General features: G+C 44.5%; 2 protein-coding genes across 2 annotated transcripts in view; both read left to right on the top strand.

The window, feature by feature from the left end:
- The window catches only part of LOC120991274 (gastrula zinc finger protein XlCGF17.1-like), a gene marked incomplete at its 5' end in the record, with an annotated part of 1,739 nt that extends 1,004 nt beyond the window's left edge, over window positions 1–735 (top strand). The window contains one exon of the mRNA XM_040420118.1: window positions 1–735. This exon is cut by the window's left edge and continues 1,004 nt beyond it. Within this exon, the coding sequence (XP_040276052.1) occupies window positions 1–166 (166 nt within the window).
- A 22,348-nt stretch (window positions 736–23,083) lies between these two features.
- Window positions 23,084–38,414, top strand: LOC120990675 (gastrula zinc finger protein XlCGF7.1-like). The gene is made up of 4 exons (XM_040419585.1): window positions 23,084–23,134; window positions 23,244–23,355; window positions 37,085–37,912; window positions 38,335–38,414. The coding sequence occupies exons 2-4, from the start codon at window positions 23,298–23,300 to the stop codon at window positions 38,412–38,414; spliced, it is 966 nt and encodes a 321-aa protein (XP_040275519.1). The 5' UTR covers window positions 23,084–23,134; window positions 23,244–23,297.
- Window positions 38,415–72,089: the final 33,675 nt, after the last annotated feature.

Here is a 72,089-nt window from a genome sequence, read left to right as displayed (position 1 = left end):
TTCAGAATGCGGTAAATGTTTCAAAGATAAATCAAATCTTGTTAGACATGAGAGAAGATACACCGGTGAGAAGTCATTTCCATGCTCAGAAAGTAAGAAATGTTTTATTTCAAAATCCCAACTTTTGGAGTATCAGAGGAGTCACAGAGAAGAGAAGCAGTTTTGATGTTTTATCTGTGTAAATGTTATTTGAGGAAATTCAATTCTAAAACTCATCGGATAAGAAGAAACAAATTTTGGTGAAATATGGGAAATTATATGAGCCATTTTTTTTTTAAAATCCATGTTATTCACAGACAGGTAGATAACTGGGGCAACATGGCAACCGGTGTCATGTGACAGCAGGTCTCTAAATAGTAGCGCAACTTGCTGTTGTGCCACTATTTTACAGCTGAGATTTGGCTGTAAAAAACTGCGAAAAAAATCGCAGTCAAGTTGCAGTGGCACATGACTTGTGTTCGATGATAGCAATGTCGCCATTTACTGTAACCTGAGACCAAAAATGCAAGCGTTGGATTTTTTGTGACTGTCACATGCCCCAGTTTGACATAGTTGACAATCATAAGATGCAGTGTAACAATGTGACATTGTGATCTTCATATCACGTTACGCATGTTCACACACGATTCACAGGTTTCATTTCAAGTTGTAGATTTGGCTTTAAAATGTTGATTAATGCCGCATGACTGCTTTTAAGAAACGTCTGATGAATCTTGTATGGGAAGATAATTATATATATATATATATATATATATATATATATATATATAAATATATATTTATTATATATATATAAATATATATTTATTATTACAGATTTTTATTTTTTTTATCTTCGTTAAATTGTTCTTATCTCAGACATTTATGGAGTATCCGCAGGCTGAGAGAGGAGGCCTGGTTACAGATACAGCCAAGCTCACTGTACTACGCTGTTTCTTTAACTCCCATTCACTTTTATGGTCCTTACAGAAACAGGTAGGGCAGGGAATTTTTTTATAAACCCAACCAGATCATGCAGCTTCGATAGAGCAGCCAATGGGACACGGTCTGGGGCCCCCATTCTAGAGATAGCTGAAAGGCTTAGAGGTGGGACTCACATTTCATATGTACCATAAATGTCTGAAATTACAGACTAAAACTGCTTATTGAAGATAATGTTATGTATCGTTGCCCTGATGTGAAGTCCTGTGTGACTATCTACTGCTCTCACTACGTACTCCCACCTGAAACTGTGTTCAAGGAAGAATTCAGATTAAGGACACTCAGGGTTCCTCGAGGTTCTCTGTAACAAGCCATTGAGTGTATTGGTTTATTGTCATAGACCGGACTATTTTTGTCTTCGACCAATGTGTAACATTAAAAAAGTTTCATTTGTCAAATTCTTTTGTGTTTCTTTGTGACGTTCAAGTATGCCCTCTCTTGACCCAATTTCTTAAGTTTTACTTTTAGTTTTGGGCTTGTGGTTTCTCAAGAGTGATTACAATGTCATTTTAATTTCCTGATAAAGGGATAAGTCCTCGAGATAAAGCAGTGGTTCAGAGGCTGTTTTACATAGTAAGGGTGACAGGGAGCTACCCTGAGTCGTTTCCTTGGTCAGTTTAAGGGCACCAGCACATGTTGCGGAATAAATACGTTTTTTCCGACCAGATTCCTGTGCTTAAAAACCTCAGTGTATTACAGTACCAGCAAAATGCGTGAGATTACACAAATCTCATGTACACTTTGCAGATTGACCTGCATTGTGAATATCCAAATGTGCAGCATTGTCAATTATGGTTGCGGATTTCACCCTTTTCAATGGAAGGGTGAGATCTACAGCAAAAATTCACACCAAAAACCACTGTTAGAAATTGCGGATATGCTGCAGAAATGCACGCAAATCCACACAGAAATTTATGCGGATCTTATGTGCGTGGCCTAAATGGTTCTCCAAAAAAGCCTAGAGTATGGATTCGAGCACATATAGGGTAAAGATGAAAATTCAGAAATTGCACCCATCTTGCCTTCCCTTGGTCTACCTGAAATGATTAAAAGCTTTCTTTGTGTGCAATGCTAGCAATGTGGTATACTCGGCTGCCTAAGGATGATCCCAGGCCTGTTCTAGAACTGTCAGGACCTTGCAGTTGTTCATAAGAGATCTTTTTCCCCCCAAAAAAACTACTTGGGATGTACTGATTATTTTAAGAATCATGGAAGACAATGTAGTAGCGAGCAATTTTGACAGAAGATTCAACTTAAGTTCTATCAAGGAAATGAGCTGATATGTACTTGAGAACATTAGGAATTATTTTAACTTTTGGGTCGCAGTTTGCAAAAACCACCTATACAGGAATTTTGCATCAAGCCTCTGCATAAAACATTGTTGTGATAGTTCAACCAAGAAGGATCAATTCATTCTACCAGCACCTTATAAATTCCCACTGTGTAGTCATCGGCAGGCTTGAGCTACTCAAGCTTCGGATCATAGATCCGAAGTCAATTCGTTCAAAAACTTTGTGGTTAATGCTGTTTCCGTACAGCAGTAAAATGTATTGGCTCTGTGGAGCCAAGCTTCATCTTGCCCGAAGTCACGCAAGACTTCAGTGAATTACTACTATATTCATATCTGCGTATTTAAAATTGGAATCTGAAGTGCGAATATGAATATGTCTCTGATCATTTGGAATCCATTGGGTCTGATAAAACTATCCTGATCTATGTATATTTGTCCTGTTTTTTACAGACCTTGTCCATTTCTATCTGATAAAAAGGACAAGAAGACTTTTTGTTCATTATATCTGATTGACTGATATACCAAGGTACCACTTGGAACCGAACCCGAGTTCGGAAAATGTTTTTTTACAGTACAAATTAATTTATGAAGTTATTGCGCGAAGTCTCGCGAGACTTTGCAAAGCAATAACTTCGGCTCATCGGAGCCAATACATTCTAATACTGTTCGGAGCTCCTGCTGAAGTTTTATGCAAATTGACTTTGGATGTTTCATCCGAAGTCAATTCGCTCATCCCTAGTAAAGACCATTAGTAGTTTGCTTTATTTTCTTAGTGATGTCACGATTCAACAATATGTCCTCTACTCCTCCATAATAGAAGGAAGAGAGACCTGTAATGTAAGGATTTGGTGGAAAAGCTCATATAAAGTATAAATGTAAACTTTATTGGTATTTATTAAAATTAGCAGAATAAAAGAGAAGAATTAGGCCGATGTGGAGCCTCCAGATAAGGTAAAACTGGTGGATCCCAAAGATCAAAAGTGCATAGAACAGAAAAAACTGTCCCTGTGCTTATCTACACCTTGGTGCACTCTAGATATCGGCGTGTCTTGGACACATGGGTGCTTCTATCTCTTCATATAAGGGAATCTTCAAATATAGGCCTTGTTGTAGCCATACAGTAATTGCATCCCTCTTGTGTACCAATATACAGTCAGGTCCATAAATATTGGGACAACAACACAATTCTTACATTTTTGGCTCTATACACCATCACAATTGATTTAAAATAAAACGAACAAGATGTGCTTTAACTGCAGACTGTCAGCTTTAATTTGAGGGTATTTACATCCAAATCAGGTGAACGGTGTAGGAATTACAACAGTTTGCATATATGCCTCCCACTTGTTAAGGAACCAAAAGTAATCGGACAATTGGCTTCTCAGCTGTTCCATGGCCAGTTGTGTGTTATTCCCTCATTATCCCAATTACAATGAGCAGATAAAAGGTCCAGAGTTCATTTCAATTGTGCTATTTGGATTTGGAATCTGTTGCTGTCAACTCTCAAGATGAGATCCAACGAGCTGTCACTATCAGTGAAGCAAACCATCATTAGGCTGAAAAAATACAACAAACCCATCAGAGAGATAGCAAAATCATTAGGCGTGGCCAAAACAACTGTTTGAACATTCTTAAAAAGAAGGAATGCACCGGTGAGCTCAGCAACACCAAAAGACACGGAAGACCACGAAAAACAACTGTGGTGGATGACCGAAGAATTCTTTCCCTGGTGAAGAAAATACCCTTCACAACAGTTGGCCAGATCAAGAACACTCTGCAGGAGGTAGGTGTATGTGTGTCAAAGTCAACAATCAAGAGAAGACTTCACCAGAGTGAATACAGAGGGTTCACCACAAGATGTAAACCATTGGTGAGCCTCAAAAACAGGAAGGCCAGATTAGAGTTTGCCAAATGACATCTAAAAAAAGCCTTCATAGTTCTGGAACAACATCCTATGGACAGATTAGACCAAGATCAACTTGTACCAGAGTGATGGGAAGAGAAGAGTATGGAGAAGGAAAGGAACTGCTCATGATCCTAAGCATACCACCTCATTAGTGAAGCATGGTGGTGGTAGTGTCATGGCGTGGGCATGTATGGCTGCCAATGGAACTGGTTCTCTTGTATTTATTGATGATGTGACTGCTGACAAAAGCAGCAGGATGAATTCTGAAGTGTTTCGGGCAATATTATCTGCTCATATTCAGCCAAATGCTTCAGAACCCATTGGATGGCGCTTCACAGTGCAGATGGACAATGACCCAAAGCATACTGCAAAAGCAACCAAAGAGTTTTTTAAGGGAAAGAAGTGGAATGTTATGCAATGGCCAAGTCAATCACCTTACCTGAATCCGATTGAGCATGCATTTCACTTGCTGAAGACAAAACTGAAGTGAAATTCCCCAAGAACAAGCAGGAACTATAGACAGTTGCATTAGAGGCTTGGCAGAGCATCACCAGGGATGAAACCCAGCGTCTGGTGATGCCTATGCGTTCCAGACTTCAGGCTGTAATTGACTGCAAAGGATTTGCAACCAAGTATTAAAAAGTGAAAGTTTGATTTATGATTATTATTAGGTCCCATTAGTTTTGGTTGTTTAACCACCTCAGCCCCCAGTGCTTAAACACCCTGAAAGACCAGGCCACTTTTTACACTTCTGACCTACACTACTTTCACCGTTTATTGCTCGGTCATGCAACTTACCACCCAAATGAATTTTACCTCCTTTTCTTCTCACTAATAGAGCTTTCATTTGGTGGTATTTCATTGCTGCTGACATTTTTACTTTTTTTGTTATTAATCGAAATTTAACGATTTTTTTGCAAAAAAATGACATTTTTCACTTTCAGTTGTAAAATTTTGCAAAAAAAATGACATCCATATATAAATTTTGCTCTAAATTTATTGTTCTACATGTCTTTGATAAAAAAAAAATGTTTGGGTAAAAAAAAAATGGTTTGGGTAAAAGTTATAGCGTTTACAAACTATGGTACAAAAATGTGAATTTCCGCTTTTTGAAGCAGCTCTGACTTTCTGAGCACCTGTCATGTTTCCTGAGGTTCTACAATGCCCAGACAGTACAAACACCCCACAAATGACCCCATTTCGGAAAGTACACACCCTAAGGTATTCGCTGATGGGCATAGTGAGTTCATAGAACTTTTTATTTTTTGTCACAAGTTAGCGGAAAATGATGATTTTTTTTTTTATTTATTTTTTTCTTACAAAGTCTCATATTCCACTAACTTGTGACAAAAAATAAAAACTTCCATGAACTCACTATGCCCATCACGAAATACCTTGGGGTCTCTTCTTTCCAAAATGGGGTCACTTGTGGGGTAGTTATACTGCCCTGGCATTCTAGGGGCCCAAATGTGTGGTAAGGAGTTTGAAATCAAATTCTGTAAAAACTGACCAGTGAAATCCGAAAGGTGCTCTTTGGAATGTGGGCCCCTTTGCCCACCTAGGCTGCAAAAAAGTGTCACACATCTGGTATCTCCGTATTCAGTAGAAGTTGGGGAATGTGTTTTGGGGTGTCATTTTACATATACCCATGCTGGGTGAGATAAATATCTTGGTCAAATGCCAACTTTGTATAAAAAAATGGGAAAAGTTGTCTTTTGCCAAGATATTTCTCTCACCCAGCATGGGTATATGTAAAAAGACACCCCAAAACACATTCCCCAACTTCTCCTGAATACGGAGATACCAGATGTGTGACACTTTTTTGCAGCCTAGGTGGGCAAAGGGGCCCATATTCCAAAGAGCACCTTTCGGATTTCACTCGTCATTTTTTACAGAATTTGATTTCAAACTCCTTACCACACATTTGGGCCCCTAGAATGCCAGGGCAGTATAACTACCCCACAAGTGACCCCATTTTGGAAAGAAGAGACCCCAAGGTATTCGCTGATGGGCATAGTGAGTTCATGGAAGTTTTTATTTTTTGTCACAAGTTAGTGGAATATGAGACTTTGTATGAAAAAAAAAAAAAATATAAAAAAAATCATCATTTTCCACTAACTTGTGACAAAAAATAAAAAATTCTAGGAACTCGCCATGCCCCTCACGGAATACCTTGGGGTGTCTTCTTTCCAAAATGGGGTCACTTGTGGGGTAGTTATACTGCCCTGGCATTTTCCAGGGGCCCTAATGTGTGGTAAGTAGGTAAATGACCAGTGAAATCCAAAAGGTGCTCTTTGGAATATGGGCCCCTTTGCCCACCTAGGCTGCAAAAAAGTGCCACACATGTGGTATCTCCGTACTCAGGAGAAGTTGGGGAATGTGTTTTGGGGTGTCTTTTTACATATACCCATGCTGGGTGAGAGAAATATCTTGGCAAAAGACAACTTTTCCCATTTTTTTATACAAAGTTGGCATTTGACCAAGATATTTATCTCACCCAGCATGGGTATATGTAAAATGACACCCCAAAACACATTCCCCACCTTCTCCTGAGTACAGAGATACCAGATGTGTGACACTTTTTTGCAGCCTAGGTGGGCAAAGGGGCCCATATTCCAAAGAGCACCTTTCGGATTTCACTCGTCATTTTTTACAGAATTTGATTTCAAACTCCTTACCACACATTTGGGCCCCTAAAATACCAGGGCATTATACCTACCCCACAAGTGACCCCATTTTGGAAAGAAGAGACCCCAAGGTATTCGCTGATGGGCATAGTGAGTTCATGGAAGTTTTTATTTTTTGTCACAAGTTAGTGGAATATGAGACTTTGTATGAAAAAAAAAAAAAATATAAAAAAAATCATCATTTTCCACTAACTTGTGACAAAAAATAAAAAATTCTAGGAACTCGCCATGCCCCTCACGGAATACCTTGGGGTGTCTTCTTTCCAAAATGGGGTCACTTGTGGGGTAGTTATACTGCCCTGGCATTTTCCAGGGGCCCTAATGTGTGGTAAGTAGGTAAATGACCAGTGAAATCCGAAAGGTGCTCTTTGGAATATGGGCCCCTTTGCCCACCTAGGCTGCAAAAAAGTGTCACACATCTGGTATCTCCGTACTCGGGAGAAGTTGGGGAATGTGTTTTGGGGTGTCTTTTTACATATACCCATGCTGGGTGAGAGAAATATCTTGGCAAAAGACAACTTTTCCCATTTTTTTATACAAAGTTGGCATTTGACCAAGATATTTATCTCACCCAGCATGGGTATATGTAAAATGACACCCCAAAACACATTCCCCAACTTCTCCTGAGTACGGCGATACCAGATGTGTGACACTTTTTTGCAGCCTAGATGCGCAAAGGGGCCCAAATTCCTTTTAGGAGGGCATTTTTAGACATTTGGATACCAGACTTCTTCTCACGCTTTGGGGCCCCTAGAATGCCAGGGCAGTATAAATACCCCACATGTGACCCCATTTTGGAAAGAAGACACCCCAAGGTATTCAATGAGGGGCATGGCGAGTTCATAGAAATTTTTTTTTTTTGGCACAAGTTAGCGGAAATTGATATTTTTTATTTTTTTCTCACAAAGTCTCCCGTTCCGCTAACTTGGGACAAAAATTTCAATCTTTCATGGACTCAATATGCCCCTCACGGAATACCTGGGGGTGTCTTCTTTCCGAAATGGGGTCACATGTGGGGTATTTATACTGCCCTGGCATTCTAGGGGCCCTAAAGCGTGAGAAGAAGTCTGGAATATAAATGTCTAAAAAATTTTACGCATTTGGATTCCGTGAGGGGTATGGTGAGTTCATGTGAGATTTAATTTTTTGTCACAAGTTAGTGGAATATGAGACTTTGTAAGAAAAAAAAATAATAATTCCGCTAACTTGGGCCAAAAAAATGTCTGAATGGAGCCTTACAGGGGGGTGATCAATGACAGGGGGGTGATCAATGACAGGGGGGTTGATCAATGACAGGGGGGTGATCAATGACAGGGGGGGTGATCAATGACAGGGGGGGTGATCAATGACAGGGGGGGTGATCAATGACAGGGGGGGTGATCAATGACAGGGGGGGTGATCAATGACAGGGGGGTGATCAGGGAGTCTATATGGGGTGATAACCACAGTCATTTATCACGCCCGTGTAAGGCTTCATTCAGACGTCCGGATGCGTTTTGCGGATCCGATCCATCTATCAGTGGATCCGTAAAAATCATGCGGACGTCTGAATGGAGCTTTACAGGGGGGTGATCAATGACAGGGGGGTAATCAATGACAGGGGGGTGATCAGGGAGTCTATATGGGGTGATCACCACAGTCATTGATCATGCCCCTGTAAGGCTTCATTCAGACGTCCGGATGCGTTTTGCGGATCCGATCCATCTATCAGTGGATCCGTAAAAATCATGCGGACGTCTGAATGGAGCTTTACAGGGGGGTGATCAATGACAGGGGGGTGATCAGGGAGTCTATATGGGGTGATCACCACAGTCATTGATCATGCCCCTGTAAGGCTTCATTCAGACGTCCGGATGCGTTTTGCGGATCCGATCCATCTATCAGTGGATCCGTAAAAATCATGCGGACGTCTGAATGGAGCTTTACAGGGGGGTAATCAATGACAGGGGGGTGATCAGGGAGTCTATATGGGGTGATAACCACAGTCATTGATCATGCCCCTGTAAGGCTTCATTCAGACGTCCGGATGCGTTTTGCGGATCCGATCCATCTATCAGTGGATCCGTAAAAATCATGCGGACGTCTGAATGGAGCTTTACAGGGGGGTAATCAATGACAGGGGGGTAATCAATGACAGGGGGGTGATCAGGGAGTCTATATGGGGTGATCACCACAGTCATTGATCACGCCCCTGTAAGGCTTCATTCAGACGTCCGGATGCGTTTTGCGGATCCGATCCATCTATCAGTGGATCCGTAAAAATCATGCGGACATCTGAATGGAGCTTTACAGGGGGGTGATCAGGGAGTCTATATGGGGTGATCACCACAGTCATTGATCATGCCCCTGTAAGGCTTCATTCAGACGTCCGGATGCGTTTTGCGGATCCGATCCATCTATCAGTGGATCCGTAAAAATCATGCGGACGTCTGAATGGAGCTTTACAGGGGGGTAATCAATGACAGGGGGGTGATCAATGACAGGGGGGTGATCAGGGAGTCTATATGGGGTGATCACCACAGTCATTGATCATGCCCCTGTAAGGCTTCATTCAGACGTCCGGATGCGTTTTGCGGATCCGATCCATCTATCAGTGGATCCGTAAAAATCATGCGGACGTCTGAATGGAGCTTTACAGGGGGGTAATCAATGACAGGGGGGTGATCAATGACAGGGGGGTGATCAGGGAGTCTATATGGGGTGATCACCACAGTCATTGATCATGCCCCTGTAAGGCTTCATTCAGACGTCCGGATGCGTTTTGCGGATCCGATCCATCTATCAGTGGATCCGTAAAAATCATGCGGACATCTGAATGGAGCTTTACAGGGGGTTGATCAATGACAGGGGGGTGATCAATGACAGGGGGGTAATCAATGACAGGGGGGTGATCAGGGAGTCTATATGGGGTGATCAGGGGTGATTAGGGGTGATCAGGGGCTAATAAGGGGTTAATAAGTGACGGGGGGGGGGGGTGTAGTGTAGTGTAGTGGTGCTTGGTGGGACTTTACTGAGCTACCTGTGTCCTCTGGTGGTCGATCCAAACAAATGGGACCACCAGAGGACCAGGTAGCAGGTATATTAGACGCTGTTATCAAAACAGCGTCTAATATACCTGTTAGGGGTTAAAAAAAACACATCTCCAGCCTGCCAGCGAACGATCGCCGCTGGCAGGCTGGAGATCAACTCTCTTACCTTCCGTTCCTGTGAGCGCGCGCGCCTGTGTGCGCGCGTTCACAGGAAATCTCGCGTCTCGCGAGAGGACGCGCCGGCGCGTCCAGGAGGAATGAATCAACCACCTCCAGGACGCGTCTGTGCGTACAGCGGTCCGGAGGTGGTTAACAAGTGGGAGGCACATATGCAAACTGTTGTAATTCCTGCACCGTTCACCTGATTTGGATGTAAATACCCTCAAATTAAAGCTGACAGTCTGCAGTTAAAGCACATCTTGTCTGTTTCATTTCAAATCCATTGTGGTGGTGTATAGAGCCAAAAATGTTAGAATTGTGTCGATGTCCCAATATTTACGGACCCAACTGTAGATTCCATGTTATCAGTGTGGATGTAAATCATCACTAACTTTCATAGAGACATATCAAAAGTTTTGATTAGTGAGGGCCTGAGTGCTGAGACGCGCGCTCTCTCCTCGCTGCACGAGACAAGCTCCATAGCAGTCTATGGGCTCATCTGTTCTGAGCAGTGAGGAGAAAGCGAGCGATGTGCGTGTGCTTCTCACCCCTTGTTTTAAGGATCGGTGGGGGTCTCAGCACTCAAACTGATCTAAACTCTTGATCAGTCTCTATCACATATTTAACATTTCCCTCACTTGAGGGTGAGATTACTCAGTTCAAACCCTCAAAATAATCAAATTTATTCATAATCTTCGAAGCTTCATTTGGCTTTTCTTCTTTGAATATGTAAGTTAATGGCCATAAATAATTAATTTGAGCAAATTAAAATAGAGTAATGATATTTGAAACTACTACCTCTGGTTTCATCATCGATTTGGGACTGTAGCGTTCAACTTACCTTAAATTTGAAACCACATTAAGTCTATATATGATAGGTTGGATTGTAATAGATGTAGATGATGTTGTACTCATTAAATTGTATCAAATTTTCCCCTTGCATCAATGACTGAGAGACCAGCTCCGGCCCAGAGAAGAAACGGGAATACATGGAATGATTTTAAGAACACCTCTTTTGCACTTCATTCCGTCTTAAAGGGGTTGTCCGGGATCAAATTATTTTTTTTTTTTAATACTCACTGTTAACAGGCGATTCTTGGTCCCCCCATATGTTTTAAGGTATTTTCGCCATTTCTGCACGGCTCCGACGGTCCCCCACGAACTATTTACATCTCTGTTTATTTTTGTCTAACTTCCTGCCGCTCTGCACTGTGGGTCCCAGCGCAGCGCAGCATCACGTGCTTTCAGACGACTCTCATCGCTGCAGTGACTCCGCCCCCTCATTGTTATTCCGCCTCCTGCCGCACATTGCCACGTCCACCATGCATCCGCCCCCCTTGAATCATATTCCGCCTCCTGCCGCATATTTTCCTCCACCTTAGTAACGCCCCTAAACTCCTCCTGGCTCAGTCCTTTGAAACGTTATTAGGTCCGAGTATTGCTTCTATCTCCAGCCTGCCGCCGCATTTGCCGACATTGGAGGCGTTTACTATGCTAATTAGCATAGTTCTCTTGCCTCTGAGTCCTTCATTGTGAACAACACGCCCTGCCCGGTGACGTCACTGGAACGGAGGGGCGTGGTTTAGCGCAATCTGTTGCCGCTGAGGTACCGCCCCTTTGAGCGCTCTGCATAATGCCTGCGGCTAATGGTGATGCAAAGCGGAAGAAGCGGCTTCGCTCTGCAGAAGGGACCCGGTACGTCACAAGATGGCTTTAGGCCAACCTATGGCATTAAAGGGTTACCCGATGGCATAGGGCTGGAGCCTGGAGTCTTTCTCCTTCTTATGCCCAGGAGGATATCTGTAATGTATCTGGGGCTTCCCTGGGATTCTGCATCCAGTTCTGTTCCAGAGTGACCTGCCATGTGGATCGCCAGGTTTGCTGCATCAGTTTTTAAGACTTTTCCTCTGTGTAACAGACTTCCGGTGGAGGCTTAATATATCACTAGAATGGCCCTCATCATCCTCCCCCACCCCTAACTCATCCAAATGCCGTCCAACCTCAAATTGCCTGATGCTCTGGTGGGGTGACTGCGTGGAGGGGCTATGGGAGGCCTCAGTTGCACCAGTGTGCTCTATTAGTCTTACATCACAGGAAATGATATCAGATGAAACAGAATTAGGTGCCCACCACAACCATTACCCAATGAAAGGGGAGCAGTTTGGGCTGCTGTCTGTTGGGCCCAGTACCATTTGAGGGCTCACCAATGGGCTATCCCAGGGATCAGTAACCTTTGACAACCTTCAGCTGTTGTGAAACTACAATTCTCAGTATGCTCTATATATTTGTATAGTAGTTCAGAGAACAGTTGATTGTGTGCATGCTGGGAGTTGTAGTTTCACAACAGCTGGAGTGCCGGAGGTTGCTGACCCTGGGCTATCCTATTGGTTTGGAATGTGCAGTCCTTTTTAGAATCTCTCCAAAGGTGTTTCAGAGAATTTGGCAGTACATCCATCCGGCCTCACAACCGCAGACCACGTGTAACCACACCAGCCAAGGACCTCCACATCCAGCATGTTCACCTCCATGATCATCTGAGACCAGCCACCCAGACAGCTGCAGCAACAATCGGTTTGCATAACCAAAGAATTTCTGCACAAACTGTCAGAAACCGTCTCAGGGAAGCTCATCTGCTCGTTGTCCTCATCGGGGTCTGGACCTGACTGCAGTTCGTCATCGTAACCGACTTGAGTGGGCAAATGCTCACATTCGATGGCGTCTGGCACGTTGTAGAGGTGTTCTGTTCACGGATGAGTCCCGTTTTTCACTGTTCAGGGCAGATCGCAGACAGTGTGTGGCTTTGTGTGGGTCAGCGGTTTGCTAACGTCAACGTTGTGGATCGAGTAGCCCATGGTGGCGGTGGGGTTATGGTATGGGCAGGTGTATGTTATGAACAACGAACACAGGTGCATTTTATTGATGGCATTTTGAATGCACAGAGATACCGTGACGAGATCCTCAGGCCCATTGTTGTGCCGTTCATCCACGACCATCCCCTCATGTTGCAGCATGATAATGCACGGCCCCATATTGCAAGGATCTGTACACAATTCCAGGAAGCTGTAAACAACCCAGTTCTTGCATGGCCAACATACTCACCGGACATGTCACCCATTGAGCATGTTTGGGATGCTCTGGATCGGCGTATACGACAGCGTGTTCCATTTCCTGCCAATATTCTGCAACTTCATACAGCTATTGAAGAGGAGTGGACCAACATTCCACAATCAACAACCTGATCAACTCTATGCGACGGAGATGTGTTGCACTGCGTGAGGCAAATGGTGGCCACACCAGATACTGACTGGTTTTCTGCCCCCCCCCCCTCCCCTCCCCTCCCCTCCTCAGGAAGGAAAAACTGTGCACAATTCAGAGTGGTCTTTTATTGTGGGCAGTCTAAGGCACACCTGTGCAATATTCATGCTGTCTAATCAGCACCTTGATATCCCACACCTGTGAGGTGGGATGGATTATCTCAGTAAAGGTGAAGTGCTCACTAACACAGATTTAGACAGATTTGTGAACAATATTGGAGAGTAATGGGTCTTTTGTGTATGAAGAAAATGTTTCAGATCTTTGAGTTCAGCTCATGCAAAATGGGAGCAAAACCAAAAGTGTACAGTTTATATTTTTGTTCAGTGTACTTCGGAAGTCGGGTCTTTAAACACGGCGCCCGCTTAGCTTCTGTAGGTATATAGCATGGATATTACCGATGACGCCCTAGTTCTAATACCCTCCTTAAACAGGGTGGGGGGCTATTTCATTATCTGCCTAACAAACACAGAGCACCCGCCCCGAAAGGGGCGACTCCGTACGGAACCTGTCCCTCACTTGGGACCTATTCCCTATGCTTACCCTCACTATTTCCCTACATGCCACGTTTCATCCGTGCATTGGGACTCATCAGGGGACTTAGCCTAGTGAAGAAAACTGTAAAATAAAAAAGGAAAACAAACACATTGCTTAGTCATAACTGGAGACTCAGTCACTCTCAAAACAGAAAAAATAAAAATTAAAACCACCCCTACTTACTGGTAAGTTACAACGTCTCATCCCAGATAAGGGGTGGGCACAATGGGACAGTGGTCCGAATGTGTCATGGCGTGGGAAAAATGTCCCCTACGTACCGCCGCCTCACCGCTGATGTCAATGGACTTGCGCTCCATCCCTCCTTTTAAAATGCGCCTGGCTTTACCGCCCCATCCCGCCTCCTGGAGGCATGTAGTGACGTGCCCCTGGAACGCATAGCGTGCGTTCCACAAGCCGGAATTCGGGATCATGTGACCGCGGGGCCGCACAGTAAAGCCCGAACCTGGCGTCCACTGTTACTAGGTAACTAGAAGGGCTCACTCACTGTCACAGATACTGTACAGCCATTCATTACGACAATAACAACAATAACATGTAGCCAGAAGTAGACTCATTATTGGATTTCTCAAGTTCAGAACTGACGAGGTTCAAGAATACATCAATGCAATTTGTATCTCCTATCGGAGGCGTTTTTGTACTCTTCTTCTTTAGTGGAGTGAACGGCCCTTCGCCTAATTGCGATGTATTGGAGGTGGCGAGACTCTGCAGCAATTTGTCATCACCTACTATTTCCCTAGGGACCCCCATTTCTAGGCTCTGCTTCTTTTCAATGTTCCGAAAGTGTTTAAACCACCTTCATTTTCTTACAAATACTGTAAGTTGATATCCACTACGGTTTTAAACCGAATGTGAGCCCTTTTTCCAATATTTTTGTCTCTGATGGGGTTAAGAGGTGGGACGACAGATGAATTATTTTTGGGCCTGAGTTGTTGGTACTTGTTGAGTACGATTGCGTAGGGGGTAAGACGAGCTTGGGTCTAAAAAATTATATTATTGGCTCTATCGTTTCTCCTACCCCGACCTTTACCCTTTCCTAGATATTTTTTATTAATATGACCCGTGCTTGGTTCTTTGTCAGAGTCCAAATGCTCTGTTTCAGTAGAGGACACCTCAATGTCCCTGTCCTCCATCCTACCTCTTACGCTAATGAGTGTGTAGGCTTTATTTTCCCTAAAATTAGCCAAATAGCGTATAAATTGTTTGTGCTTTCTTTCTTTTAAGTGGTATTGGAAGCGTTCGAGTGCAGATTGAAGTTGTGTTTCTTTTGTTACAAATTCTGCTTCCTGAGAGAAGGATTGAGTGATACTAATTTGTTCTTAAATTTTTTTATCAAGATTCTCTAAAGTTAAAAACGTTCCTGTTCAAGGAGAATTTTCATGAAGCGAAGAAAACTGCTTGTCGCTTCCTGTTCCCACTGTGTCATCAAAGAAGCATTTCTACACCTCGCCGCAGGAGTTAGTGTTATTCCGAGACCTCTTGGGACAATATTGCGCTCTAGGTAATTTTTTAAGCTCTGAACCTCCCACCATGTATACATCTTGTCCAATTCTTTAATTGCTACCTTAAAGGATGGTGTATACTTTTTTTGGCAAAAGTTTTTTTTTTTCAGAAAAAAACTCCTTGGCTTCTGTCAGCCAATTGTCCGAATTAAAGCCTGTGCTGAGGCGAGATGGGGCGGTAAAGCCAGGTGCATTTTAAAAGGAGGGATGGCACGCAAGTCAGCGCTCTCCGCATCCATTGACATAAGCGGTGAGGAGGTGGTACGTAGGGGACATTTCCCCACGCCATGACACATTCGGACCACTGTCCCATTGTGCCCACCCCTTATCTGGGATGAGACGTTGTAACTTACTAGTAAGTAGCGGTGGTTTAATTTTTATTTTTTCTGTTTTGAGAGTGACTGAGTCTCCAATTATGACTAAGCAATGTGTTGTTTGTTTTCCTTTTTTGTTTTACAGTTTTCTTCACTAGGCTAAGTCCCCTGATGAGTCCCAATGCAGGGATGAAACGTGGCATGTAGGGAAATAGTGAGGGTAAGCATAGGGAATAGGCCCCAAGTGAGGGACAGGTTCCGTACGGGGTCGCCCCTACCGGGGCGGTTGTTTTGTGTTTGTTAGGCAGATAATAAAATAGCCCCCCAACCTGTTTAAGGAGGGTATTAGAACTAGGGAGTCATAGGTAATATCCATCCTATATACCTACAACCATAGCGCCAGTTATCAATATCCTTTGGCCACTGCAGTTAAGGATACATTTCAATCACACACCGGCTGCTGGTCCACGGTCCACACGTCTGAAGGTGGTAAGATTGAACCTTACTATCACTTTGACCAGACAGCATTTTGGTGTATTGATAGAGATTCAGTTTCTGTTGATTTACTCACTGTGTATGTTTGTGTTACGGGTGAAGTTTGCAGATAGCTGGAACTTATGAATAAAGGAGCGACTGGCTTGATCCCAAACTAAGGAGCTTATAGGTGAGCCCTATAAAACCCTAAGAGCTCTCCCTGACTGCTATGTACATGCAAGGGTCTCGATGGTAGACGATTGCATGCCCACGTACCTAAGTCTGTGTGACACCTGAAAACCCTATAATAGTGAGGGGACACGACCACCGGCTCCCTGCACTTAATACGGATGGAGTCAGGGTCACCTAGAATCAAGCCAGCAAGGAAACACAATAAAGTAAAGGACTTATCTGAGCAAACAGCAGAAGCAGCCTCCAGCAGTGAACACTTCATCCAGGAAGTAGTATAAACCGCAAAGTGAGGCAGTATGGGAGGGAATATAAAGGAAGACGATTAGTCTAAATAAGTGACACCTGGCAGAAGGAAAGGAGATGAGAAAGTGAAACCAAAACAAAGAACATCATACAAGAGGTAGAGAAGAACGTCTGCCAGACCTTCTCACAGAACTGGCGGTGACAGTTTGTTATTGGTAATTTTATGGCATATCTAGTAAAAGTTATATTTTATGTTGTTTAAGATACCCGGTCCACAGAGTATTTTGGTTAAAGGGGTTATCCCAACTCGCTAGGATATGCCCCCATTGTCGGATAGGTGCGGCTACCACCTCTGGGACCCGCACCTACAATGAAAATGGAGCCGGGGAGAGTTGTGGCTGGAGGACCCCGGGGTCCGTCCACCAACAGACGCAGCTCCCCGCCTCTCCCATTGAAGTGAATAGGAGCGCACCTTGCATGCGCGGCCACCGCTCCTATTCATTTCTATGGGGCCGACGGAAATAGCCGAGCCAGCACTCGGCTATTTTCAGCGGCTCCATAGAAATGAATGGAGGGCGGCTGCGCATGCGGGGTGCGCCCTCCTCAACTTTCTCCGCTCCATTCTCCTTGTAGGGGACCCGCACCTATCAGACAATGGGGGCATATACTAGCGATATGCCCCCATTGTCTAAGATGGGGTAACCCCTTTAAGTTTTTAATATTAAATAAAAGAATATAAAAATTCAAATCACTCCCTTTCCCTATATTAACAAATGTATCCCCTTTAGTGAATGCGTAAAGAAAAAAAAGAAAAAAAGAAATTACCGATTTCACACTTTTTTGTCGCTTCACCTGCCCAAAAACATTGAATATAAAGTGATGAAAATGTCATACACACTCCAAAATGGTGTCAATAAAAATGAACCCTCACACAGCTCCATAGACCTAACTGTAAAAAAACTTTATGGGGGTCAGATTACAATTTTTCCAAAGTTTTATTTTTTTAACACAGGAAAAACTATATAAATGTGGTATCGCTGTAATCGTACTGACCAGGAGAATGAAGAGAACAGGTCAGTGTTATCTCATAGGGAACGCTGTAAAAACAAAACCCGTAAAACTGTGATGGAATTGTTTTTTTCCCCCCAATTCCAAATGGGCCCATTTGGATTTTTTTCCCCCAACTTTCCACTACATCGTAAGCAATATTAAATGATTGTTTTTTGTCCTGGGGAAAAAAAATTTAAAAAATCCCTCATACAGCTACAAAACAAAAAAGTTATGGTTTCGGAAAGGCTGGGATTAAAAAACAAAACTGCAAAAATGGAAATTCTAAATCCTGAAAGGGTTAATCAGAGCCCGCTGCAGCTCGTGTGGCCGCGTGGTCGTACCCTTACACACAACATGAAGAGATGTCACACAACCTCAGAATGGACTAAGGAAGGGAGTACAGACCATCCACCCCCAACCCAGCAGCATCAGCCAGATGATCACATGACAGTGACATCATCACAGGTCCTTCTCCTCAATGTATCCTCTCCACAGCTGAGCCCCGCCCCCTGCACTGATCACATGACGGTGACGTCACCGCAGGTCCTTCAGCTCTGGCAATGCAGCAGATACTGGGCAGGTCCTTCACCACCCCTTCTACTCTCCACTGCTGAGCCCCGCCCCCTGCAGTGATCACATGACGGTGACGTCACCCCAGGTCCTTCAGCTCCGGCAGTGCAGCAGATACTGGGCAGGTCCTGGTCGGTAGTCAGGGCTCTTGTTCTCTCTGGTATCAGCCATTCCTCCAGCCTGCAGGTAAGATGAGCTGTGAGGAGACAGTGTGGTGGAGAGCTCAGACATGTCACCTCTGGAGATTCTCCTCCATTACACACAAGGAATCCTTCTCCGCTCCTCAGCTTAGTATGATGGGGGGAGGAGTAGTAGTGGGGATAGTTAGCATTCGTGGGGCCACTGCATCGAGGAGGAGAATGAATGGAGCGGGGCCCGGCCTGAGCTCAGCTCTCTCCAGTCTCTTCTCTAGGAGTTGTGGACACAGCTGAGCACAGCCCAGAGGTGGGACCTGCATCTATCAGACATTTATCTCCTGTGGATCCACCAGAAATCTCCATGTTGGGGCCCCTGGAATCCATGTGGTGGGGGCTCTGAGAAGCGAGGCCCCTCCAGGCTCAGGAAGTGCGGTTCTGGAGGTGACATCTCGTCTGGTCCCTGAATGATTTCCTCTCCTCTTCTCATAAAGGTGCCTGCAGTACTAGAAGCCTCAAGCACCTCCAGTTCTCTCCTCTTCTCCTGAATGAGCCACCAAGGATGGACAGGAAGGAGATCAGCAGAAGAATATTAGACCTCACCTTGGAGATCATCTCCCTGCTGAGCGGAGAGGTAAACTTTTCTAGATTTCTCTCCTCTTTATTGTATTCTGTAACAAGTCAGACATCGGGAAGGAGAATCCATCATAGGAAGTGATAGGAAGAGTCCAGGGTCCTGGAGAACGGCCTCCAGACCTTCCAAGTGACGGAGAACCTGAAGATCAGCCCCCAGTATGGTGAGTGATGGATCATGTGACCAGTGACCAATAGTCATGTTGTAGGAGCCATGAGGAGGTAAGTAGGCACGTTGTACCCAGGAGAAAAGGGCCGGGAACAAGATGATCAGATGGCGGAGTGCGACCTGGAGGGAGGATTTCTACCTCTAATCTGAGATCTATATAGACACATAGAAGATGACAGTAGGAGAGACCAGGGTCCATGTAAGAATTTTTTTCAGCTAGGTGTCTCTCTCCATCCACAGGAGTACACAATAGTGAAGAAGACATCGGGGGACTGTGTGACTCCCATCATCCATCTCCAGGAGTCAGGAGGGCGGAGCAGGACCCCTCACCCCATCACAGAGCCTCCCCCTCACTCCCTGATACATGAGCAGAAGATCCTAGAACTCACCCACAAGATGATGGAGCTGCTGACTGGAGAGGTGACACTGCTGGGAATGCTGGGAAATTCTCCAGTAACAGCACTGGAGGGGTCTGGGTGATGACGGTGTCATTGTGTTGTCAGGTTCCTATAAGGTGTGAGGATGTCACTGTCTATTTCTCCATGGAGGAGTGGGAGTATATAGAAGGACACAAGGATCTGTACAAGGAGGCCATGATGGAGGAGCACCAGCCTCTTATATCACAAGGTAAGAGCCGTCATGTGCAGTGTATACACGTGTGTGCAGTGACATGTAATGGAGGAGCTCCAGCCTCATATATCACAAGGTAAGAGCCGTCATGTGCAGTGTATACACGTGTGTGCAGTGACATGTAATGGAGGAGCACCAGCCTCTTATATCACAAGGTAAGACCCGTCATGTGCAGTGTATACACGTGTGTGCAGTGACATGTAATGGAGGAGCTCCACAGTTTCTTCTAACATTACATGAGAGGCTCCGTGTACTTTATATGTCAGTCATATCTATAGGGCTGCAGTCACATGATGGGAGCGTGTCCTTCTGGCCTCCGTCGGGCCGGTATAGTAGACTACACTGCTCTATCAGGGGTGTCCTATAAAATCCGTGTTCCGCAGCGTATACTTTGTAGATTATACATGGAGCTGATGGGCAATGTCCGCCCCCGTGTGACTGTATAGAGCCTGACGTCGGAGCTTCTGTCAGAGGGAGATATTAGGAAACCCTCCGCACATATGTTCTGCTGGAGGTTCAGACGTGGTGTGAACAGGCCCTTACTTTGAATGTCTGTAGGAATGGAGATTATGAGGAGACATGAAGTACAGAGGAGGTGGGGATGTGAGTAATGAGCAGCAACTCTTGTATGCAGTCTCTCACTTCAGCAAGTGGCATTTATCATGTAGAGAAAGTTAATACAAGCCACTTACTAATGTATTGTGATTGTCCATATTGCCTCCTTTGCTGGCTGGATCCATTTTTCCATCACATGATACTGTATTCGTTACCATGGTTACGACCACCCTGCAGTCCATCAGTGGTGGCCGTGCTTGCACACTATTGGAAAAAAATGCCGGCCTCTCTAGTGACCAGGACCATGGGAGTGCACATAGGCTAGTGCTTTTTTTTTTTATATAGTATGCAAGCACAACCACCACTGATGGACCACCACTGCTGGATTGCAGGGTGGTCGTAACCATGGAAATAAGCAGTGTATAATGTGATGGAAAAATGAAGCTGCAGCGGGACCCTGTTCCTGGTTTAGCTCCATTCAGTGGACCTAAACCTGGAGCAGATCTGCATGAAAACCAACAACAGAAGCTGCTGCGCTTTGTTGTTGAGGTGAGAACTAATTACCCATCACCACTAGAACACCCTGCTTATAACTATTTATAATATAGGGACAGGAGAGAACACAGGAAAGGTGAGAACTGATTATCTATCACAATAGAACACCCTGATTATTACTGTTTATAGTATAAGGACAGGAGAGGCGAGAACTGATTATCACAATAGAACACCCTGATTATCACTGTGTATAGTATAAGGACAGGAGAGAACACTGGAGACGTGAGAACTGATTATCTATCATCACTAGAACACCCTGATTATAACTATTTATAATATAGGGACAGGAGAGAACACAGGAAAGGTGAGAACTGATTATCTATAACAATAGAACACCCTGATTATTGCTGTTTATAGTATAAGGACAGGAGAGGCAAGAACTGATTATCACAATAGAACACCCTGATTATCACTGTGTATAGTATAAGGAGAGGAGAGAACACATGAGACGTGAGAACTGATTATATATCACCACTAGAACACCCTGCTTATCACTGTTTATAGTATAAGGACATGAGAGAACACAGAAGAGGTGAGAACTGATTATATAACATCACTAGAACACCCTGCTTATCACTGTGTATAGTATAAAGACAGGAGAGAACACAGAAGAGGTGAGAACTGATTATATATCATCACTAGCACACCCTGCTTACCATTGGTTATATTATAAGGACAGAAGAGGTGAGAACTGATAATCTATCACCACTAGAACAACCTGCTTATCAGTGGTTATAGTATAAGGACAGGAGAGGTGAGAACTCATTATATATCATCACTAGCACACCCTGATTATCACTGTGTATAGTATAAGGACAGGAGAGAGCACAGAAGAGATGAGAACTGATTATATATCATCACTAGCACACCCTGCTTATCACTGGTTATAGTATAAGGACAGGAGAGAACACAGGAGAGAACACAGGAGAGGCGAGAACTGATTATCACAATAGAACACCCTGATTATCACTGTGTATAGTATAAGGACAGGAGAGAACACAGGAGACGTGAGAACTGATTATCTATTATCACTAGAACACCCTGCTTATCACTGTGTATAGTATAAGGACAGGAGAGAACACAGGAGAGGTGAGAACTGATTATCTATCACCACTAGAACACCCTGCGTATCACTGATTTTGATAAATAGGGGATAGGATAGGGATAGGATAAATATTAGATTGATATAACAAAATATATTCATGATTAACTTTTCTAAATGTGTATGAAAGTTAGTAAATTACACAATATTAATAACAGATAATATTTTTTTACATGGTGTCAGTACATTTCTTCTGACTCCAACTTCACTCAAAACTATCTTTGACTCTGACTTCACAGCCCTGATTTTCAGTGTCGGGGCCTGTGAGCACAAGAGAGTTGCGTCCTGCTCCATGAGCAGCAAGCCGGGCTTCCATAACTGTCGATGTCTAATGAATCTTCCTACAGAGGACAATGGGAAATTCGGAGATCTCAAGGTTCCTATCCAGCAGGGCGGCAGTCTCTGTGATGTGATGTCATGGGCTCACAGTAAATCTCATCAGATATTTTTCTTTTTGCTTCCCTGATTCACCTTAGCAGCTCCTTATCAGAAAGGAATTGTATTCTCAGGGAGAAGAGACTTGGAGTGGGATATAGATGTAGAGCTTTCTCCAACACCTCGGAGCCTGGTGGAGAGGAGACTGGGAGTGTTTTTTTTACTTCCTCCATGTACTTTGACTGATGAAGGTCCTTACTTTGGGTTCTCCCTCTAGATATTTACCTCATAAGCAGAGCTGTGCCAGGACAAACCTTTTGGTTAGTAGGGTACTTAAGGGCCCTCTTAAAAATGCCCCACCTGCACCTGGTCCTAAAATGTATAACTTTGTCCTCATCCTCCAAACATGGCCAAAAGTAATATTTGCTGTCATAGACCAGTGGTTACTTCGGGCCTGTAGTCTGCTAGGGGCTGGGACCTCGGCACAGGTGGTGAGGAGCAGAATATTGTTATTTCCCCTTGATAACTAAACCTAGAAGTGAAGGAGCTGAGAGAAGTGTCTGATCTATAGACAGATCTACAGGAGGCCATGTATTCAGTCACTGTGTGCTTGTGTCTCCACAGATGGATCCAGGAGGAGAAATCCACCAGAGAGATGTCCCCGTCCTCTGTATTCCCAGGAATGTCCAGAGGAGAAGGTCCCAGAGAATCCTCAGGTAGATGGAGTTAAGCCCTATACACATCTATATAGGGGGGTTCTGCAGTTATAGAGGGGTCATAGATTGTGGGGGTCTCTTATGTGGATCTGTTACTGAATTGTTACAGATAACAAATCAAGATCTGATTATTATTAAAGTGGAGGATGAAGATGAGAGGGTGATGGGCGATCCCCCATGTAAAAGTGAGGTGGAAGAGGACATTCTAGATGTCACCACAGGTATGGAATAATGAATGGAGAAAGTGACTTCAGATTCTGTCTTTGGTGCCTTCAGGGCAGGAGGAGAATCTGATCACCGGCTGGTGTGTTGCTCTTTGATTGGAGATGTCCTCATCACATCATGAAGTGTTCCCCTTATCCAGCTGACGACAATCTCTGATCTCTGATCTTCTCTAATCCCGGCTGTTCCTGCAGTTCATGACGGTCAGTCACATCTAAGCTCCCACTGGGGATTATGCAGGCAAAGCTTTTGTGCCTGTACTAATGTCTGCGATAGGTGATAACATCGATCGCAGACAATTAACCCCTCAGATGCTGTGGTCAAATGTGACAATGGCATCTGAAAGGTAAAAAACTCGAAAGCGCACACTTCCCAGGGAGGAACGTTTCCCCTTGCTTAGATCGGGAAAGAAATTACTTACAGTAATAGGCCAGAGCATGTACAAGGTTTTTAGGCCTATTAATAGTATATTACAATGCAGGCCTGCATTGCACTTCTTTAGAATATACAGATTTTTGTCAGTATAAGTGTTCCCCTTATCCAGTCACACCTACTGGGGATTATGCGGGTTCATGATGAACTACGTGTACACCATTGTGCACGAATAACATGCCACCAGTGACCTACATGTACCTTATTGTGCAGGAAAGGGTTAAGTATCTTGTTTGGATAATTTGGGTGTGGTCCTAGAGCTCCTATAACATGTGACATAAATAAAACTGTGTCCAAATAATATTTGCCGTGCATTAAAGGGGTTGTCTTATCTCGCCATTACTAAGGTGAGATGAGACCAAGTCCTGACCAACAGGTGGCAGGGAAACAGAAGAGTGCACCATCACTTGCTGTTTCAGTAGCATACATTGCAGTTCATGGGAGCTAGGGAAACCGCACTGTTTCCCGGCCACCTGTTGGTTAGGATTTTAGCACTTTAGTAACAGCAAAATAAGACAACCCCTAAAAAAAATTTAAACACTTTTGTGGTCAAAATGCTAACTACATTCTATGGTAAAAAAAAAAAAATTGGGGTGTGGTTTCTAAAATGGGGTCACATCTTGGAGGTTACTTTTATCTTTTTCAATCTCAGAGCCTCTGCAATTGTTGACCAGTGCTGAACAAATCACCAAACTAGGTCTAAAATACTCAGGGTGCCCAAACAGGAGTATTGTCTGGCTCGGGAAAAACTGTGTAACAAAATTAATTTGGGTTCTTTTTCTCATATGATCACTTGTGAAAATGAAACATTTGAGGCTTAAACCACTTAAAATTGAAATACAATGTAATTTTTATGTCTGAATTTTTAAAATTCTATAAAACACTTGTGAGGTTAAACCAATCACTATACCCATAGGTGAATTCCTTGAGAAGTTTAGTTTCCAAAATGGGGTCAGTTCTTGGGGGTTTTACACTATAGGGGTACCTCAGGGTTTCTGCATATACAACATGGCACTCAAAAACGATTCCACTGAAATCTGCACTCCAAAAGCCAAATGGCGCTCATTCCCTTCAGAACCCTGAAGTGTGCCCATACAGCCATTTACACCTAGAATAATTCCTTGAGGGATGTAGATTTCAAATTTGGGACTTTTGAGAGGTATTTCTTATACTTAGGCAGCTCACGGCCCCTGCAAACCTGACATGGTGCCAGAAAAACACTCTAATTAATTCAAGGCCCTAAAATCCAGGACTGGGTGTGAGTCACTAAGCAGATTAAGGCCACATATAGAATATTTGTAAGAACGTCAGAATCAGGGTAATACACATTCTGGTTTCTTTTGCTTTTAACCCTTGCTATGTTACAGTAAAAACTGGATAAAAATGGAAAGTATGCAAAAAAAAAAAATAAATTAACATTTTTAAATTCCACCTCCATTTTTCTTCACCCCTTTACTGAAAGGGTGAGTTTCTGTTTTTGCCTTTTCGTTTTTTTACCCCTTTCCCTTACAGAGCCATAACTTTTTTTTTTTTTCTGTTCTCTTAGCCGTATGAGGGCTTGCTTTTTGAGAGACAAGTTGTACTTTCTAGTGGCATGATTTAATATTGCATACAATGTAGTGGGAAGCTGGGGAAAAAATCTAATTCGAATTGGAAAACAAACAATTCTGCCACAGTTTTGTGGGTTTTGTTTTTACTGCATTCCCTGTCCGGTAAAGCTGACCTGTTACCTTTATTCTCCAGGTTTAATACTTTAAAAAAAAAAAAAAATAATAATTGAATTTTTTTTTTTCCCTTTATATTCTGACCACCATAACTTTTTTATATTTAAGTCTACCGAGCTGTGTGAGGGCTCATTTTTTGTGCGGTGATCTGTAGTTTTCAGTGATACCATTGTGGAATGTGAATGACTTTTTGATCACTTTTTATATATTTTTTTTTTAAAGTGAAGATACAAAAAAAAGGCAAATTGGCCATTTTTGATTCTTTTTCCATTACAGCGTACACCATACATCTATAATAAATATTAATAATTTAAAGTTTGGGCATTTTGGGACATGGCGATGCCTATGATCTTTATTTTTTTATTGTTATTCTGGAGAAAGGGAGTTGATTTGGATTTTTATATTTAAAAACTGATCGCCGAGTGCCGGACCCGTTCCAGCCCTTTCAGCGCTCAGATGCCATGGGCACATTTAACTACAGCATCTGAGAGGTTAAGAGTCTGCGATCAGCTTTATAGCCAAACACAAACATCCACAATGTAACATGTTACCCTGCTTACCGCCACAGTCCCAGGCTCCGTGTTCAGAGGTGATCTGCTGCTGGTGTTTCTATTCACTGCTGCAGTCCTGGGCTCTGTCTTTGCTGGCATTGTTTGGTTTGGAATCCTCTCCACAGTTTCCTTGCAGCCCTGGCCACAGAATGCTTGCTGCTTGTTCCCTGTAACACTTCCTTTAAGGCCGGCGCGCATCACTTCCTGTGTTTTATGGGTTAAATCATGTGACCTATGCTGACCAATCCTAGCCATCCTGCACATATATAAGTGGCTCAACTTCATTCAGCAAGCTCTGGTCCATCAATATCTGCTCCCTACCATCCTTCTAGATCAGCGGTTCTCAACCTAGGGGTCGCGACCCCTTTGGGGGTCAATCGGCCCTTTCCGGGGGGTCGCCTGAGGCTTCCTATTGTGGGTCGCCCACACAACGGCAGCAGCCCCTTATCCTCGCGCACAGGAAGTGATGTCCTATCACTGCCTGTGCTTGAAGGAGCCTGACGTCTGGACGAGTAAGTCGGGCCGCCTGTCTGCTGAGGTCCGAGTTTTTTCCTTAATGACACCGCCGCTGAGCACCACTGCCACCAATGATTTAATTGAGCCTGGCTAATTTAATTTTAATTATTTGGCTGAGCAAGGCTTAATTTATTTGGGGGGACATGAAGCACCGCTGATTTATTTATTTGGGGGACCCTGAGCTCCATTGATTTATTTATTTGGGGGGGGACCTGAAGCACCGCTGATTTATTTATTTGGGGGACCCTGAGCACTTCTGATTTATTTATTTGGGGGACCCTGAGCACCATTGATTTATTTATTTGGGGAAAACCTGATGCACCACTGATTTATTTATTTGGGGGAGACCTGAAGCCCCGCTGATTTATTTATTTGGGGGACCCTGAGTACTTCTGATTTATTTATTTGAGGGGTACCCTGAGCACCACTGATTTATTTTATTTTTTTGGGGAGGGGTACTGTGCGCACCACTGATTTATTTTTTAGGGGGTATTTGTTGTTTATTATTTATTTTAAAGTTATTTATTTGGTTTACAAATATTTTGTATTTATGCTAAAGTTCTGTGGTTATGAATGAATACTTGTGTATTTGAATTAACATTTGGTGTATTGGTGTCTGTGCGTGTTTTTGGTGGGTCATCATAACAGTAGCAAAATTAGTTATGACGTAGCAAGGAAAAAAATGTAATGGTTGGGGGTCACCACAACATGAGGAACTGTATTAAGGGGTCACGACTTTAGAAAGGTTGAGAACCACTGGACTAGAATATAGCACCCTGACCCAGGATATGTACTCTTCTCCAAATCCCATACACACCAAAACTCTCCACAGGAATCGCCATTCAATGCTGTCAAAGGCCTTGGCCGCGTCTAAAGAAAGGATTGCTCTATCTCCAACATTTTCAGCTGGGAGTTGAATACTGGCAAACACTCTTCTTATATTAATTGACGTGGATTTCTGAGGCATGAAGCCAGTTTGGTCAGAGTGTATGATAGACAAAATAACTTTAGATAGACGCGTGGCCAATACCTTCGCAAGCACCTTAACATCTGTGGAGAGCAAGGAGATCAGTCTATATGAGTCAGGGAGAGAGTGATCCTTGTCCGGCTTAGGAATGACGACTGTAAGCGCCTCCTGCATAGACGGAAGTAACACCCCCCTTTCCTTGGAGTAATTAAGTACCTTCAAAAGTTCCGGGAGCAGCACTTCCGCAAAGGTTTTATAAACTTCCGCTGGAAGCCCATCTAAACCTGGCGCTTTGTCGTTAGCCATAGTACCCAGTGCCGCTGTCACGAGGGTATCAAGAGCCACGTCTGACTCCGTTATACCCGGGGTCAGGAAGTCGCAGCGGGTGGCTGCGCGCTCTATATCTAAAGATCATGGTGTTTCTTAGTTATTGTTTTCTGTGTTTGCCTTGCTATCCTTTTTGTCTCTCTCAGGGATCCGTAGCTTCTCCTCCTCAGCTGTTTCTTGTCTGCCACTCCCTACCTCCTTATATTCTCCCCTCACACTTCTCTAGTTGCCAGTTATAGAGCTTCCTGCCTGGACATCTATACTGACCCACTGGAGTGGTTAATCCTGGTTGTTGTTCCTGTGTGCTACCCTCCGGATCCCTGTTTGGCTTATTGTTGTCGCCCACCTGGGAATATATGTTGAGTCTGTGTTGTCTGTCCTCCCCTTGGTGTTTTCCCTTAGAGTTAGTGGTGCGACTAGTGTTCCCATCGCCCTGTTCACTACCTAGGACTCAGCTCAGGGAAAGCCAGGGCTTTAGGCACGTGATCGGCGTACGGGAACCCGTCTAGGGACGTCAGGGCAGCCAGGTGCCAGCCGCCAGGTGAGTCAGGGGTCACCATCTTCCCTCTCACTTGGGCAGGGCCTTCCTCGTTCCCTCCCTCTGTGTCATGTATGTGATAGCCACGCCGACCGTGATATTATAACTGGCCCTTACTTTTTGAGAAAAAAAAAAATAATTTTTTTTTTAATTGTTTGTTTGTTGTTTTTTTTTTCTCTCTCTACTTAGAATCCAATATGGATCCTATTGATGCCTTGGCAGAACAGCTTCAAAGCCTGTCTTTGGAGGTGGCAGGATTGAAGGCGTCTGTTCTCCAACAACAGCAGCAAATGCAGCAGACCGCACCCCCAGCGGTTGCTATGGGTAACCAGGTTGTCACTGAACCCAAGGTTGCTCTTCCCGACAGATTTTCTGGGGGAAGGGACAAATTTGCAACGTTCCGTGAGGCCTGCAAATTATATTTTAAGTTGCGCCCTTACTCCTCAGGTCATGAAGAACAGCGGGTAGGGATTGTCATTTCCCTGCTTCAGGGGGATCCGCAATCCTGGGCGTTCTCGTTACCCCCTGGTTCTCAGGCTCTTCGGTCAGTGGAGGGATTTTTTGGGGCTTTGGGTCTCATATATGATGACCCTGACCGAGTCGCCCTGGCTGAGTCGAAGTTACGGAGACTCCTACAGGGAGATCGGTCAGCAGAGGAATATTGCTCAGAGTTCCGTAGGTGGGCTACGGATACTCAGTGGAACGACCCGGCTCTCAGGAGTCAGTTCTGCTCTGGGTTATCTGAAAGGGTTAAGGATGCACTGGCGCTGTATGAGACCCCCCTTTCCCTTGATGCTGTTATGTCCCTCTCTATCAGAATAGATAGACGTCTTAGGGAGAGATCGAAAATTCCGGAGCAATTGGTTACCTCTCCCAAGCAACAGTCAGCCTGTACTGACTTAGATGAGCCTATGCAGCTAGGCGGAACTTCTCGTCAGGTCCGTCCTCCCGAGGTTCGCCGTAGGGGGGGGGCTTGTTTTTTCTGTGGGGGGAGGGGTCATTTCATAAATGTCTGTCCCTCCTTTCTCAAAAATAAAAGACCGTCGGAAAACTACTAACCCCGGGCTGTGCGGTGGAGCAGGGGTAAACTTGATTGATGCCCATTTTGCCCGCACTATGGGTTTGTCTCTCTGTACGCTGCAGAGACCTATTCCCGTATTCGCTATAGATTCTGCTCCTCTGTCTCAGAGAAACCTCACCCACATTGTTCGTAATTTACACCTTCGGGTAGGGGACCACCATAATGAGTGTCTTTCATGTTACGTTCTGGAGGGTCTTCCCTCTCCGGTGGTATTGGGTCTTCCCTGGTTGGTAGCGCACAATCCAGTGGTGGATTGGCAGGCCAGGGAGATATTGGAGTGGAGTGAGCATTGCAGAGAGAATTGCTTAAATAACAATTGCTTAATCGCCTCCATAGCTTCCCTACCTACATTTATTTCGGACTTTGAGGACGTTTTTTCTGAAAAGGGTTGTCAGAAACTACCACCTCATCGTCCTTATGATTGCCCGGTTAACCTGATTCCCGGGGCAAAATTACCCAGGTCCAGGTTGTATAATCTTTCGGGTCCCGAGAGACAAGCCATGAAAGATTATATCTCCGAGAGTCTGGCTAAGGGACACATCAGACCCTCTTCTTCACCCGTGGCTGCAGGGTTTTTCTTTGTTAAAAAGAAAGATGGGGGCCTGCGTCCTTGCTTAGATTTCCGTGAGTTAAACCAGATAACCATCCGTGACCCATACCCTCTTCCTCTCATTCCTGACCTTTTTAATCAGATTGCGGGTGCTAAGTGGTTCTCCAAACTTGATCTTAGGGGGGCCTACAATCTGATTTGTATCAGGGAAGGGGATGAGTGGAAGACAGCTTTTAACACCCCTGAGGGGCATTATGAAAATCTTGTTATGCCTTTCGGTCTGACCAATGCCCCTGCTGTCTTCCAACATTTCGTTAATGATATTTTTAGTCATCTCATCGGCAGGTTTGTAGTCATATACCTAGATGATATCTTAATTTATTCGGCTGATCTGAAAACACATGAGGTGCATGTCAGGCAAGTACTGCAGGTCCTACGGACGAATAAATTATATGCGAAAATTGAAAAATGTGTCTTCGCTGTTCAGGAATTACAGTTCCTGGGATATCTATTATCTGCTTCAGGTTTCCGCATGGATCCTGGGAAGGTCCAGGCAATTTTAGATTGGGATCTTCCTGAGAACCTTAAAGCCCTACAACGGTTTTTGGGTTTCGCTAATTTCTATAGAAAGTTCATTAAAAATTATTCAGTGATCGTTAAACCCCTTACCGACATGACTAGGAAGGGGACGGATTTTTCCAAATGGTCTGACGCCGCTAAAGATGCATTTTCCTCTCTAAAGGAGAGGTTTACCTCGGCACCTGTTCTAATTCAACCTGATGTCTCCCAGCCTTTTATTGTCGAGGTAGATGCGTCAGAGGTGGGAGTGGGAGCTGTATTGTCTCAGGGTCCGTCTCCTGGCAAATGGCGTCCTTGCGCTTTCTTTTCCAAAAAATTATCTTCTGCGGAGAAGAATTATGATATTGGAAATAGGGAACTGTTGGCGATTAAACTGGCGCTTGAAGAGTGGCGTCACTTCTTAGAGGGAGCAATCCACCCCGTCACGGTGATTACAAATCACAAGAACCTTCTGTACCTAGAATCGGCTAAACGTCTCACCCCTAGACAAGCTAGGTGGTCGCTATTCTTTACCAGATTTAACTTTGTAATCACCTATCGTCCTGGGGCAAAAAATACCAAGGCAGACGCATTATCTCGTAGTTTCCCTGGAGGGGGTAATGTTTGTGATCCGGTACCTATTTTACAAAGAGGAGTGGTTGTCTCTGCTGTACACTCTGTTCTAGAGGGAAAGGTGTTAGAGGCTCAGGGGGACGCCCCGGCCTCTTGCCCCTCAGAGAAATTGTTTGTACCGTTAAACCTGCGTCTTGAATTATTAAAAGAACATCATAATTCGGCACTTGCTGGACACCCGGGTAGTAAAGCAACCTTGGAGCTTTTATCTCGTCGTTTTTGGTGGCCAAGGTTGCGTCAGGATGTAATGGATTTCGTGTCTACTTGTTCTACTTGTGCACGCGCGAAAGTCTCTCATACACGTCCAGCAGGGTCTTTATTGCCACTTTTCATCCCCAATAGGCCATGGACACATCTGTCAATGGATTTCATCACTGACTTACCGTTGTCGGCGGGTAAAACAGTTATCTTGGTAGTAGTAGACAGGTTTAGCAAAATGGTACACTTTATTGCGCTACCCGCACTTCCTAATGCTAAAACTCTCGCTCAGGTGTTTATCAGTGAAATCGTGAAGCTTCACGGGGTCCCTTCCGATGTGGTTTCGGGGAACCCAGTTTATTTCTAAGTTTTGGAAAGCTTTTTGTTCCCGTTTGGGGGTTCACTTGTCCTTTTCCTCAGCTTTCCATCCTCAGTCGAATGGACAGACTGAGCGTACCAACCAAAACCTAGAAACATATTTAAGGTGTTTTGTGTCTGAAAACCAAGAGTTGTGGTCATCATACTTACCGTTAGCTGAGTTTGCCATAAATAATCATTATCAGGAGTCCACTGGCAAGTCACCATTCCTTGGTGCATACGGTTTTCATCCCCAATTTTGTACTTTCAAAGAGGGGGGGTCTTCTGGGGTTCCCAAAGAGGAAAGGTTTTCTTCATCTCTTTCATCGGTATGGCAGAAGGTGCAAGTAAACTTGAAAAAGATGAGTGGTAAATATAAATGCATGGCCGATAAGAAACGGTCGCCAGGTCCGGACCTAGGAGTGAATGACTATGTGTGGTTGTCTACTAGGAATATTAAGTTGAAGGTTCCTTCTTGGAAACTGGGTCCTAGGTTCATTGGTCCCTATAAAATAGTAGCCGTCATTAACCCTGTGGCTTTTCGCCTGGAGCTACCTCAGACTTTTAAGATCCATAACGTCTTCCATAAATCGTTACTCAAGAAGTATGTTCCACCTCTAGAACCATCGCCGCTGCCACCTCCTCCTGTTATTGTGGATGGTAATCTGGAGTTTCAAATAGCCAGAATTGTTGATTCTCGTCGGGTCCGCCGCTCTCTTCAGTATCTTGTGCATTGGAGGGGTTACGGTCCCGAGGAAAGAATGTGGGTTCCAGCGTCAGAGGTAAACGCCAACAGGTTAGTTCAGGCTTTCCATGCCTCTCATCCGGAGAGACCTGGTCCTGAGTGTCCGGAGGCCCCTCGTGAAAGGGGGGGTACTGTCACGAGGGTATCAAGAGCCACGTCTGACTCCGTTATACCCGGGGTCAGGAAGTCGCAGCGGCTGGCTGCGCGCTCTATATCTAAAGATCATGGTGTTTCTTAGTTATTGTTTTCTGTGTTTGCCTTGCTATCCTTTTTGTCTCTCTCAGGGATCCGTAGCTTCTCCTCCTCAGCTGTTTCTTGTCTGCCACTCCCTACCTCCTTATATTCTCCCCTCACACTTCTCTAGTTGCCAGTTATAGAGCTTCCTGCCTGGACATCTATACTGACCCACTGGAGTGGTTAATCCTGGTTGTTGTTCCTGTGTGCTACCCTCCGGATCCCTGTTTGGCTTATTGTTGTCTCCTGTTGTCGCCCACCTGGGAATATATGTTGAGTCTGTGTTGTCTGTCCTCCCCTTGGTGTTTTCCCTTAGAGTTAGTGGTGCGGACTAGTGTTCCATCGCCCTGTTCACTACCTAGGGCTCAGCTCAGGGAAAGCCAGGGCTTTAGGCACGTGATCGGCGTACGGGTGAGGAACCCGTCTAGGGACGTCAGGGCAGCCAGGTGCCAGCCGCCAGGTGAGTCAGGGGTCACCATCTTCCCTCTCACTTGGGCAGGGCCTTCCTCGTTCCCTCCCTCTGTGTCACGTATGTGATAGCCACGCCGACCGTGATAGCCGCCCTCATTTCCTCCAACTCAATCGGCTCCTCTAACCGCATGCTATCCTCCCTTGACAACTTAGGTAGATCCAATGTATTCAAAAAGGCGTCAATCTCCTCATCTGAACATGACACCTTGGAAGTATACAGAGAGGAATAAAAATGGTTTAGTATATTTAAGATGTTCTCAGTATCACGCCTCAAGATGCCATTGGAATCTATCAGGCCAGTAATACATTGCGCACCTTGCTGAGCTTTCGCTATAATCGAGAGCATATGACCGACACTCTCCCCTTCTGTAAAAAAATTTTGCTTGTAAAAGAGCCGTTTCCTCTCCGCTACCTCCAAGAGGTGACACCTCAGCTCCTCCTGCCTAGCCTTCAAAGCATTACTTGTTAGGATAGATGGGGTCAGCACAAAGGTTTCTTCCGCAAGCTTCATATTCACATGTTTTTGTACATCAAGCTCTCTAGATTTAGATTTAATCCGACTGACTGATTTAATTAGGGAGCCCCTGAGGAAGGCCTTCATCGCCTCCCAAACAACTATCGGAGATGCAGTTCCCTCATTTAGGCGGAAGTATTCCCTAAGGGATTGAAGCGTATCAGACATATCACCCATCAGTGTTAACCAGAAAGCGTTCAAATGCCAGTATTTTGCCCCCGGTCTGGCTGTCTCAGAAATCTGAAGGGCGACACTAAATATGGAGTGGTCCGATAAGGTCCTGGCAAGATACTCTGAGTTCCGTACAAGTGGAAACATGGGAGCATTCACCAAACCCATATCTATACGCGACAGGGAGCCATAGGTCGAGGAGCAACACGAGTACTTCCTATCCAGGGGGTGGGTCTCCCTCCATACGTCCGTCAGACCTACTTCCCTTAGTAGTCTCGCAAATGGTGTTTCACCAGAATTACCATCACTAGGTGTGACCTGGCATCTATCAAGCGAGCTATTAAGCACGTTATTAAAGTCTCCCACTATTCACATTGGAAGCTCAGAAAACTCTGCCATAAAACCCAGAAGCTTTCTCAAAGGTACCGAGGAAAATGGTGGGGGTATATAGATCGTTGCCAAGACTATTCTCAACCCTTGGACCACACAATGCACCCCTATAAACCTTCCCTCCTCATCCACACACTCCCTTAAGGCATTCAAATTTAATGTTTTTATGGACCAGGATACTAACCCCCCTGGAATGTGAGGAGAAAACGGAATGCACCGAATAACCGGACCACGGCTTTTGCAGAACATGTATAGATTGTTTGGTCATATGCGTTTCTTGCAAGCATATTATTGCTGGCTGATATCTAGCTAAGTAACGAAATAAGCTGTGTCTCTTTGTAGCATCCGCCATTCCCCTCACATTCCAGCTAAGTATTCTTGTAACAGATCCCATAAGAGCGTGTACAAAAATAAAAGTAGGTTAGGGTCACATACATCTCCAAATCCCACAAGCTGCAAGAAAAAGTAATGTTAATCAACATAGCATAGTCTCCCATCTCTTCCTCATTTCCCCCTTCTAGGTGAACAAGGACTGTACGTCTCAACATCTTATAATTACTATCATTAGCACATTTGGCAGTAATAACCTTCAATAAACCCTTCCAGGGGTCTGGTGGGGACCCGATGTGCCCGTTCAACCGCATATAGTGCAGAAAGTCCTCTATCACGGAATTTATCCGCAAACCACTTTTCAATGAATTCAGTAGGATCTGGGCCTTCTGACTTCTCTGGTATTCCCACCAGCCGAATATTATTGCGGCGAGAGCGGTTTTCAAGATCATTGTTTTTGGCATAAAGTGCCGCTATGTCTTTAAACACAGTACGGCTCTCTTTCTGTAGGGTAGCAGTCCCATCTTCCAGGTCCGAGACCCTCCTCTCTACCTCTGAGGTGCGTTCAGCCACCTTATGTAGGTCATGACAAATAATGGAGATATCAGCCTTTAGGCTTCCAATATTTATATTCATGGATTTGAGGGTAACGTTACAGTTAGCAATAGCTGCCATCACATCCTTTAAGGTGGGCTCAGGAGTAGTGATCTCTGGCAGACCTTCTTCAGTGCTGTATAGGCTATTGCCCGCCTCCCCCTCTTTCTGGCCGAGGGGCTGCTGTTCATCAGCACAGGGGCCTTCCTGCTCCCCTATACCCTCATCTGATGGAGTCAGGGTGCCATCTCTTGCACCCCAGTCATGCCTAGGGGACTGTTGTGGTTTGTGAGCAAAGCGCTCCAGCCGCGCTGCAGCTCCCTGACTCACCGCCGACCGCAAGTCAGGCCAGTCCTCTTCATCGGCGCCATCTTGGGAGCGGCTCGGTGTTTTGCCTCTTTTTGCCGGATCGCTTGTAGAGTATGTCCCCTGCCTCTCTGAGTAGTTACAGCACGAATCGCCACCGCTGAAGGTGAAAAATACAGGATGCTTGCCGGAGCTGATGCGATGTGCGCCTTACTTCATGCGCCGCTAGGCTCCGCCCCCTCCAGATTTTCCATTTTAATTTTTTTTTTCCAGTTACAAAGCAAGGGTTAACAGCCAAACAAAACTCTCACAGGCTCATCACCGGAAGGCAGTGCAGATGCCTAAGGAAGGCATCGCGCTGCCTTCCATGCCATCGGGTCCCCCCTACAGCCGCATAGGGACCCGATGGCACCTGCGCCCGCCGCCACCGCACCATTGAAAAGCCGCAAGGTATTTAGCCAAGGTGCCTGCTCAATGATTTGAGCAGGCACCGGGTTCCGATCACCGCCCGCCGCACGGCGGTGATCGGAAATACACAAGGCGTACAGGTACGCCCTGTGTCCTTAAGTACCAGGACATCAGGGCGTACCTGTACGCCCTGTGTCCGTAACAGGTTAAAAAAGAAAAAAAATACACAAAATATTAAAATTACAAATCGCTCTCTTTTCCCATTTTTACATATAAAAATTAACAATAACAAATAATCATAACAGGCATCGCTGTGTCTGAAAATATCTGAACTATTAAAATATCAATATATTTTTTCTGCACGGTGAATGCCGTAATGAAATAAAATGTGCTATTCTCCATTTTTTTGGTCACTTTGTTCCCCCCGAAAAGTGAAGAAAAAATGGTACATACCCCAAAATAGTACAAAAAGAAATTACAGTTTTCCCCACAAAAAAAAACCTCACACAACTCTGTAGTCAGAAACATAAAGAAAAAACATGGAGAGATTGGAGGGGGGGGGGGTTCAATTTCACCCTACACAGAAGTTTTTCCCATTCTTCAATACAAGATATGGTAAATAAATGGTGGCATTTAAAATACATTTTTGTCATGCAAACATAAAAGGTTGTGGCTTTTGGAAAGTAGAAAGGAAAAAACAAAAATGCAATAACTAAAACTGGCCCAGTCCATGAGAGGTTAATAATGAAAGCAGTTTGTGTTGAGGAATGTGGTGACCGATCCTTTTACGTGAACTTATATTAAGTGATGCCCAATTGATGTTGAAGGCCAAAATATGTTGGGCTTTTTAAATTTTGGAGTTTTATCAAGATATGATTGACTGTATGTAATAATAGTCATGACCAGGTATGAATGAGAATGCTGAATTTCTTCAGGAAGTTACAGAAAACGTTACAAGACTGGAATCACATGTGCCAAAACTAGGAGTGCATTTAGAGTAAATGGCTTATTACTTCTCCGTCCTGCTGGATCCACTTCTTGCCTAATAGGAATATTATAAGTTTGTCTTCTATCTAGTTTGGAAAAAAAACACAAATTTGTATTTATCTTTTTTTTTTTTTTAATCTTCACAGAAAATCCCAGTAAGAATTCTGAGGGAAGCCTCATGTTATCACTAAATTATAAAGCAGAAGATGAAGATATCATGCAGCGCACTTCAGGAGAAAACCTTAATGTTCATCAGAGACTTCACAGTACAGAGCTATCATATAATCCCCCTAATCATGAGGAACCTTCTCCTGACCAATCACAGATTGTTACCACAAGTACAGGTCAGAAAGGGGGTAAAAGGTTTCAAAGTGGTAAAGAGTTCACAAAAAGCTCAGGTCTTACTACACACAGAAGAATTCACACGGGGGAGAAGCCATATTCATGTTCAGAATGTGGGAAGTGCTTTACAAAGAAATCGCATCTTGTTACACATGAGAGAAGTCACACAGGGGAGAGACCATATTCATGTTCAGAATGTGGGAAATGTTTTACACAGAAATCACATCTTATTACACATGAGAGGATTCACACAGGAGAGAAGCCATATTCATGTGCAGAATGTGGGAAATGCTTTTCAGATAAATCAAGTCTTGTTATACATGAGAGAACTCATACAGGAGAGAAACCATATTCATGTTCAGAATGTGGTAAATGTTTTACACGGAAATCATCTCTTGTTACACATCAGAGTTTTCACACAGAAAGAAAGTCATATGCATGTCCAGAATGCGGAAAATGTTTTACACGTAAATCAAATCTTGGTAAACATGGTAAAATCCACAGGGGAGAGAAGCCATACTCATGTTCAGAATGTGGGAAACATTTTGCACATAAATCAAATCTTGTTACACATGAGAATACTCACACAGGAGAAAAGCCATATTCATGTTTAGAATGTGGGAAATGTTTTGCAGATAAATCAAGTCTTGTTAGACACGAGAGAATTCACACAGGTGAGAAGCCATATTCATGTTCAGAATGTGGGAAACTTTTTTCAGATAAATCAAGTCTTGTTAAGCATACGAGATTTCACACAGGAGAGAAACCATTTTCATGTTTAGAATGTGGGAAATGTTTTACACAGAAATCACATCTTGTTACTCATGGGAGAATTCACACAGCAGAGAAGCCATATTCATGTTCAGAATGTGGGAAGTGCTTTTCAGATAAATCAAATCTTGCTATACATGAGAAATGTCACATGGAAGAGAAAAGATTTCCACCGATTTTAACATATCAGGTTATTTATGGATCTTAATAGAAGGTTAATTTTTTTGTGGAATTATCTTGGATCTTCCAAACAACTATGGTCAACTGTGATTAAGATCCACAGAGGAAAAGTATTGTGGAGATAAGGAACAGAAGAAGAGCCTTGTTTACTTCCAGGGCAGTGAAGATGAATTGCCCCCATGAACCTTACATCTTATCACTGTATTCATGCCTCCACCCACACTGCGGGAGAATCCAGAGTGAAAATGGAGAAAAGTAATGGCGCTCCATGTAATTGTTTTATAATGTATGTGGATGTATTAATATTTCATCTTCATCCAAACAGTACTTAACCACTTCCCGACATTCACCATACATTTATGGCACATGTCGGGTCTCTAATGATGGCGCCCCCTCTGAAGCGGAGGGAGCACCATAGCAGCCGGGTGCCTGCTGTTTCATACAGCAGACACCCGCGGCTAATGTCTGCAATCGGCAGTAATGCTGACTGCGGACATTTACCCCCTCAGATGCCATGGTCAGATGTAACCATGGCATCTGAGAGAGCTAAGACCCAGCATCACTTTACTTCCCAATAAAATGGAATAAAAGGTGATCAAAAATCCATACACATCCCGAATGGTATTAGCAAAAACTACAGATTGTCCCGCAAAAAATGAGTCCTCACACATCTCCATAGACATAACTATAAGAAAAAGTTATGGGGGTCAGAATATGGCAATGGAAAGAAAAATAAATGTTTAAAAAAAAAATAATTGTCAGTATTAAAATTAAATGAAAACTATGCATATGTGGTATCACCATAATTTTACTGGAGAATGAAGAGTTTTGTGAGCTAAAAAATAAAAAAAAGTTATGGCTCTGGCAAGGCAGGGAGTGAAAAACAAAAAGGGAAAATTGCTGCTTCAGGAAAGGGTTAAAGATAAAATAAAATCTATTTCCTCCACGCCAGCGTCACCATTGTCACTGACAGACATGGTCTTTTTGGCTCATATACTTTCTCCTAGCGCTGTGACCTTCATTGCTCCTACAGAGTAACCCTCCTGTGCGGAGACAGTGATATTGGTGGCATGATGACTATATCACTGATTTATCTAACCGGGTGATCGGTGATAATTAACCCCACATGTACATTCCTGCGGTTTAATGGTAAACCTATCTAGATACTGGAGATGAGTGATATATCGGTGGTGGGATTCGCTTGTGATGTCACATCTGTTAATTAACCCCTGAATAATGGAAACATGAAATTAGTGACCAAGTGATGCTCATATATGTGTTTCATATGTATCCTGCCTCCTGCTTTATTAACTGCAGAGCATGAATGGAGACATACTGGTGAATTATTAGTATCTTGTTTGTCTCAGGTAAGTACTGGCCAGTAGGTCTTCAACTTGTTTAGGCTCTGCTTTTTGAATAGCAAATAGAATTATTTTTATCTTTAACAACACAATTTTCTAATTTTTTTCAGACAAAATATATAAAATACTAAAACTATATAAGAAAAAATAAAATATACAATTGCACATGAGCAACACGGTTATATGGCTATATGGTCATAATATATGCCAAACAATATTACTCTGAGAAATAGTTTTCATTTCAGCTTGAATATTTGGATTTAAAAGGTTCATTGATGCCACATGACGGCTTCTGGGAAACATCTGATAAATCTTATTTAGTGATTCATAGCAGATACTGTACTCTGCCATTTCTTTAACCCCTTAAGGACTCAGCCCTATTTCACCTTAAGGACATTTTTTGCAAATCTGACCAGTGTCACTTTAAGTGCTGATAACTTTAAAACGCTTTGACTTACCCAGGCCGTTCTGAGATTGTTTTTTCGTCACATATTGTACTTCATGACACTGCTAAAATTGGGTCAAAAAAGTTAATTTTTTTGCATAAAAAAATACCAGATTTACCAAAAATTTTGAAAAATTTGCAAATTTCAAAGTTTCAGTTTCTCTACTCCTGTAATACATAGTAATACCCCCAAAAATTGTGATGACTTTACATTCCCCATATGTCTACTTCATGTTTGTAGCATTTTGGGAATGATATTTTATTTTTTGGGGATGTTACAAGGCTTAGAAGTTTAGAAGCAAATCTTGAAATTTTTCAGAAATTTACAAAAACCCAATTTTTAGGGACCACTACAGGTCTGAAGTCACTTTGTGAGGCTTACATAATAGAAACCGCCCAAAAATGACCCCATTCTATAAACCTGCAAAAAAAGGGGGGTTAGTCAGCACCTCCCAATTCTATAAACTACACCCCTCAAGGTATTCAAAACTGATTTTACAAACTTCGTTAACCCTTTAGGTGTTGCACAAGAGTTATTGGCAAATGGGGATGAAATTTGAGAATTTCATTTTTTGCCTAATTTTCCATCTTAACCCATTTTTTCCACTAACAAAGCAAGGGTTAACAGCCAAACAAGACTGTATCTTTATTGCCCTGACTCTGCCGTTTACAGAAACACCCCATATGTGGCCGTAAACTACTGTACGGGCACACAGTAGGGCGTAGAGGGAAAGGTGCGCCGTATGGTTTTTGGAAGCCAGATTTTGCTGGACTGGTTTTTTGACACCATGTCCCATTTGAAGCCCCACTGATGCACCCCCAGAGTAGAAACTCCAAAAAAGTGACCCCATTTTAGAAACTACGGGATAGGGTGGCAGTTCTGTTGGTACTAGTTTAGGGTACATATGATTTTTGGTTGCTCTGTATTACACTTTTTTGTGCGGCAAGGTAACAAGAAATAGATTTTTTGGCACGTTTTTTTTTTTTGTTATTTACAACATTCATCTGACCGGTTAGATCATGTGGTAATTTTATAGAGCAGGTTGTCACGGACGCGGCGATACCTAATATGTATACAATTTTTTTTATTTATGTAAGTTTTACACAATGATTTCATTTTTAAAACAAAAAAAATGTTTTCGTGTCTCCATAGTCTAAGAGCCATAGTTTTTTTGGGGTGCATATGACTTTTTGATCGCTTGCTATTACACTTTTTGTGACGCAAGATGAAAAAAAATGGCTTTTTTTACACCGTTTTTATTTTTATTTTTTTACGGTGGTCACCTGAGGGGTTAGGTCATGTGATATTTTTATAGAGCCGGTCGATACGGACGCGGCGATACCTAATATGTATACATTTTTTTTATTTATTTAAGTTTTACACAATGATTTCATTTTTGAAACAAAAAAAAATCATGTTTTAGTGTTTCCATAGTCTGGGAGCCATAGTTTTTGCAGTTTTTGGGTGATTATCTTGGGTAGGGTATGATTTTTGCGGGATGAGATGACGGTTTGATTGGTACTATTTTGGCATACATGCGACTTTTTTGATCACTTTTATTACCTTTTTTGGGAAGTAAGGTGGGCAAAATTTCAATTTCCTAATAGTTTTTATTTTTATTTTTTTATGGCGTTCACCGTGCGGACGCGGCGATACCAAACATGTGTAGGGAATTTTATTTTTTTCATTTTTAATCAGTGATAAATGTGTTTTTTGGTTTTTACTTTTTTTTCACTTTTTTTTACTTTTTTTTTTACCCAGACCCACTTGGTTCTTGAAGATCCAATGGGTCTGGATGTCTGTATAATACAGTACAGTACACTATATAGTGTTTTGTACTGTATTTTACTTACACTTTGTCTGAACAGATCTCTGCCTTTAGCACAGATCTGTTCAGCACCATGGACAGCAGGATGCCTGAGACGGCGTCCTGTTGCCATGGGAACCTTCCCCGTCTGCTCAGTAGGGGTCAGAACTTCGCAGACGGGGAAGGGTAAGGACAGGGCTGTCGGGGGGGTTGTCTGGGAGCTCTCTCCCTATCCATCGGGGGGCTGCAAAGGCACTGCAGCCCCCCGATGGGAGAGGGAGGGAGCTCCCTCTTACTGTTAACTTTTTCCATACAGCGGTCCGTACGGACCGCGGTATGGAAAGGGTTAAACGGCTGACATCTGCACAGATGTCAGCCGTTTATACCAGGGTGTCAGCAATGTGCTGACACCCTGGTATACCCACTGGCCACCAACGAATTTTCAAGAGGAGGCGGGCGGGGGATCGCGATCCCGCCTGCCGCACCGCCCGCCTCCCACCACGCCCCCACCGCCCACAACTCCCCCCCCCTGCACCACCCGCCGGCAAAAAATCATGCAGGGGTGCAGGGGGGGTGGAAAATCTATATTTGAGGTACAGTAAAGTTTCTGATCCCCGCGGTCAGGGACCGCGGGGATCAGAAACTGCAGAAAGCGCAGCAAACCGCAGGTCTGAATTGACCTGCGGTTTGCGGCGATCGCTGATAGGGGGGTCACATGACCCCCCCTGGTGTTGTGACAGGATGCCGGCTGAATGATTTCAGCCGGCATTCCGTTCCCATTAACCCCCGCGGCGCCGGAATCTTCATTTAAAGTTAGGACGTACCGGTACGCCCTGAGTCCTTAACCACCTCAGCCCCTATGGCTTAAACACCCTGAAAGACCAGGCCACTTCTGACCTACCCTACTTTCACCGTTTATTGCTCGGTCATGCAACTTACCACCCAAATGAATTTGACCTCCTTTTCTTCTCACTAATAGAGCTTTCATTTGGTGGTATTTCATTGCTGCTGACATTTTTACTTTTTTTGTTATTAATCGAAATTTAACGATTTTTTTTGCAAAAAAATGACATTTTTCACTTTCAGTTGTAAAATTTTGCAAAAAAAAACGATATCCATATATAAATTTTGCTCTAAATTTATTGTTCTACATGTCTTTGATAAAAAAAAAATGTTTGGGTAAAAAAAAAATGGTTTGGGTAAAAGTTATAGCGTTTACAAACTATGGTACAAAAATGTGAATTTCCGCTTTTTGAAGCAGCTCTGACTTTCTGAGCACCTGTCATGTTTCCTGAGGTTCTACAATGGCCAGACAGTACAAACACCCCACAAATGACCCCATTTCGGAAAGTAGACACCCTAAGGTATTCGCTGATGGGCATAGTGAGTTCATAGAACTTTTTATTTTTTGTCACAAGTTAGTGGAAAATGATGATTTTTTTGGGGGGATTTTTTTTTCTTACAAAGTCTCATATTCCACTAACTTGTGACAAAAAATAAAAACTTCTATGAACTCACTATGCCCATCAGCGAATACCTTGGGATGTCTTCTTTCCGAAATAGGGTCACTTGTGGGGTAGTTATACTGCCCTGGCATTCTAGGGGCCCAAATGTGTGGTAAGTTGTTTGAAATCAAAATCTGTAAAAATTGACCGGTGAAATCCGAAAGGTGCTCTTTGGAATGTGGGCCCCTTTGCCCACCTAGGCTGCAAAAAAGTGCCACACATGTGGTATTGCCGTACTCAGGAGAAGTTGGGGAATGTGTTTTGGGGTGTCATTTTACATATACCCATGCTGGGTGAGATAAATATCTTGGTCAAATGCCAACTTTGTATAAAAAAATGGGAAAAGTTGTCTTTTGCCAAGATATTTCTCTCACCCAGCATGGGTATATGTAAAATGACACCCCAAAACACATTCCCCAACTTCTCCTGAGTACGGCAATACCACATGTGTGACACTTTTTCGCAGCCTAGGTGGGCAAAGGGGCCCATATTCCAAAGAGCACCTTTCGGATTTCACCGGTCATTTTTTACACATTTTGATTTCAAACTTCTTACCACACATTTGGGCCCCTAGAATGCCAGGGCAGTATAACTACCCCACAAGTGACCCCATTTTGGAAAGAAGACACCCCCAGGTATTTCGTAATGGGCATAGTGAGTTCATGGAAGTTTTTATTTTTTGTCACAAGTTAGTGGAATATGAGACTTTGTAAGGGAAAAAAAATAAATAAAAAAAATCATCATTTTCCGCTAACTTGTGACAAAAAATATAAAATTCTAGGAACTCGCCATGCCCCTCACGGAATACCTTGGGGTGTCTTCTTTCCAAAATGGGGTCACTTGTGGGGTAGTTATACTGCCCTGGCATTTTCCAGGGGCCCTAATGTGTGGTAAGTAGGTAAATGACCTGTGAAATCCTAAAAGTGCTCTTTGGAATGTGGGCCCCTTTGCCCACCTAGGCTGCAAAAAAGTGTCACACATGTGGTATCGCCGTATTCAGGAGAAGTTGGGCAATGTGTTTTGGGGTGTCTTTTTACATATACTCATGCTGGGTGAGAGAAATATCTCGGCAAAAGACAACTTTTCCCATTTTTTTATACAAAGTTGGCATTTGACCAAGATATTTATCTCACCCAGCATGGGTATATGTAAAATGACACCCCAAAACACATTGCCCAACTTCTCCTGAGTACGGCGATACCAGATGTGTGACACTTTTTTGCAGCCTAGATGCGCAAAGGGGCCCACATTCCTTTTATGAGGGCATTTTTAGACATTTGGATCCCAGACTTCTTCTCACGCTTTAGGGCCCCTAAAATGCCAGGGCAGTATAAATACCCCACATGTGACCCCATTTTGGAAAGAAGACACCCCAAGGTATTCAATGAGGGGCATGGCGAGTTCATAGAATTTTTTTTTTTTGGCACAAGTTAGCGGAAATTGATTTTATTTATTTTTTTCTCACAAAGTCTCCCTTTCCGCTAACTTGGGACAAAAATTTCAATCTTTCATGGACTCAATATGCCCCTCACGGAATACCTGGGGGTGTCTTCTTTCGGAAATGGGGTCACATGTGGGGTATTTATACTGCCCTGGCATTCTAGGGGCCCTAAAGCGTGAGAAGAAGTCTGGAATATAAATGTCAAAAAATTTTTACGCATTTGGATTCCGTGAGGGGTATGGTGAGTTCATGTGAGATTAAATTTTTTGACACAAGTTAGTGGAATATGAGACTTTGTAAGAAAAAAATAATAATTTCCGCTAACTTGGGCCAAAAAAATGTCTGAATGGAGCCTTACAGAGGGGTGATCAATGACAGGGGGGTGATCAATGACAGGGGGGTGATCAGGGAGTCTATATGGGGTGATCACCCCCCCTGTCATTGATCACCCCCCTATAAGGCTCAATTCAGATGTCCGTATGTGTTTTGCGGATCCGATCCATGTATCCGTGGATCCGTAAAAATCATACGGACATCTGAATGCAGCCTGACAGGGGGGTGATCAATGACAGGGGGTGATCAATGACAGGGGGGTAATCAATGACAGGGGGGTGATCAGGGAGTCTATATGGGGTGATCACCACAGTCATTGATCACGCCCCTGTAAGGCTCCATTCAGACGTCCGTATGCGTTTTGCGGATCCGATCCATCTATCAGTGGATCCGTAAAAATCATGCGGACATCTGAATGGAGCTTTAAAGGGGGGTGATCAATGAAAGGGGGGTAATCAATGACAGGGGGGTGATCAGGGAGTCTATATGGGGTGATCACCACAGTCATTGATCACGCCCCTGTAAGGCTCCATTCAGACGTCCGTATGCGTTTTGCGGATCCGATCCATCTATCAGTGGATCCGTAAAAATCATGCGGACATCTGAATGGAGCTTTACAGGGGGGTGATCAATGACAGGGGGGTAATCAATGACAGGGGGGTGATCAGGGAGTCTATATGGGGTGATCACCACAGTCATTGATCACGCCCCTGTAAGGCTCCATTCAGACGTCCGTATGCGTTTTGCGGATCCGATCCATCTATCAGTGGATCCGTAAAAATCATGCGGACGTCTGAATGGAGCTTTACAGGGGGGTGATCAATGACAGGGGGGTAATCAATGACAGGGGGGTGATCAGGGAGTCTATATGGGGTGATCACCACAGTCATTGATCACGCCCCTGTAAGGCTCCATTCAGACGTCCGTATGCGTTTTGCGGATCCGATCCATCTATCAGTGGATCCGTAAAAATCATGCGGACATCTGAATGGAGCTTTACAGGGGGGTGATCAATGACAGGGGGGTAATCAATGACAGGGGGGTGATCAGGGAGTCTATATGGGGTGATCACCACAGTCATTGATCACGCCCCTGTAAGGCTCCATTCAGACGTCCGTATGCGTTTTGCGGATCCGATCCATCTATCAGTGGATCCGTAAAAATCATGCGGACATCTGAATGGAGCTTTACAGGGGGGTGATCAATGAAAGGGGGGTAATCAATGACAGGGGGGTGATCAGGGAGTCTATATGGGGTGATCACCACAGTCATTGATCACGCCCCTGTAAGGCTCCATTCAGACGTCCGTATGCGTTTTGCGGATCCGATCCATCTATCAGTGGATCCGTAAAAATCATGCGGACATCTGAATGGAGCTTTACAGGGGGCTGATCAATGACAGGGGGGTAATCAATGACAGGGGGGTGATCAGGGAGTCTATATGGGGTGATCACCACAGTCATTGATCACGCCCCTGTAAGGCTCCATTCAGACGTCCGTATGCGTTTTGCGGATCCGATCCATCTATCAGTGGATCCGTAAAAATCATGCGGACGTCTGAATGGAGCTTTACAGGGGGGTGATCAATGACAGGGGGGTGATCACCACAGTCATTGATCACGCCCCTGTAAGGCTCCATTCAGACGTCCGTATGCGTTTTGCGGATCCGATCCATCTATCAGTGGATCCGTAAAAATCATGCGGACATCTGAATGGAGCTTTACAGGGGGGTGATCAATGACAGGGGGGTAATCAATGACAGGGGGGTGATCAGGGAGTCTATATGGGGTGATCAAGGGTGAATAAGGGGTTAATAAGTGACAGGGGGGGGGTGTAGTGTAGTGGTGCTTGGTGCAACATATTACTGAGCTACCTGTGTCCTCTGGTGGTCGATCCAAACAAAGGGGACCACCAGAGGACCAGGTAGCAGGTATATTAGACGCTGTTATCAAAACAGCGTCTAATATACCTGTTAGGGGTTAAAGAAATCACATCTCCAGCCTGTCAGCGAACGATCGCCGCTGGCAGGCTGGAGATCCACTCGCTTACCTTCCGATCCTGTGAACGCGCGCGCCTGTGTGCGCGCGTTCACAGGAAATCTCGTGTCTCGCGAGATGACGCATATATGCGTGACTCTGCGCAGGGCTGCCACCTCCGGAACGCGATCCTGCGTTAGGCGGTCCGGAGGTGGTTAAGGACTCAGGAAATAGGGCGTACCGGTACGCCCTGCGTCCTTAAGGGGTTAAAGGCTATGTAGACCTTTGGTGGCAATTTTTATTATTATCGCATTGTACTCATTTTGAGCTAAAAATAATGAGATGCTCTAATTAAGGGATCTGAATTTTCTGTCTGCTCTGTCAGCCAGCTAATCTGACGGGCTCCTTATCTCTGCTCTCTGACCTTATAAACACTACTTATAGCTCAGTTCTTATCTTACTGATTCGATTGTGGCTTAAATAAGTGTTTATGACCTCTTAGTAAATTAGAGATAAGATTTATTAGGTGACCGGCACAAAGTAAAAGTAAGGCCTCTTTCACACGGGCGTTGCGAGAAAATGTGCAACAGAATGCATAGTAAAACAGCGCTGGAGGGGTTAAAAATAAATAAATAATAATTTAACTCACCTTAGTCCACTTGATCGCGTAGCCTGGCATCTCCTTCTGTCTCCTTTGTTGAACAGGACCTGTGGTGAGCATTAATTACAGGAACAGGACCTTTGATGACGTCACTCCGGTCATCACATGATCCATCACCATGGTAAAAGATCATGTGACGTACCATGTGATGACCGGAGTGACGTCATCAAAGGTCCTGTTCCTGTAATTAATGCTCACCACAGGTCCTATTCAACAAAAGAGACAGAAGGAGATGCCGGGCTCCGCGATCAAGTGGACTAAGGTGAGTTAAATTATTATTATTATTTTTTAACCCCTCCAGCGCTGTTTTACTATGCATTCTGTATTCAGAATGCTATTATTTTCCCTTATAACCATGTTATAAGGGAAAATAATAATGATCGGGTCTCCATCCCGATCATCTCCTAGCAACCGTGCGTGAAAACCACACTTGCTTGCGGATGCTTGCGATTTTCACGCAACCCCATTCACTTCTATGGGGCCTGCGCTGCGTGAAAAACGCAGAATATAGAGCATGCTGCGATTTTCACACAACGCATAAGTGATGCGTGAAAATCACCGCTCATGTGAACAGCCCCATAGAAATGAATGGGTCGGTATTCAGTGCGGGTGCAATGCGTTCACCTCACGCATCGCATCCGCGCGGAATACTCGCCCGTGTGAAAGGGGCCTAACAGTCAGCTAGAAAAAAACTGTTTGTGACAGAACAGCTCAATATTTGTAATAAAGACCAAATGAAAAAATTATTTTTAGCCCAAAATAAGTAAAATGCAATCCTAAAAAATATTTGCCTCTGAAGGTTAACATAGCCTTTAACTCTGCAAGGAGTTTGGCTGTATTTGCAAACTCAACCAGATCTTTCAGCTTGGGTGTGGCAGGACCCAAATTCTAGAGAAAGGTGCAGATCCTAGAGATGGGACCCACACCTCAGATATGTTATAAATGTCTGAAATGAGAATAAAACAACTTTGCTGTTTTAATTATACTGAAGATAATGTATGTATCGTAGCCCTGAAGTGAAATTGTGCGTTACTGCTCTGACTTGCTCCATGTGTTCCCACCTGAAGCTGTGTTCAAGGAATAATTCAGCTAAGTACACCTAGGGTTCCCCCGAGATTCTCTGTAACAAATCATTCAGTGTATTGGTGTATTGTCATAGGCTGGACTATTTTTGTCCTCCACCAATGTTTAATAAAGGGATTTCATTTCTTAAATAATTTAGGGAGTTTTCTTGTGCTGTTAAAAATACATTTGGCTTTCAGATGAAATTTATGGAAAATGTAAAAAGTTCCGGCTCCATTGATATTTTATCATGAAAGTCGGGTGTTTAAGTAGAAGCAGCAATGGTGATTTCCTCATCTCAAGCAATTGATTGCAGAAAAAAAAGAAGCCGACACCAGTGCTGAGTATACCTCCACAAAATGTCAGGGTCTTAATAACTTGTCCTGTGGACTTTGAGCATCAATTACAGCTACACAACAACGTCTCCTGCTGTTCACAAGATTTATTGTCTGCTGAGGCATGGCATCCCACTCTTTTTGAAGGGCGGCCCTCGGGTCATTGAGGTTCTAGGATACAGAGTTACGAGCCTCTACACGGCGATTCTTCTTCAAGTAGTATGGGCTTGTCACTGAACCATTCACAAAGTGTAGGGCAGTTCTGTATTGACTAGACACCCCTGCCCTCACTGTAACATCACCACTAAAATCTTGTTTGGTGACAACAGAGGCGCATAGCACTCTCCTTGACGACTCCAACATCATTGGCACCCATCAATTTTGCTCAGCGTGAATCGACTTTCATCCGTGAACAGCACTGAAGCCAACTGGTCTCTCGTCCAGCGTAGATGCTCCCTGGCCTATGCAAGACCATGACGCCTTTGCCTGGTGGTGTGGCCAGGTCCCCTTGCAGGTCATATAGCACACAGACCATGCTTATGTAAATGGTTTCGAATGGTCTGACATGACACTTGGGTGCCTCTCACCTCTCTTAAATGTGCCTGGAGTTGTGTGGCATTCATCATCCGATTCCGCAGGGCATTGTTCACAATGAAGCGGTCATCAGTGTAGGATGTGGCCAAAGGAATTCCATGTTTATGCCTTTCTGTGACTCTTCCAGTCTCTCTATATCTCTGATACAACCTGCTGATGACACTCTGTGACACTCTAAGCTCAGTGGCCACTTCCGTCTGAGAACATCACGCTTGAAGCCTTGCAATGGTGAGGTAATGTTGATCATTTTTTAGGTTTTTTCTTGGTCTCATGATGTCAAAATGTGAACAGCATGATGAGGAGGACTGTTTAAATACCAATTCTAATTGAACCAGGAAATTTATTGGGCGATTCATGAATCAAACACCTGTTGTTAATTTTGTCGTTAAGCTCCTTGTTAGAGAACAGCAAGTTGTGCAGAAAGTACTGAAACATTGAACAGTTGGACAGGTGCATTCAGAAGTTTAAAGAAGGTCACATTAAGTTCACCTGTAAAGGTTAGAGGGCATTTTAAGTTCATCCTGAAATTTCACCCACATGCCAAATATCCTGAACTTTTTGTGAGTAGTGTGTATATACAGTCAGGGCCATAAATATTGGGACATCAACACAATTCTAACATTTTTGGCTCTATACACCCAACACAATGGATTTGAAATGAAACTAACAAGATGTGCTTTAACTACAGACTGTCAGCTTTAATTTGAGGGTATTTACATCCAAATCAGGTAAACGGTGTAGGAATTACAACAATTTGCATATGTGCCTCCCACTTGTTAAGGGACCAAAAGTAATGGGACATAATAATGATCATAAATCAAACTTTCACTTTTTAATACTTGGTTGCAAATCCTTTGCAGTCAATTACAGCCTGAAGTCTGGAACGCATAGACATCACCAGACTCTGGGTTTCATCCCTGGTGATGCTCTGCCAGGCCTCTACTGCATCTGTCTTCAGTTCCTGCTTGTTCTTGGGGCATTTCCGGTGATTGACTTGGCCATTGCATAACATTCCACTTCTTTCCCTTAAAAAACTTTTTGGTTGCTTTTGCAGTATGCTTTGGGTCATTGTCCATCTGCCCTGTGAAGCTCGTCCAATGAGTTCTGAAGCATTTGGATAAATATGAGCAGATAATATTGCCCGAAACACTTCAGAATTCATCCTGTTGCTTTTGTCAGCAGTCACATCATGAATAAATACAAGAGAACCAGTTCCATTGGCAGCCATACATGCCCACGCCATGACACTACCACCACCATGCTTCACTGAAGAGGTGGTATGCTTAGGATCATGAGCAGTTCCTTTCCTTCTCCATACTCTTCTCTTCCCATCACTCTGGTACAAGTTGATCTTGGTCTCATCTGTCCATAGGATGTTGTTCCAGAACTGTGAAGGCTTTTTTAGATGTCTTTTGGCAAACTCTAATCTGGCCATCCTGTTTTTGAGGCTCACCAATGGTTTAGATCTTGTGGTGAACCCTCTGTATTCACTCTGGTGAAGTCTTCTCTTGATTGTTGACTTTGACACGCATACACCTACCTCCTGGAGAATGTTCTTGATCTGGCCAACTGTTGTGAAGGGCGTTTTCTTCACCAGGGAAAGAATTCTTCGGTCATCCACCACAGTTGTTTTCCGTGGTCTTCCGGGTCTTTTGGTGTTGCTGAGCTCACTGGTGCGTTCCTTCTTTTTAAGAATGTTCCAAACAGTTGTTTTGGCCAGGCCTAATGTTTTTTCTATCTCTCTGATGGGTTTGTTTTTGTTTTTTCAGCCTAATGATGGCTTGCTTCACTAATAGTGACAGCTCTTTGGATCTCATCTTGAGAGTTGACAGCAACAGATTCCAAATGCAAATAGCACACTGGAAATGACCTCTGGAACTTTTATCTGCTCATTGTTATTTGGATAATGAGGGAATAACACACACCTGGCCATGGAACAGCTGAGAAGTCAGTTGTCCCATTACTTTTGGTCCCTTAACAAGTGGGATGCACATATGGAAACTGTTATAATTTCTACACCGTTCACCTGATTTGGATGTAAATAGCCTCAAATTAAAGCTGACAGTCTGCAGTTAAAGCACATATTGTTCATTTCATTTCAAATCCATTAATGTGGTTTATAGAGCCAAAAATGTTAGAATTGTATCGATGTCCCAATATTTATGGACCTGACTGTATATATATCTATATATATATATATACAGGGTAATTCAAAAATAATTGTGCAAAATTATAACCTTAGTATTCATAAGAGGAGAAGATAATTTATTAACATGAAGACACGCTTTATGGGGTATGGGGATGGCACATACACAGTTCTTGGAGCTCCACAGAAGGAAGTTGCAGAGTGTTAGATCTGGTGATTGTGGAGACTAGCGCAACATTTGTGAATTGTTTATTCCGATGCGTTTATTCCTTATATTGTATATTTTATACTTTAGCTCCCAGTGGTAGTAGTTCCTTAAATGGGTTATCTGCTTTTTTTTCTATTGATAACCTATTCTCAGGATAGGTCATCAATATTAGATCAGTGGGGGTCCAACACCTCTGCTGATCAGCTGTTTGAAGACACCGCAGCACTGGAAGACATACGCACTGCCTTCTCTTCAGTTTACCTGCTCGCAGTCGCAACTGCAGCGGTGTAATTACAATTGCTCCGTCCCCATTCACTTCTATGGGACGGATTTGTAGCATTTCAATGAATAGGAAGGAACCGTCCCATTGAAGTGAATGGGAAGGCGTCTTGTAATTACACCTGCTCGCTGCAGTTGTAACGGTAAACAGTGAAGAGAAGGCAGTGCTCGTACGAGGCGTCCGCGCTGATCTAACATTGATGACCTATCCCGAGGATAAATAGTCTACATAAAAAAAGTGGACAACCCTTTATGGGCATTGGGGAAGATTTATTAAAGGGGGTTATCAACCCCTATAATGCCCCCTCTAATGCTCGGGCCCCTTACACAGATTGTACTTACCTCGCTCCCCGGCACCTGTGTTGTTTCTGATGCCGGCACGGCCAGTGCTGAACGCTAAGGAGGCTTGTCCCTGTCGTGGCCTGCTACTAGCTGCCGTCCCACCGCCAAAAATACCCCCCCCCCCCCCCCCCCGTTGCCAGATGTTTAGTGTCAACCCGTTGCTGGATGTTTTGATCCACATGACAGGGAGATGCAGCGGTGGCCATGTGGGCATCAGAAGCGATGCAGGTGCCGGGGAGTGAGGTAAGTACAATCAGTATGAGGGGCCCGGGCATTATAGAGGTTAGATAAACCCTTTAATCCCCTTGAGCATGAATTGTAGTGCCAAAAAGTCCCATTTTGATGGCGCAAATGTTTTAAACTTTTTTGGCCCCTTTTTCTGTCTTGCTTACCACTTTTGATAAACGTGGGGAATGTGAGGGGGACAAAGCACTGGACATATTACTATTACTTATCCCAGTTTTCTGATACAAGTAATGCCTACAATCTACACCAGCTCCTAGTGTGGTGCATCTGATGCCGCTGCAGACTGGCGTTACAAATACCAGTCTTGATATGTCGTCCCTAATATAAACTAAAAAGGCCTAAAAAAACGTATTATGACCTCCAGGGAAGGGGTTAAAAAAGAAAAGTAATACTGGGCCATGATTGTGCAGCACAAGGTCTTTGATCTCTGCGGTGTACCTGGTGAGGGCACATGGTGAGTACGAAACACGTCAGCACTTTAGTGATGTGTACACATGGGGGTCACTTGCTAATCTATTTATGCCACTTTTATAGCGTGAATTTTGTCGCACAGCATTTGTGCAGTAAAATCTGTACAAAGTGGTGAGAAAAGGGGACGTGGCGTGTGTGGGGAAGCGGGCGGACCAATAGACCCAGCTCATCTGTCATTTTCTATGCCGTTTTTTTTTGTAGAAAATGGCTTAAATCTACGCCAGCAAGAGGCCATACAATAACTCAGTTCATCAGTGGGTGGTTATACTCACCACATCTAGATTTCCACCGTTCTTTGGCATCTTCGCCTTTTGTCAGGCACTCACTTCCTTCTCCTCACCCGCTTTTACAGATACTCTGGTCAAAGTTCCTAAGGCCACCTGCAAAAAAACAGATAAAGACAAAATAATAAAAAACAAAACAAAAAAAAAAGCCACCACAGTGCAGCTTCTAGCCCCGCCCCCAGCGGCCATAACCCATACATCAAAATGACTGCTATAAAAAGGGGACATAATAAAAAATATATATTTTAGTTGCATGAATAGTAGCTGTAATAGTTGCTATTAAATAAAGAAAAATTACATAAAAATAAAGCCCCATTTATTACTGAAAAAAAAAAGATGCATAACTGAATGGGAAAAAAAAGTTAGGGATTCCAAAGACACAAGTACTAAAAGACGGAAAATTTACCTGGTCAGGAAGGGGTTATATAAAACTGGGGGGAAAAAACATAACGAGCGCAGCTCACAATACAGCATTTACACGTATCGTGGGACATTTCATATAATGTATTTCAAACGTGTTGCAATGCAAAAATGCTCTCAGTATACCCCACAGTGCACCATGTATAAATAATGGCCACCATTTTGCCCACGGTATCCATAAAGGCCCCCTATAGTGCCCCCAGTGTTGTGGCACTGTTATGGAGGGGTTCTGTGGATGGCACTGTTATGGAGGGGTTCTGTGGATGGCACTTATAGAGCGGATCTGTGGATGGCACTTATGGAGGGGATCTGTGGATGGCACTTATGGAGGGGATCTGTGGATGGCACTTATGGAGGGGATCTGTGGATGGCACTGTTATTGGGGATCTGTGGATGGCACTGTTATTGGGGATCTGTGGATGGCACTGTTATTGGGGATCTGTGGATGGCACTGTTATTGGGGATCTGTGGATGGCACTGTTATTGGGGATCTGTGGATGGCACTGTTATGGAGGGGTTCTGTGGATGGCACTGTTATGGAGGGGTTCTGTGGATGGCACTGTTATGGAGGGGTTCTGTGGATGGCACTGTTATGGAGGGGTTCTGTGGATGACACTGTTATGGGGATCTGTGGATGACACTGTTATGGGGGATCTGTGGATGACACTGTTATGGGGGGATCTGTGGATGCCACTATTATGGGGGGATCTGTGGATGGCACTATTATGGGGGATCTGTGGATGGCACTGTTATGGGGAGGGGGATCTGTGCACTGTTATGGGGAGAGGGATCTGTGGATGGCGCTGTTATGGGGAGGGGGATCTGTGGATGGCACTGTTATGGAGAGGGGGATCTGTGGATAGCACTGTTATGGGGAGGGGGATCTGTGGATGACAATGTTATGGGGGGATCTATAGATGACACTATATAGCATCTTATGCTATATGTGTCATCCACAGATCTCCCCCATAACAGTGCCATACACAGATCCCCCTCCCCATAACAGTGCCATACACAGATCCCCCTCCCCATAACAGTGCCATACACAGATCCCCCTCCCCATAACAGTGCCATACACAGATCCCCCTCCCCATAACAGTGCCATACACAGATCTCCCTCCCATAACAGCCCTGGCCCCGCCGCTCACAGCAGTATTCCTTAACTTTTACTTCAAATCACCACATCTTCTTTTACCTTACAATGAAGCTCCAGTAACAGGCAAAGCGGGCAGCGGCGTAACGTCACTTACTCACGTGACGCGCCTGCTCCACCTACTTTATGAATGAAGCAGGCGGAGCAGGCGCGTCACGTGAGTAAGTGACGTTACGCCGCCGCCCGCTCTGCCTGTTACTGGAGCTTCATTGTAAGGTAATAAAGATGCGGTGATCTAAAGTTCAAGGACCCGCAGGCATAGCACCTGACCGCCCGCTCCCGCCCGCATAGCAACGAATCGGCCGATTATTCGATAACGGGATTCGTTGACAACGAATCTCGTTATCGAATATTATCGATAACGTTGATTAATCGTTGCAGCCCTAGCAGGTTCATCTCCATGTATCGGCCTGATGGGAGACATCGGATACCTAGTTCTACACCCTGTACAGAATTATTAGGCAAATGAGTATTTTGACCACATCATCCTCTTTATGCATGTTGTCTTACTCCAAGCTGTATAGGCTCGAAAGCCTACTACCAATTAAGCATATTAGGTGATGTGCATCTCTGTAATGAGAAGGGGTGTGGTCTAATGACATCAACACCCTATATCAGGTGTGCATAATTATTAGGCAACTTCCTTTCCTTTGGCAAAATGGGTCAAAAGAAGGACTTGACAGGCTCAGAAAAGTCAAAAATAGTGAGATATCTTGCAGAGGGATGCAGCACTCTTAAAATTGCAAAGCTTCTGAAGCGTGATCATCGAACAATCAAGCGTTTCATTCAAAATAGTCAACAGGGTCGCAAGAAGCGTGTGGAAAAACCAAGGCGCAAAATAACTGCCCATGAACTGAGAAAAGTCAAGCGTGCAGCTGCCAAGATGCCACTTGCCACCAGTTTGGCCATATTTCAGAGCTGCAACATCACTGGAGTGCCCAAAAGCACAAGGTGTGCAATACTCAGAGACATGGCCAAGGTAAGAAAGGCTGAAAGACGACCACCACTGAACAAGACACACAAGCTGAAACGTCAAGACTGGGCCAAGAAATATCTCAAGACTGATTTTTCTAAGGTTTTATGGACTGATGAAATGAGAGTGAGTCTTGATGGGCCAGATGGATGGCCCCGTGGCTGGATTGGTAAAGGGCAGAGAGCTCCAGTCCGACTCAGACGCCAGCAAGGTGGAGGTGGAGTACTGGTTTGGGCTGGTATCATCAAAGATGAGCTTGTGGGGCCTTTTTGGGTTGAGGATGGAGTCAAGCTCAACTCCCAGTCCTACTGCCAGTTTCTGGAAGACACCTTCTTCAAGCAGTGGTACAGGAAGAAGTCTGCATCCTTCAAGAAAAACATGATTTTCATGCAGGACAATGCTCCATCACACGCGTCCAAGTACTCCACAGCGTGGCTGGCAATGAAGGGTATAAAAGAAGAAAATCTAATGACATGGCCTCCTTGTTCACCTGATCTGAACCCCATTGAGAACCTGTGGTCCATCATCAAATGTGAGATTTACAAGGAGGGAAAACAGTACACCTCTCTGAACAGTGTCTGGGAGGCTGTGGTTGCTGCTGCACGCAATGTTGATGGTGAACAGATCAAAACACTGACAGAATCCATGGATGGCAGGCTTTTGAGTGTCCTTGCAAAGAAAGGTGGCTATATTGGTCACTGATTTGTTTTTGTTTTGTTTTTTAATGTCAGAAATGTATATTTGTGAATGTTGAGATGTTATATTGGTTTCACTGGTAAAAATAAATAATTGAAATGGGTATATATTTGTTTTTTGTTAAGTTGCCTAATAATTATGCACAGTAATAGTCACCTGCACACACAGATATCCCCCTAAAATAGCTAAAACTAAAAACAAACTAAAAACTACTTCCAAAAATATTCAGCTTTGATATTAATGAGTTTTTTGGGTTCATTGAGAACATGGTTGTTGTTCAATAATAAAATTAATCCTCAAAAATACAACTTGCCTAATAATTCTGCACTCCCTGTATTGCTTTCAGAAGGGTAGTAATGGTCAGCTGTGGGATGTCTCTGAGCCAGCTGGTCAGGGCCGTCCTCATGTTGGTGTAGTCTACAGGGGTGTATGAATTTATAGTATTTAGTTGTGTGGCCTCGCATGGTTGGGGGATGGTTGAGAGTGTTTTGTAATGCTGTGTTCCATTCTAATGATGATAGTTCTGACAATACTTTGGTTATGTAACTTAGTATCTTGTGTGTGGCGTTGTCTGTGAGTTGTCCTATTTTATAGAGGCCTCCTTCACACCAGGAATAAAATTCCCTGTGTATTTTCCAACGCTTAGATATACGGGAGGGCATTGGCCCATATAGTCTCGTAGGGGATCTTGTTATAGTGACACCCAAATATGTTATTGAAGTCGATCGCCACCGAAATGGGAAAGGGGAGGCCCATCGTGGTTTAGTTGGGCCCTTCAAAAGTAACGCCTCTGATTTATCAGGATTCAATATATATCCTAAGAGTTGTCCTACATGTTGGAGTTCAGTCATGATGTGTGAAAGATTCTGTGCGGGATTTCTAATAATCAGTAAGATATCGTCAGCAAATGCGGTCACTTTGAGGTCATGTGAGAAGGAGTTTGGCGTGTTTGAGGGAGATAATGGGTGTAAATAATAAAGTAGTGGGTCAATAGAGAGGTTGAAAAGGATAGGGGATAATGGGCAGCCCTGGCGTGTTCCTCTGGATATGTCCAGAGGTTCTGTATTTCGGCCATTGATTGTGAGCGTGGTTTGAATGTCTGTTTGGATGTGTTTTATAAAATCACAGAATATTGAGTTGAAACCCCTTTTCGTCATTGCAGCCTGTAGGAAGGGCCAGGAGACCTGATCAAATGCCTTCTCTGCGTCAAGGCTGAGTAATAGGGTGGTGGGTAATCCCGGGTCACCTGCCTCCACTGTGGCCAAGATGGCAGTTCTGATATTTTTTATAGATTGTCTGTTTCTGACAAAACCCCTTTGTTCTGGGTGTATCAGATCTGGTAGAAAGGTTTGGAGGCAACTAGCCAGAAACTTTTTTAGAAATTTATAGTCACTGTTTAGCTATGATATTGGTCTATATGATTTAGGAAGGGTATGGTCTTTATTGGGCTTAATGGTCAGAGAATCCAGAAATGAATCCACTGGGGTGTTCTGAGTGTATCTCCCATTGTACAGTGTTGTCAGGAGTGGTGTTAGTTCCAGGTTTAGTATTTTATAGTATTCATTACTAAACCCATCAGGGCCTGGCAGTTTTGTTGTTGGAGGATGACCCTATTACCCCTCTCACCTCGTCCTCTGTGATGTTTGCCTCCAAGACCTTTCTATGTTCCTCGGTCAGATGGTGGAGCCGGAGGCTATCTAGGAATGTATTTATGTCCTCCATATTTGTGGGTGAAGCTCTATATCAGCATCCTCAAACTGCGGCTCTCCAGCTGTTGTAAAACTACAACTCCCAGCATGCCCAAACAGCCTACAGCTATCAGTTTACAGCAGGGCATTGTGGGAGTTGTAGTTTTACAACAGCTGGAGGGCCGCAGTTTGAGGATGCCTGCTCTATATAGATCATTATAGTACTCATATAACACCTCCCCGATTTTGTTTGGGTCTATATGGGAGGTGTTCATGATAGGATTTGGATTGAGGTTATTGGTTTGTATTTAGTTTGGGATTTGGTTAGTTTGGCTAAAAGACTTCCTGGTCTGTTGGCTTCTCTGAAAAATTTGTTTTGGGCGACCTTATTCAGCCACACGGCTTGGTTTTGTACCAGTGATTCCAATATCTGTTTATTTTCTTCATATATATGTTTCGTGTGAGGGGATGAGTGGGTAATGTATGTTTTTTGTCCCTGTAGCAGTGTTTTGTGTATTGAATTAAATAGATTTGTTGCCTGTTTGCGTTTTAGTGTCACTTAACTTATTATATGACCCCTGTGGACCGCCTTCGCTGTGGCCCATAATAATGGGGTGTTATCTATGTGTGTCATATTATCATCTACACTCACCTAAAGAATTATTAGGAACACCATACTAATACGGTGTTGGACCCCCTTTTGCCTTCAGAGCTGCCTTAATTATACGTGGCATTGATTCAACAAGGTGCTGATAGCATTCTTTAGAAATGTTGGCCCATATTGATAGGATAGCATCTTGCAGTTGATGGAGATTTGAGGGATGCACATCCAGGGCACGAAGCTCCCGTTCCACCACATCCCAAAGATGCTCTATTGGGTTGAGATCTGGTGACTGTGTGGGCCATTTTAGTACAGTGAACTCATTGTCATGTTCAAGAAAAAAAATTGAAATGATTCGAGCTTTGTGACATGGTGCATTATCCTGCTGGAAGTAGCCATCAGAGGATGGATACATGTTCTCATTCTGTTTACGCCAAATTCGGACTCTACCATTTCAATGTTTCAACAGAAATCGAGACTCATCAGACCAGGCAACATTTTTCCAGTCTTCAACAGTCCAATTTTGGTGAGCTTGTGCAAATTGTAGCCTCTTTTTCCTATTTGTAGTGGAGATGAGTGGTACCCGGTGGGGTCTTCTGCTGTTGTAGCCCATCTGCCTCAAGGTTGTGCATGTTGTGGCTTCACAAATGCTTTGCTGCATACCTCGGTTGTAACGAGTGGTTATTTCAGTCAACGTTGCTCTTCTATCAGCTTGAATCAGTCGGCCCATTCTCCTCTGACCTCTAGCATCCACAAGGCATTTTTGCCCACAGGACTGCCGCATACTGGATGTTTTTCCCTTTTCACACCATTCTTTGTAAACCCTAGAAATGGTTGTGCGTGAAAATCCCAGTAACTGAGCAGATTGTGAAATACTCAGACCGGCCCGTCTGGCACCAACAACCATGCCACGCTCAAAATTGCTTAAATCACCTTTCTTTCCCATTCTGACATTCAGTTTGGAGTTCAGGAGATTGTCTTGACCAGGACCACTCCCCTAAATGCATTGAAACAACTGCCATGTGATTGGTTGACTAGATAATTGCATTAATGAGAAATAGAACAGGTGTTCCTAATAATTCTTTAGGTGAGTGTATATAGTTGGCCCATTGTGTCTTTAGATACTCTCTAAAGTCATCTGAGTTGTATAGGAAATTCAGAAATCTCCATATTTTAGTCCTTGTTGTGGATTCTAGGCCTTGGAGTGTCAATGTGATTGGGGCATGATCGGTTATAGCTATTGCCTGTATGGAAGTGTCTGTAACTTTATTGAATAGGGAGGAAGATATTAAGAAAAAATATATTCTGGAAAAGCTATCACCGTATATATTCTCTAGAGTTGGTATTGAGTGTTCTCCAGGGATCATACAGAGAGAGTGTCTGAATCATGTGGGCAAGATCTCTGGAAGCTGGGTTATGGGTGCATTTTGTGCTGATCTATCTAGTAGAGGATATATAGTGGTATTAAAGTCTCCCCCTATAATGAGATTGGTATCTTGTCTTTTAAGCAAGAGAGTTGTAAGTTTTGAGAAAAAGTTTGTGTTTGTTATGTTTGGGGTGTAGATGTTCAGTAGGGTGTATACACAATTGTTAATGCGGACTTTCAAAAGGATGTATCTACCTTTTTCATCAATGAGTTCCTCTTCTACAGAAAGCAGCGGAAGAGTATTGCCTCTCCTCTAGCCTTTAAGGTATAGTCAGCTGAGTAACATGCCTCCAGCCAAGGGGCTTTTAGAATAGCGCCTATTTGACTTTTCCAGTATGTTTCTTGCATAAATATTATATCTGGTTTGGCTCTTTTCACATGTGTGAGAATTTTCCTTTGCTTAATGGGGGAATTTAGGCCTGCCACGTTTCACGAGAGCAACCTCAACTGAGTGGGGGTGTTATATTCGTCCTCAGTGGAGTGTGTGTGTGTCGTCATCTGACCTGGTTAGTAGGATTTTGCCAATGGTTAGGGTTTCTTGTGGGTTTCAACCCCCATCGTTCCAGCGAGCGATGGAGAATGAGGATGGGACCGCACGCCACTATAGTAGACCTGGAGAGGCAAGACAGATAGATGCTTTTAGAATTCCTGCAAAACAAGATATGGAGGTAAACAATATAACAGTGCCAGTGTGGTACCAGCCATAACATTAAGAAAAATAATGAACAAAACTGAAGAGATAGGGGTTTGGGGTAGCCCCTATATTCTACCAGTAAGGCAAATGATTTGCATGCACACCCTCCTTTGTGTGCTCATTGGTGATCAGTCATTTCGGATGTGGAAGTGTCCACTTGCTGAGGTCGGATCTTCGAAAAATAGTTGTCTATCGTTATCTTGAACTTTCAATTTTGCTGGGAATAGAAGTTGGAAACTGATTTCTTTTTAATGCAGGTATCGACATATAAGAGTAAACACTCTTCACTTTTGGGATACTGTGGCCGAGAAATCTTGAAAGATTAACAAAGTGATATTTCGGACCTTTAGTGTGCGTACTCGCCTGTAGGCTCTAAGGACTTGTGCTTTTATAGCCCAGTTGAAGTATTTTGCGATGACCGGTCTTGGGCGGTTATTTCCTCCTTCTGGTTGTTTTGGGAGTCCGATTCTGTGTGCCCATTCGATTCTAAGCTTGTGGATGGAGATGTCTGCGGCCAAAGCTTGTAGAAGGTCTTCTGTGAGGGATTTTATGTGATTGTCTCCCGCTATGGATTCAAGTATGCCAATAAACCTCAGGTTGTTGCGATGGTCCCGGTTCTCCAAATCTTCCAGCTTGTCTATCAGTGTAGATTCCATTTCTTGGCATTGTGTTATAGAATGTTCCAGGTTAGTGGTGGTTATTTCCTGGGCTGTGACTTTGTTTTCTAGCTCTGTTATTTTCTGGGCGTTTGTGATGATGAGAGCCAGTGCTGAATTTATCGAGGAATGGAGGACGTCCAGCCTCTTGTCAAACAGTGGCAATAAAATACGGGACACTTCCTGCGCCACTGCAGTGGCATTATGAATGTCGGTTTCTGGAGACATTATCGGGTCATGGTTGGGGGATACGTTTGGTGATGTAGCGTCCTCTTCATGTGGGGGGTTTGGTGAGAACAGGTCCTCCTGATATTGTTGAGAAAGTTCTGGAGTGAGCTAGGGGAGTTGTTTTTTGGCTTTTGCTGCTGTTTTCAGCATTTTGGTGGGCAGAATAGATTTTGCGGGTGATGCAGAAAGATTGCCTGAAGTCGAGCGGGACATTTTTCTAAGCTGGGTTTTTGTTAAGTATCTGTCCATGTCGCCTTACAGGACTTAAGGTGATTCTGCATACAAAGATGAGTAGCTTGCAAGAGGGTGAGCTAGTTTTTTGTTTTTTTTTTACATCTTAATAGCAGTTCAATAGGGTTTTATTATATATATATCATTTTTTATTTTTTTTCCCCTGGTTAGATTTCCCTTCTTTGTCTTTCTGAGTCAGTCTCCAGGGAATTTTAAATGCAGAGACTTAATATATATTTTGTACTATGTTCCTGGAGGCGCTAGTGAGTAATGCCTGCCCGGCGACGCCTCCCCCACACAGAAGCCCAGAAAAGTATTCTGTAAATCCCTGAAAGGAGGACATGTCCAGCAAAAAGAGGACAGATGGTTACCCTGCCTTATACACATAATAGGTAGGGTTACCTCTAGTGATGGACGAACATCGGCCTGGACATTTCGCGAACGCGCGCTCGTGATCAAATGTTCGCGAACTGTGTGTTCGCGGCGGTCCCCATTCACTTTAATGGCAGATGAACCTGAAAAACCTTCAGGTCATATTTGCAGCCACCAAATACTTACTAGAAATGCACAAATAGTCCCACAACATGGACAGTGACATACCAGAGGGGGGTCAATGGCAAAAAAATTCCACAAAAAATGTCTTTTAATCAGGGGCCATTTTTATGCGCCTTAAAGGGAAATTCTTTAAAATGTGCCCTGCTAGAGCCTAGAAAATTGTTATTTTAGGCCACGGGAGTACAGGCCCCAAAAATTAGGCATTTACCTGACAGAAAAGAACTTGTGATTATGTGGCTAGAGGTAAATTAGGCGGTCACTTGATAAAAATTTTACTGTAAGCCAGTACAGGCCCCCAAAATTAGGCTTTCATCTGACAGAAAAGAACTTGCGATTATGTGGCTGGAGGTACATTAGGCGTTTACTTGCTAAAAATTTTATTGTAGGCCAGTACAGGCCCCAAAAATTAGGCATTCACCTGACAGTAGAGGCCTTTTATGCCGCTGTATATACATAAGACAAGGACCATTCTTTGTTTTGAGTGGTAGCGGATATGTGTGGGCTGGCATGAGGGAATTCAATTACACGTGGTCGTCACAGGTGTTGAATTCCTCAGAGATCCATGCCTCATTCATTTTTAGAAATGTGAGGTAGTTTAGCTAGGCGAGTGCGCTTATCGGTCACGATCCCACATGCTGCGCTGAATGTCCTTTCAGGACAGGACACTCGACGAGGGGCAAGCCAAGAGTTCCATGGCAAATTGTGCCAGCTCTGGCCACAGGTCAAGCCTGCATACCCAGTAGTCCAGGAGTTCCTCGCTTCTCAGAGCGTCCACATCAGCCGTTAACACTTCGGTCTAGGCGTTCCCTGAGGCTGGATCCAGAGGGCGGCTGTCGATGGGTTGGCTGCAATAATGATCTCATATCCGAAGTGACCAACATATCTTCAAACCTCCCTCTACTTGCAGGCGCGGTAGGATTGGTACCCGCACCTGTTTCGCTGTGGGTGGAAATTCCTCTGCCAGCACCCGCAACAGCAGAATGCAGCTTCTCTCGCAGCAAGGCCTGAAAATGCTGAATTCTGCAAGCCCTCTCTGATGCTGGTAACTTGTCCGCCATTTTGTGTTTGTACCGGGTGTCACCCAGTACTGGTCCTTGCCCTTTATGCTTTTTATACGGGGGTCCCTCTTCAAACACTGGAGCATGAAGGCCCCCATTTGCACTAAATTGGAAGCGGTGGAGCACCCTGGCTCCTGCTCATCGCCCAGGAGAATGTCGTCCTCGGTCTCCTCCCCCCAGCTACGGACAACACCAGGGATCCCCGAAAAGTTTAAATTCCCCCTTAAAGCCTGCTCTCCTTGCTCCTTCTCCAGCCCCAGCTCTACTTGCAGGCGCGGTAGGATTGGTACCCGCACCTGTTTCGCTGTGGGTGGAAATTCCTCTGCCAGCACCCGCAACAACAGAATGCAGCTTCTCTCGCAGCAAGGCCTGAAAATGCTGAATTCTGCAAGCCCTCTCTGATGCTGGTAACATGTCCGCCATTTTGTGTTTGTACCGGGTGTCACCCAGTACTGGTCCTTGCCCTTTATACGGGGGTCCCTCTTCAAACACTGGAGCATGAAGGCCCCCATTTGCACTAAATTGGAAGCGGTGGAGCACCCTGGCTCCTGCTCATCGCCCAGGAGAATGTCGTCCTCGGTCTCCTCCCCCCAGCTACGGACAACACCAGGGATCCCCGAAAAGTTGAAATTCCCCCTTAAAGCCTGCTCTTCTTGCTCCTTCTCCACCCCCAGCCACCATCCTCCTCTGACTCCTCTTCAGACTCCTGCTGACTTGTCTCAGATGGAGTAGCCCCCCTGGGAATTCATTCAGCATTGCGACTTCCTCATCTTCCAGCTCCTCGACGGCTTGATTAATGACACAACGCAATGCACACTCCAGAAAGAAGGCGTAAGGTACGATGTCGCTGATGGTGCCCTGGCTGTGACTGACCAGTTTGGTGATCTCATCAAATTGCCGCAAAAGTCTGCATGCGTCGCGCATTAGCAGCCACTGGCGAGGTAAAAAGAAACCAAGCTCCCCAGAACCCGTCCTGCCGCAGAGTTCGTACAGGTAGTCGTTAACGGCACGTTGCTGCTGGAGCAGCCTATGAAGCATATACAAGGTGGAGTTCCAGCGCGTCGGGCTGTCACAAATAAGACGTCTGACGGGCAGGTGGTGTCGCCTCTGAATGTCAGCAAGGTGAGCCATGGCCGTGTAAGATCTTCTAAAATGGCCAGAGATTTTCCTGACCTGCCGCAAGACACCCTGGACCCCGGGGTATTTAGCAACGAATCACAGCACGACTAAGTTCAGGACGTGTGCCATGCACGGCACGTGTGTCATTTTGCCCTGTTTCAGCGCACTCAGCAGATTGGCTCCGTTGTCGCACACCACTTTACCAACTGTCAAATTGAGTGAGGTTAGCCACTGATCGGCCTGTGACCGCAGAGCTGACAGCAGTGCAGGATCGGTGTGGCTCTTGACTTCCAGGCACAACAGCCGCAGCACAGCATGGCAACGTCTCACCTGGCACGTCAAATAGGTTCTGGGGAGCCTGGGGGGTGCAGCGGAAGAGGCGGTAGCAGTGGAAAAGGAGGAGTCAGCCGAGAAAGAGACCGTGGATGGAGGAGGAGAAGAAGAGGCAGACCTGCATGCAATCCGTGGCGGTAACACCAAATTACATACTTGAAGTCCGTCAGAAGGTTCACCCAGTGGGCAGTAAAAGTCATGTACCTTCCCTGCCCGTGTTTGCTAGACCACGTGTCTGTGGTCAGATGTATCTTGGCTAGAGATGGCCTTGCGGTTCGCCCGGCAGTCGTTTCGTGGCGAACTTTGCGTGTTTGCGATTCGCCGAACATATGGAGATATTCGCGCCCGCCATATTCTTTTACATTGTGAAGAACTTTGACGCATGACACATCCATCAGGTGGTACAGGACAGCCAATTGAGACATTTCAGCACATGGACATGCCCCCTACCTTATAAATAAACCTGATCTGGCCGCCATTTTATATCCTGTGTTTTGCCAGTGTAGGGACAGGTTACTGTGTGGAGCAGGGACAGACTGTTAGGGACACCAAACGCTAGCTAATAGGGCCACAAAAGTCCTTTTAAGGACTGGTACAGGTGTGCTATCGATAGGTGTGACTTACTGAGGGGTGTAATATACTTATAATATACTTTTATAATGAGTCAAAAACACATAGATCTATATAGTGATCACCTGAAAGTCAGGGGCCTAGGGGCTTACTAGGGCCATTTTTATATAGGGTAAGGTTCCGGACAGGGTCGCTCTTATCAGGGCGGGTGGTCTGTGGTTAGGCTATCAGGGCCAGAATAGCACCCCCCCTGTAGGGCAATATCAGGGACAGTTCTTTGCCCACCCTGTCCTTCAATACCACATCATCATCTAGCCCAGGGATGGATGGTTTTTGCTTTCCCTCCGGGATTCATCGATGTGCACTGGAACCCCCCGGATTGTGGTAGGACATTTCTGATTTAGTGCCCCTGAGTACTTGTTATTACCTACCACATCTATGCTTTTTGCTTAACTTTAATAATTTAATTTATTTTCATTTTGAGGGATATCTTTTCCATTCACACGTCTGCAAAATGGGTCCGCATCCGTTCCGCAAAAGCAGACCCATTCATTTTCAATGGGGCCGGAATGTGCTGTCCGCATCCGCACTTCCGCATCTGTGCTTCCGTTTCCGCAAAAAAATAGAACATGTCCTATTCTTGTCCGCAATTGCAGACAAGATTAGACATTTTCTATTATAGTGCCGGCGATGTGCGGTCCGCAAATTGCAGAATGCACATTGCCGGTGTCCGTGTTTTGCGGATCCGCAAAACACTTACGGACGTGTGAATGGACCCTCATAGTAACATTATTAAAGGTTACGTTTTATCTTTATGTATATTCTAATGGATTGCCTTCTTTGTACAATGTTATAATGTACTTTCTATGTTAGACAGTAGATTATAGTGCATTTGTATTGTGCGGCAGTTGTGTGCGGTTCTGCTGAGATACTGCAGGTATATAGAGCGACAAGCGTTATTGGGACAAATAATTTCTACTGGTGTGATATACCAGTCGCCCCCCCCCCCAAAAAAAAACAGATTGAAGCGGGGTGTTATCTACCAATATATTTTCTTTATAGTGCATTTCGGTACTGTATAGTGCATTTGCGCATGCGCGTACGTGAAAATTATAGTGCCGATATTTTGCATTGAAAAAAATTATGAATGGAGATCGTAATTCGAATAAGACATCTGGTATGTCAGTGTCCATGTTGTGGGACTATTTGTGCACTTCTAGTAATTATTTCTTGGCTGCAAATATGAGCTGAAGGTTTTTCAGGTTCGCCTGCCATTAAAATGAATGGGACCCGCCGCAAACCTGCGGTTCGCGAACATTTGATCGTGTTCGCGCGATCGCGTTCGTGAACCGTCCCAGCAGATGTTCGTCCATCACTAATCTTGGCATCGACACTGTGTGCCAGAGATATATTCACTTGCCGCTAAACGTGGCCATATAGCTCTGGGATGCCCTTCTGGGAGAAATATTTCCTTCCGGGGACCTTCCATTGCGGTGTGCCAATGGCAACAAATTTTCTAAAGGCCTCCGAGTTCACCAGTTTATATGGCAGTAGTTGGCGGACTAGCAGTTCCGACAAGCCAGCGGTCAGCTGTTGGGCAAGAGGATTATCCGGCGTCATCAACTTTTTACGCTCGAACTGCCAGATGAACGCGACAACGGCACGCTGGAAGGTGGAGTGGAGGAGAAATGGGAGGAGAAGGAGAAGAGGCAGGACGTGGAGCGCCGGGAGTGTGGCTTTGTGGGTTCTGACGGCGTTGCTCCCACTGGGCTCGGTGATGGGAGGCCAGGTGCTTTATTATGGCAATCGTCCCTAGGTGAGTGTTGGGCTTACCGCAACTTATGCGTTGACAGCACAGGCTGCAGATGTCAACACTATTATCAGCAGCTGACACATAAAAAAAAGACCACACTGCGGAGCCATGTGTCGGCGTCCTGGGACCACAAGATTTGACCGTGCATGGCGGATGGCTCGTTCCTGATACATTTGCAGTCTTCTTTTTGCCTCCTGTGCCCTGCGAGTTCTGCCTACTTCTCCTACCTATCTGCTGCTCCGTCTCTCCCTCTGAACTCCCCTCCTCTTCCTCTCTTGTGGGCACCCACGTGACGTCCATAGACACGTCATCATCGTCCCCTTCACCACCACTGACATTAGAGATCTCGGAGTAGGCAGCAACAGCGGGGACCACCCTCCTTGGGCTGATCTGGGTACTGTAGTCAGATCGCTGGGTGGCGGCCATTGCTATCTCCTCTTCCTTATATCTGATGCCAAGAATGGCTGCGCATCGGTAAGGTCTGGGAATGGATGGGAAAATAATTCCTCTGATTCAAGTGGAGGGGCTATGGTGGTGGTGAAGCAGATGTATCGCAAGCCTCAATCAATATTTGGTGGAAGCAGGTATATCAATCCCCTTAATCAGTATTTTGTGTAACAAGGTATATCACACCAGTTGCAATTAGTTACTCCAATAACGTTTGTCCCTCTGTATAGCTGCGGTATCGCAGCAGAACCGCACACAACTGCTGCAGAATACAAATGCACTATAATATACTTTCTATGTTAGAAAGTATAAGTATATCACACCCCTCTGTGTTTCACACCTATCGATAGCACACCTATACCAGTCCTTAAAAGGACTTTTGTGGCCCTATTCGCTAGCGTTTGGTGTCCCTAACAGTCTGTCCCTGCTCTACACACCAACCTCTCCCTACACTGGCAAAACACTGAATGTAAAATGGCTGCCAGATCGGGTTCTGTTATAGGGTGGGGGTGTGTCCATGTGCTGAAACGTCTCAATTGGCTGTCCTGTCCCACCTGATGTGTGTGTCATGGGTCAAAGTTGGGCGCAATGCAAAAGAATATGGCGCCTGCGGACATCGACATATGTTCGCATGTTCGGCGAATTGCGAATGCGCAAAGTTCGCCATGAAATGACCGCCGTTCGCAAGGCCATCTCTAGTTACCACCCGGCTGCTATCTCACTGGCCAAGCCGGTATTTTCCTATATGGACTGTTACTAATGAGCACTTCCATTGTGGAGCGCTCATTAGTAGTCTTTACCCCCCCCCTCCAGTGGTGCGCCCAGTAATAGTAATGCCCTCAAGTAATGCTAATGCCCCCAGTAGTGCCCCACAGTAATGGTAATGCCCTATTAGCGCCCCCAGTAATAGTAATGCCCCGTTAGTGCCCCCCAGTAATAGTAATGTCCCCATTAGTGCCCCCCAATATTAATGTACAAATTAGTGCCCACCAGAATTAATAATGCCCCCATTAGTGCCCCACAGAATTAATAGTGCCAACCAGTAATAGTAACGCCCCATTAGTGCCCCACAGAATTAATAGTGCCAACCAGTAATAGTAACGCCCCATTAGTGCCCCACAGAATTAATAATGCGCCCATTAGTGCCCCCAGTAATAATAATGCCCCCATTAGCGCCCACTTTCTCTGTGCAAAAAAACAAAACAAAAAGAACTCACCTCATCCATTTGCTCGCGCCGTGGTGAACACTTGCTGCTGACTGGAAGCTCAGGACCGAGACGTCATCAAGGTGGAGCACAGGTCCTGTCCTGAGCTTCCACTGAGCAGCGAGTGTTCACCGCGGCGCCATCAAATGGGGGAGATGAATTTTTATTTTATTTTTTTGCACAGAGAAGAGAAGGGGACATTACTAATACTGAGGGGCACTATTCTTAATGGGGGGCACTAATGGGGGTATTGCTATTACTGGGGGCACTAATGGGAGTATTACTAATACTGGGGGCACTAATGGGAGTATTACTAATACTGGGGGCACTAATGGGAGTATTACTAATACTGGGGAGCACCAATGGAGGTATAACTATTACTTGGGTTAACTAATCGGGGGGAAATTTGTACTAAGGGGCATTATTATTACTGAGGGCATTACTTTTACAGGTGGGCACTAATGGGGCCATTACTGGGGGGCGTTAATATTATTGAGGAGCACTAATGGGGGCACGAATTAGGGCATTAATATTATTGGGGGGCACAATTAATTCTGGGGGCACTAATCAAAGCATTATTGATTTTGGGGGGCACTAATGGAGGCATTACTTTTATTGGGGTCACTAATGGGGCATTACTAATACTGGGAGGCACTAATAGGGCATCACTAGGAGCATTACTATTACTAGGGGGCACTAATAAGGGGGACATTATTAATGGGGGCCACTACTGGAGGCATTACTATTACTGGAGAGCACTACTGGAGGCATTAGTATTATTGGGGAACACTAATTGGGGCATTAATATCATTGTTGGGGCACTAATAGGGCCATCATTATTGGGGGGCACTCATGGAGGCATAAATACTGGGAACCACATTATGACATAGAGACTTAACACCCTGTGATAAGCCAGGCGCCCACACCAGCTTAACTTGGCTGGTATTTGTTTTTGGGAAAGGTAGCAACCCTAATTATAGGATATCAGAGAACTACAACTCCCAGCAAGTCTAGGCTATTACAAGATATCAGAGCAGAGAACTACACCTCCCAGTAGTTTCAGGCTATCATTATACAATTTGACATTGCAGGAGTAGCTATAAGAGGAGAAGAGTACAACTCCCATCATGTACAGGACTCTGCAGAAGAAAATCCAGAACTTTTACTTTCTTTTCTTTCATACAAAACCCCGCCTCTTCAAGTCACATGACAATCATCAGCGCTCCATTACCACACCACGTCTCCACTGCTAAGTCCCGCCCCTGTACCGATCACATGACGATGACATCCTCACAAATCCTTCACCTCTTCTTATCCTCTCCATGGCTGAGCACAGCCCCCTGCACTGGTCACGCGACATGGACGTCATTACAGGTCCTACACCAATTCTTATCACCTCCACGGCTGAGGCCCGCCCCTTGCACTGATCACATGACAATAACATCCCAGGTCCTTCACTGCTGAGCTCCGCCCCCTGCACTGATCACATGACGGTGACGTCACCCCAGGTCCTTCAGCTCTGGCAGTGCAGCAGATACTGGGCAGGTCCTGGTCGGTAGTCAGGGCTCTTGTTCTCTCTGGTATCAGCCATTCCTCCAGCCTGCAGGTAAGATGAGCTGTGAGGAGACAGTGTGGTGGAGAGCTCAGACATGTCACCTCTGGAGATTCTCCTCCATTACACACAAGGAATCCTTCTCCGCTCCTCAGCTTAGTATGATGGGGGGAGTAGTAGTGGGGATAGTGGGGGTTGTCATCATTCTGTGATGGAGGAGAGAATCTGCTCTGTGTGAATGAGGTTTTCACTGCCAGGAGCTTAGATACACCCGGAGCTCATTTCTTTTTTCCTTTTTTTTTGGAGGGAGGATGAAGAAAACCAGCAATACGAGCCTTCTCCTGAATGAGCCACCAAGGATGGACAGGAAGGAGATCAGCAGAAGAATATTAGACCTCACCTTGGAGATCATCTCCCTGCTGAGCGGAGAGGTAAACTTTTCTAGATTTCTCTCCTCTTTATTGTATTCTGTAACAAGTCAGACATCGGGAAGGAGAATCCATCATAGGAAGTGATAGGAAGAGTCCAGGGTCCTGGAGAACGGCCTCCAGACCTTCCAAGTGATGGAGAACCTGAAGATCAGCCCCCAGTATGGTGAGTGATGTATCATGTGACCAGTGACCAATAGTCATGTTGTAGGAGCCATGAGAAGGTAAGTAGGCACGTTGTACCCAGGAGGAGAGGGCCGGAGGAGAGCACATGGCCCCTGAAGGGTTTATTCCCTAAGTGTCTCTCTCCATCCACAGGAGTACACAATAGTGAAGAAGACATCGGGGGACTGTGTGACTCCCATCATCCATCTCCAGGAGTCAGGAGGGCGGAGCAGGACCCCTCACCCCATCACAGAGCCTCCCCCTCACCCCCTGATACATGAGCAGAAGATCCTAGAACTCACCCACAAGATGATGGAGCTGCTGACTGGAGAGGTGACACTGCTGGGAAT

Source organism: Bufo bufo, chromosome 2 (genome assembly GCF_905171765.1).
Source record: "Bufo bufo chromosome 2, aBufBuf1.1, whole genome shotgun sequence".
NCBI lineage: Eukaryota > Metazoa > Chordata > Amphibia > Anura > Bufonidae > Bufo > Bufo bufo.
The sequence above is the reverse complement of the archived record's forward strand: the minus strand, read 5'-3'. Positions and strand labels throughout refer to the sequence as shown.

Excerpts from the sequence above, each read along its gene's own strand:
- LOC120990675 (XM_040419585.1), top strand. The coding sequence starts at position 23,298 with ATGGGCGATCCCCCATGTAAAAGTGAGGTGGAAGAGGACATTCTAGAT. Across the intron at positions 23,356-37,084 it reads CATTCTAGATGTCACCACAG|AAAATCCCAGTAAGAATTCT; the intron begins GTATGGAATAAT and ends TAATCTTCACAG. Across the intron at positions 37,913-38,334 it reads AGAATGTGGGAAATGTTTTG|AGGAAAAGTATTGTGGAGAT; the intron begins CAGATAAATCAA and ends TAAGATCCACAG.